The sequence below is a fragment of the Gossypium arboreum genome, chromosome 5 (genome assembly GCF_025698485.1).
Source record: "Gossypium arboreum isolate Shixiya-1 chromosome 5, ASM2569848v2, whole genome shotgun sequence".
Classification (NCBI taxonomy): domain Eukaryota; kingdom Viridiplantae; phylum Streptophyta; class Magnoliopsida; order Malvales; family Malvaceae; genus Gossypium; species Gossypium arboreum.
Window position 1 is genome coordinate 35,474,303 of NC_069074.1, and position 72,089 is coordinate 35,546,391.

The following is a 72,089-nucleotide window of genomic DNA, read 5'->3' on the forward strand; positions in this document are numbered from 1 at the left end:
AAAATAAAAAAATAAAAATATAATGGGTATAATAAAATTGAGATTCACATATCACAATTTCACTTAATGAAATTTAATTTGTAAGATAGAATATCTCAACCTTCATAAAAAAAAAATACCAAAATTTTTAAATTTTAAAAAATTAAACGAACTGGTAGAAATAAATATATTTGGTGTGAATATAATTATGTTGGGTTATCCCAATAATTAAAGTAAAAAGGCAAGAAAATAGATAAGAGTTAGTTTGGATCTTCCTTTTGTTTGACCAATGACCGAAATTGGGTTTCAAAGGCATAGCAATCAAGCATGCATGTGGGTTTAAACACTCGTGTGCTTTGATGGTTCTTTCCTCCCCCTTAATAATTGGCGTTTATAGACAAATTAGAAAAACATTGATCTTTTTACAATTATTTTAGTTAAGCATAATGAAGAAATAAATTTTCTTTTTAAATTTTGATGAGAAGTGTAGAAAAAGTTGGAGGAAGGGTAGAAGGGAAAGCAAGCCGTTTCTTTTCCACAATTTGTTGCCTTTTGTTTAAAGTTATGAGAATTTGTCTTGATACCACGGACTAATAGAATTAAAGTGTAATTATTAGTGTACTAAATACATTCTTTTATAATTATAAAAATTGTAATTCTTTAAAAGTGTTTAGTTGTTAAAGTACAATTATATCATAATTTTCTATATCGTATTTTTGTAATACAAATTGTAATTATATAGTTACATAATTTATATTTTTAAAAATATTAATTATTATTAAAAATTATTAGTATGATAAAATTAAATTTTAAGCAAATAATAAAAATTAAATCAAATCACCATATGTATTATGCTAGTCTAAAAAGTAGTTGATAACAATATTATTAATAAAAATAGCAAAAAAAAAAAGCACAAAATTTAAATTGTTTTATTGCATATTTATTAGGTTATTCCTTTTAATATTTAATATATGCTCCTTATTATCATTTGTTGGTTCTTGACCAAAGTCATCATCATCATCCAAATTTGAATTTGCATTATTAATATTATAAAGATTTCCTTCTTTCATGTACTCTAGGAAGTACGGATCATGCCAATTCCACCTATAATTGAAGTTATGAAGTATGCAATATGCTAAGACGATTCAACATTTTTTTATGTTATACTAAGGTGGTATTGTTAATGTGGAAAATATTTTTTTTAGAACAAAAAAATGTCTTCTTAACCATATTTTAGAGTCTTGAATGTATCAAACTAAAGAGTTCGCGAGCTGTTTATAGTGTTTGTGTCTAGCACTATTCTCTCAAACGGTATCATACCACACGATATGGTGCAAGAAAACTTTTTTCTATTTGCATAATTAGCATTTACCGTCTAATACTTGGGTTCACAGTCCAAATAGCTTTAATTATAAAATTTATATAAACTTAATTTGAAAAAAAGACTTATACTAGGTTATATCCCTTTTATAATACATAGATTAAATAAAAATAACATAAAATTTATAATATATAACATTTATAATTTTTTTATAAATTGTCAAAACTGTCATAACAATTCTAATAAATAACATAAATTTTTGCCATAATTTTAAAAATATACTTTTATAAATAAATTATGATAAAAACTATAATATTTATTTTATGAATAAGTATATCATTTTATAATACATAACATGGACACATAAATAAGTTATGTCCATATTTATCTATAATTTTTTATAAACAAATATATTATTACACTTTTATAACATGTAAAGCATTTTTATAATAAAATTTTTGACCATAACTTTAGATTTTTATTATTTAATTAATATAATTTTTCTCATAATTTTTCGGATTTATAATATAAGAATGTGGCACCCCAAACTCGGTCAGGACGATCCAACCCGAATTTCAAACGTTGCATTAGCCACCGAAGTGACTTTCTGTTTAAACTACCACAAAGCACACCAACCAACAATCACACCACGCAATCATTCAGAGAATATTTAAACTCCTAAAATCATGCTTCCACTGCGCTACTCTGATCATCAAATCAACAACAAGACTAATTCGTAATTTAGTATTTAATAGGCAATTACCTCGAAAACTTTAGTTAAACAGACATGCATGTAGTAGGGTATTTTTAAAAGACTATATTTGTAGGGACTTGGAAAACCATTTTGTTTAAAAATAAATGATTAGATCTAAATCGTAATGTAGTAAATGTTTAAAAAAAAAACTCCATTTCATAATGTCTGAAAATAGTATTGTAGGATTTAACGTATAAGTCTTGTTTTGGCAAATTTATTAAAGCATCTTGTACAACCTCATAACATTATTAATTAATTAGTTAGTAGTCATTTTATAGTTTACATGACTTGACCAAAATCTATGTTACATTTCATGCATACCAAGCACATGTTTGTATCCAAATCACATATAAAACATCTAAGGCTTTCCTCGATGCCCAGTAACTCTTCAACCTGCACTTACAAGTTAGCTGAACAGTTATTCAATCAAATTATCAAACAATCACAATCCATCATTTAATTATCCATCTAATGCAATGATAAAAGTTTTAAACCAAACAATTAAAGAGTCCATAATGCCCAATTATAGCTCGACAATTATAAGTAAGTCTAATACTAAATCCTATAACTTGGTCCCACCTTGCCTTCCTCATTGGGTTTGGGAGCACAACAACATAACCAGGTATAACCTCGATTTGGATCATTTGGATGACTCACTTCTTCACCTCTTCATAAGCTAAGTCACTGCAATATTATAAAAGAGTGGGTGACCTTATTGAACCTTAGTGAGTGCTCAAAAATACTACAAATAAACACATCAATTAGGTTAAAGGGTGACAAACTATAATGATTCACATATTATTACAGTCTACACAAAATAGTAACTCACACGACACAACAGTTCTTATAAAATAAGCGACACACATATAATAAGTAATTCGTATAAAATGGGCAGATCACATAAATTATCAATTTGCATTAAACATCTGTTCATATGAAATAACAGTTCATTCCAATTAGCAGTTTATACTACATAACTATCACTATTTATAAGTAGACTCTATCACCACACATTGGATAAATGAATCTCCATATAATGCCTCGTTATTAATTTAAAAGAACCCTACACTATCTCTAATATAAGTGTAGCACAGATGCTCACACTCTCCAACACTCTCAACTCATATAGAGTGTTGTCCTGTCTTCAGTGAATGGAGCTATGCTTTACATTCCCTTATCTCTCCACAAAATAGTAACTCACACGACACAACAATTCTTATAAAATAAGCAATGCACATATAATAAGTAATTCGTATAAAATGGGTAGATCACATAAATTATCAATTCGCATCAAACATTTGTTCATATGAAATAACATTTCATTCCAATTAACAGTTCATACTACATAACAGTTTATAACACATAACAGTTCATATCACATAATAGTTCTTGTAAAATAACAGTTCATACTCTATCATAACTCATATATTTTAAATAACGATAAATTGTCATTTTTGTGATTATGAAACTTATAGGGGACTTTATCACTACATATATATAGACTCTATCACCACACATTAGATAAATGAATCTCCATATAACGTCTCGCTATTGATTCAAAATAGCCTTATGCTCTTTCCGATATAAGTGTAGCACAAATGCTCACACTCTCCAATATTCTCGACTCATATAAAGCATTACCCTATCTCCGGTGAGTAGAGTTATGCTCTACATTTTCTTATCTCTCTAACGCATCTCTGAGCCATAATGTCCACAATAAAAAAGGTGAGTACTCACAATCCTATGATATGCCAACTATATCTAATGGTTCCATAAGGTCACAATGCCAACATATCTCTTTTAACACATTCACAATATTCAGAATAATAGGGCTCTCACAATATAGCATAGTTTGCAATAGAGTATGGTTTGCAAATAATATAACTTTCATGCAACATTATTGCACATATAATCACAGTTCACATATCATTCATGTCATAGCTCACATAAATCATAGTTCACATATTTTATTTAGCATAGGACACACAATAGCTTAGCTTATATATAATACAACTCAAAATCTCTCAATACACAGTTTGGCAAATTAATAAAGTTCGTCATATTAATACAAATCACCAAATTAACATAGTTTGCCATAATAATATAATTTGCCAAGTTAACACGGTTCATGTAACGACTTGATAGTCAATGGTGTCGAAAAACGTATTTTTGGGACTTCATTTTCGCAAATTAGACTCGTAAATATTTTTATTTACGAGGCTAGCTTAGTAGCTAATTAGTTTTTAGAATAGTGAATTTTGTGAAATTAGGAGTTATTAAAGTACAAGGACTAAATCGTGTAAGAGTTAAAAGTTGAATTATAAATTGAAATAAACTAAAAGGGTTAAAGTAGCAATTAAATTTAATAAATGGTTATGTGTAGGTGGCCGTATATGGTTAAGTGCAAATGCATGTATGCATATTTTATATATGTTATATTATAAAGTTAATAATGACAATAACAAATTAAATGAAAACAAATTAAATGAAATAGAAAGAAAGTGGAAAGAAAGAGATAAAATGCGTGTAAATTAGAAAAGAAAGAAAGAAAAAGGAAGTTCAAATCCAAATTGGTTAATGCAATTTAGTCCCTACACTTGTAATTTTTATATTTTTGGAATCCCGGTACTTAAGGCTACTCAACCCATATTGTAACTTTTAGTATTGTTCAAGATTTCAGATGCTGACATTGTTGAATAGTTTAAGTATTAGGGATTAAATAGATAGATTTTTAAGTTAGAAATGGAAAAGAACTAAATTGTGGAATTAATTGTTGATTTCGAACAATAAGGGCTAAATTGTGAAAAATTTGAAATTATGGAGTTGAATTGGAAAAGATGAAGCTAAATATGGTCTAGAGTGAAATTAGTATAAAAATATGAAGTTAATTGTGAAGGTTAAAATTAGTCTCAATTTAGGGACTAAATTGAAGAATAAGCAAAATATAATATGAAAATTAAAATTTAATGTAAAGCTAAAATGTGTAACATTAATGTGATTTAATTGTTTTATTCCATAGCTAACGTCGTACCAGAATCCTCGAGTAAAAAAGAGAAGGATAAAATCGACGTCGAATAGCTCAGAATTCATGGTTTGTGTTTCTATAATCCGAATTAAATAGTAGATTATTGCATATACAATTGTTTGCATATGATAAGCAATTGAGGTGAGTTTTTTGGTCCTTGGGAATTGAATTAAATTCATAATTGAAATGAAATGGATTTATTTTCTATATTATGAAATATATTGATTATGAGTATATGTACATTGAGAAAATGTGATTATTATCAAATTGATTATATGCTTATATGTGATAATATATATTCATGAAATTAAAACATTAGTTGTATTGAAAAGTGAAATGAATCCCTATTAACTATATCGAGCTGAGTCGGAGATAGATGGCATGTCATAGGATAGGAAGAGTTCAAGGATTACTTTGACCTTGAGTTGATGAGGCACTGGGTGTCAATTTGCTTCGGTTTAATCGATGAGACACTGTGTGTCAATTTATATAGCATTGGGCGTAGTTATTACTTCAGAGCTATTCAGTAAGGCACTGGGTGTTAAACTGGTGTATTGGTTGGATCAGTGTATCCGCCTGAGTCCGTGTCATGTTAATAGGAGAAAGTAAAATAATAAGATGAGAAAGTATTGAAATAGAAAATATGAGAAATGATTATGAGATGAGAAATGAAATATGAAATATGAAATGATGAATTGAGATGTAAAACTTGAATGAATTCAAGTATTGATCAAAGATATGAATCATGCCATTGCATGAGATGATGTATTCAAATATTAAATTAAATGCCATTTATATATATACTTATATATTTGAACATGTGAAAATCTTAGTAGATGTGAATAAGGAATGAGCAAAAGTTATACTATTTAATTGAAACACGTGAACATAGCTTACTTGTTGCATTTTGCATTTTAAATGCTTACATAAAGTTATGTTTTTTGGATTATAGAAATACCACTGAGTTTTAGTTAGGGCGCAGTTTTGTTTTCCGTGCGCAGGCTAGGTACTGTTCGAATTATTGTCGACTCAAGATCAAATCACAAATCCCAAGTTCAAGTGTGGTGATATTTCATTTGCAATGGCATGTACCAAGGGAGTCTTATGTTGATATCATTTGTAAGATGTTGTTAACTTAGTTACTAGTGAAATGATGGTTAAATGTGTATATGGTTGTGGTTGAGGCTATGTTGGTTTGCTAGCCTAGTTTATATTTTGGTATGTGATAGTTTAAAGTTTGGTAGCTTAGCATAATTCTTGGTATGTGTTTAACTTCATATTTGGTAACTTTAGAAGTTTGGAAGTTAGTTCAAATATGGTAAGTGTGATATGAATGAAAGTCTTCAATGTTTGATGTGTTGTAGATGTATTTAAACATATAAAATATAGTACCAATAAGGGTACATTCATTAGGCATATTAGGTGATGAATTTAGTGTATTTTGGGCATGTTTAATTGTGTTTTGAATAGGTTAAATGATTAGTAATCGAGTTGCTTAGTGTCCAAGAAAATAGGAAATGGTAAACTTGAGTTTTAAGGTACTTTTGGGTGCACATGGCCTAGCCATACAAGTGTGTATCTGGGCCGTGTGAGGCACACGGCCTGTGTAACACCCTAAATAATTTATTTCTGTTTTTGTAAATCTTAACATAAATGTGTATCTGCTTTAGTGGTTACGTGATTTGAGGGTATGTTTGAGGTCTTGGGTTTAAGTCCCACTTTTGGCAATTCTGTTTATAACATCCTGGAATTTGAGGTTAGAAGTTTTGAGGTTTGTGGTTAAGGTCAGTGAGTGGGTTGAACATTTGGGTTCAATTTTGCATTTTAATGTTAGAATGGGCTTGCTGGTCTGGTGGTTAGTTATGTGTTAGTGTATCTTTGGGTCTCGTGTTCGAATCCCTGTGAATGTTTTTGTCATTAAATTATTTTTATGTTGTTTTATTTTGTCTTAAAAAGGGAAGTTAACTTTTTAAATAGAAAAATAAAGTTTACGTTCTTGAATTCTTTGTACTTTTATTTTTCTTCCCCATCGTTCTCTTTTTCTGCTCTTTCCAATTTTAATCGCATTTGTTTTTCCTTCTTCTGTTTTGTGCAATTTATTTATCATTCTGCCAAAGGAAATCGTCTTTGTGTGTTTTGTTTTGTCAGAGGGATGCTTGATATCGCGTTCTAAGGTGTGTGTTCTGAAACAATTTAACTTCGGTATAGGATTACAGTGAAATTTGATAATGTCTTGTGTGTTGATAAAATTGATTATTGCAAATATCATATTGTTATTAAATTGCATGAGATTCTGTATATTTTGGCTTATTTCTGGGTTACCAAGTTTTGGGAATCGTCTCGACATCAAAATAATTTTATGCTGTTTTGGTGTGGTTTTGTGACTACATAGGTGGCTACACGGTCGTGTGCCCTACATGGGTGGCTCACACGGCTGTGTGAAATTGGGAATTAGCATTTTTGGACGAATTTTGTTGCCACACGGCTTGGCCACAAGGGAATGTGATCCACACGGGCGTGTGAGATCTTCATACGGTCGTGTCGGCTCTGCTATTTATTTTTGGCATTTTTTGGACAGTGAGTTACACGGGCTGCTCATGGGCGTATGCCCTCTCCACACGGGTGTGTGTGGCCTTCACATGGTTGTGTAGACCCCCACACAGCTTGGGCACACCCACATGACCTGGGCACACAGCCATATGGCCCTATTTTGCAAAATTTTTGTTTTGAGTCAGAAATTGCCTGTTTTATGTTTTTTTGTAATCTGACCCTCGGTCAAGCCTCAGTAAGTGTGTTTGGGACTCGGTTTAGTTTGATTCGTATATATACGTGCATTTATGAGCTTTAATTTTATTTCTCGTTTATGTGATAAATAAGTATGAGTTTATTTTTGTTGTCATAACTGATTTTGAGAATACAAGTGTAATTAAATCTGAATCTGTTTAATTGGAACTGTTAATGTTCATTTTTGTATAATGTCTACGTAATGTGTACATTGTTGCATAGCATGAAAATTTTGGGATTTGATTATGAAGAGGAGAAAGACAGACTTAGCAGTTTTAACTGCAATACTTTTGTATAGCGGTTTACTGCAATATCCTATACGTATGTCAGCTCAGCTGTATACAGTTACTTAAGTGGCATAGTTCCACATTGTGGTGTGTTAGGTGGATGAACCTATTATGGTTCTATGTGGTGTGTATGGTGGACGAGCCTACCATAGCCCTTATGTGGTGTGTTGGATGAACGAAGTGGTGTACAATTGGTAGAGTGGGATTTTGGCTTGTGTATTTGTTCGCATTTGAATATATGTCTGTTTGTCAGGACATTCTATCTGTTTGTGTGAACTTCTGGTTCTTGACAATCATATTTGATGATTGCGTATGACTGAAAATCATATCTGTGGTTGATATTGTATTTGATATACCGATTGAGACTTTTGTAAGTGATATTCTTATGCACATGCTTGTTTGAAGTATTTATTGTGTCACTCCGTCTGTTTTTGTCTGTTCATGTTTCAGACTCACACTGGGCTCGCGTAGCTCATCTTTGTAGTGTTTTTCCTTTCAGGTACTTTCTGTGTTTTGAAGTTAGACGCAGCATACTGGAGGTTTCAGACAGATATTGTTAGATTCGATTTAAATAAAAATTTCACAAGTTTTATACGGTAAGCTTTAAGTCGGTTTGTAAGATGATTATACAAACTGTAGATTGAACTTTAGAAACTAAGGATTTATTTATGAATGTTTGGCGTCGATTTAATATTGTTTCAAACATAATGAACAAAAAGGTTTTCTGGGTTTAAATTAAAGTTTTTGTTTCTGCCACTTTTGGTGGCAAATGTAACCTCCAGGATTCGGTCTAAACTTCTAGGCTGGGTTTTGGGGCATTACAATGTTATTTTTTGTCTTAGCCTTATCCCTGTTAGGTAGGTTTATGGAATATTGTTGGTAAACTTATATATTAGAATGAGCCTACTGGTTCGAGTGGTAAGGAGTTAGCTCCCTGCGTGGGCGTGAGTGATAATTTTTTTTTGCTTCGGTTGTCTAGGAGAGTTTGGGTGGAGTTAGGATTTTGAGGTTGTTAGATGAGGATTAAGGTGTAGGTTAGTGGAGATTTAGTGGTTAGTAGGTTAGGATATTAATTAGTTTGAATTTTATTTTATTTTATTTTATCTTTTTATTTTCTCTCTCTTTCTAAAGAAAAAAATTCTTCTGACGTTAGTTTTGCTTTCCCCCTCTTCCTGACGGTTTATCTATTTTTCTTTGCCAAATGTTTCTTTCTACTCCTCTGAATTTTTGCCATAATTTTCCTTTTTCAATTTTAGTGTTTCAAATTTCTTGTTTTTTTTTTTTGCATATGGCTTGGTAAGTAGTGGTTGGAAGCTGATGCTCGAGTTAGGGGAAAATTCTTTTAAGTAGTTTCTTTTTCTGACGATGTTGTTTTTTCCGTTAATTACTGAATTTGTGGGTTTTGGGAGCAGTGAATCGTGAGGTACAGAGCTTTTCTCTTACAGAATTGTAGTCAGAATCGTTCGGGGAATTGGGTAAGTGTTGAACACTTGAATTTCGTCGTTATCAATTTCGTTGGTTCAGTTTAATTGAGGATTAAGACTGATTTTGGGAGCTTGTTATGTTGATTTTTAGGTTCTTGTGGTCTCGAGAGTGGTTTCGCATAAAAAAAATTATGTGTTTATAAAAAACACGAGAAATTGAGGTTTGATCAAAGCCGAAAAGGGGTCTATCGATGCCACATAGGCGTGTACCCAGCCGTGTGGCTGGCTGTATGCAAGACACGACCGTGTGACAGCAAGAGTGTGGCAGTGTGGGCCACATAGGTTAGGCTGAATTGGGCGTGTGGGCCTACACTGGCATGCCACATGGATTTGTGGGTTCTGGGCCAAGCCGTATGGGCCATACAGGTAAGGCCAATCTGGGCGTGTAGGCCCAAATAGGCAAGCCACATGGCATGTGGGCCCAAAATTCTAAAATTTTTCCTAGGGTCGCACGGGTCATTCCGATCGAATGTAGGCTACTGAATGGTCGGTAAGGGCTAACTAAACCCATTTGTATGTGATCTGTTAATCTGATAGTCTGATTTGAGTAGAGAACTGATATGTCTCTCTGGTTGTTCTGCATAAGAAAGTATAATATCTGTATATGAGCATGTTAATCATGTGATTCTGTATCTGTTATCGGTTATCTATATGATGTATCTGTATTTAGGGTGAGATTTGTATATGTAGAGGAAGTAATCTATACAACGACTTTTCGCCTAATTTCTAGCAGCTTGACTGCACATTATTTTGTTATGTGTCGCATCGACACTATATGGTGTGTAGGGATGGGTGGGTATTTTTAACCCCACATGGTGTGATGGGATGGTCAAAGATGGTGTGTAGAGGATGGGGGTAGGATTCTGTATATCTATTCTGTTTATCTGATTCTGATATCTGTATCTATTAAGGACTTAGGTCCAAATCTGTATTTGTTTGTATATGAGATTCTGTGTATGTTGCATGACTATCTTTGTTGGGTTACACATTGAGTTTAAGAAAACTCACATCTGATTGTTTGTTCTATTTAGGTAACCCTCAGACATAGGCGGGTCGGTATGACAGAGGCTTAGCGGTGACCACTTGTCAAAAATTGTTATTTTTCTTGTCCTTATTTACTGGTTTTACTTAATTTCTGGTTTTTGAGAGAGTTTTGTAATTTTTGGACTCTCTAGACTTTTAGGACTATTCATTTTGGATTTTTGGTTTGGTTGCGTTTATGTTTTTTTTTTTTTAACTATAATGATTGACAAATTCCAGTTTCACGCAAACAAATGGTTTTGAAAACACAAACGTGGTTTTGATTTAAATGATTTTCAAACTTTCGCTGCGAGATATTTGATTAATTATGAAGGACAACTTGTAACGGTTTTGGTATTGAATACATAAATGAACATGCCTAGTAAAATTGGACGTTTTTATCTAATAACGGTACAATATTTTATAAAGAATCATTTGTTTCAAAGCCCTTTTTCATAATGCTCCCGAATTCAGCCATAACGTCTAGGCCAGATTTAGGGTGTTACAGCCTGGCCACACGGATGTGTGACTCTTGAAATCAAAATTTTTGTAATTTTTTTCCTAAACTTCCAGAATTGTTTCAAATTTGTCCCTGCCTATTTTAAACTACTTTTAGGTCCCCGTAGACTCGTAATAGGGGTTGTAAGAGTTACTTTTTTCCCCGTAGACTCGTAATAGGGGTTGTAAGAGTTACTTTTACTCTCAATTAGGGTGGACTACCAAACTTAGATTAAGTGTAGTCCACTAACATCATTGAAGATAAATTAAAAAGATAATCGTAGACGAAGTAGGAACTAATACTCTAATGCTAATAATTGGAATAGTCTTGTATGTATCCAAATTCTGACATTCTAGAAGGGATAAATAGTGATAAGAATGTAGATAGTGGAAGACTAAGTTTAGCAATGTATAAATAGTGATAAGAGTGTAGAAAATGGAAGACCAAGTTTAGAAATGCATAGAATAATTTATTATTCAAGTATATAAGAATCTAGCATGAAAGTATTAGATTGTCATGACCTGCCCCTACATATTATAATGTTATTAGTTAGTTTATATGTTGATTATGATTGAATTAATTGTTTGATTTGTTAGTAATGCTCGTAATCCTAAACCATCGACGGAGAGGGGTTAGGGTGTTATAGTTCACAATATAACACAGTACAAAAATATAATTAGCTCACACTACAGTTGAGCTCACACCTAGCATTTCACAATAATATAATTTTGCATTAATTAGAGCTTGCATTACCATAGAGCTCATAATTCACATATTGGTTCGTGCATACATAAATGTATGTTATTAGTAAAATTCGCATGTTATAAGAGTTCACATTAATTTTATTTATATTAGTTCGCAAGCATTTCAAAACCCATATACATATATATTATATAAAACAAGACCCATATATGTATATAAATTATATATATAATCAAGACCCACTCATATATATTATATATATAACAAACCCCACACCTATATTTTGCATATACACATACCTTTTTAGTACATCAGCTCGCCTTTAATATTATGCTCTCTCACACACAATAATTAAATGCACAAATTCACACACACTTATCACATCAAGTACATGGTTTACAGCTACGGCCTGCCTATCTTATTCTTATAACTACATGCACGTTTTAAATTCATGCATTTGGCTCATTAAAATAGTACAATATGCATACCCAACGCTCAACAAAATTATAATGGTTTGCACCAAGAGAAATCAAGGTTCGCATATTAATTAATTAGGGGCTCGCATATGTTACCTTAGCCTGCATATTGAAGTTTAAATGCAGTATACCAGACCACTCACCTTGGTTCTTACTTCAATTACCATGCTCAAGTGAGCTTTAATTTGACTTTGTTCATGCTTTTAGAGGCTCCCAAATGATTCGACACTTTACATACACATCAAGCACAATACAAAGGCATTATTAACATCAACATACGTAATCAAATTATTCCAAAACCACAGATTCAAGCCTATTAACTTCTATATAAAAAATTAACTTTTTTTGTCGAAATAGGTGTTTAACCACTCAAACCTCATTTATAAGCTTGGATTCAACTTCATACATCCTAAATATCATGTAATTACAAATCTAAACCATCAATTTTACCCAATTACACCGATCTAATTTTTCCAAAAAAAATCAAGCTTATATCATCTTTTAAAAGGGGAAAACATTCAATTTGCTTAAAATCATTAATGATTTGTTAAATTAAGATCAAATATCTTTTAATTAGATAAAAATGAGTTAGAAATCACTTTGAAATCAAAGATTAGCCAAGAAATATGAGATCTACCATTTTTAACCCAAAAATCAACTTAAAATCAAGTGATATATTGATATCTTGATTAAATCATTTAAATCTCGAATTGGAATAACATATCACTTAGTTTAGTCATAAAAAATTAGAATCTCACCTCAATTTTGCAAAATCGACGGGCTATGGAGCTAATTCAAGCTAAAACGTGTGAAGATCTCTTAAGGATTTTAAGGATGAAAATATGAGTGTTCTTTAAAATTGAAAAGAAATTTTGTGTTTAGAGAGTTTAGGGAGAAAAAAGGATAAACTAATTTCGAAATAAAAACTTTGGTTTGGTGTTTGGCAAATTTTTGAAGAAGATGAAGAATAGGAGGGAAAGAGAAGTGGGGTTGGTTCAATAGGCACCCAACTTTTAAAAATTGGGCCATTGCCCATTTAATCACCTTCAGTCTCTTCTCTCTTTCAAATAGGTACTTGGTTTTCAATTAAAGCAAGTATCAAAATTATTTTCAAATCAAACCTCGTTTTTAATATCTATTTAAACCAAATTAGTTCCTAGACACCTAATTTTAATTTCTTAACCTAAAATTTCTAATTCTATTTTTTAAATAATTTATTTAATTAATTTTGAATTATTTAATTATCTAACTCATTTATGAGTTTCGATTCACTAACCCTCGATCCTACATATCCAAATTTACTAACCCAATTTTTGGGGTGTGATAAATTTTTTTTGCCATCACCATCTTAAACACTCATACGTGTTCATGCTTATATTATAATTTTTATAACATATATAAAATAATTTCTAAAATTAGATTTGTAACGCCCCAAAATTCTTGTCTCGACTTTTGTGGAAATGTGACACAACTGTGTATCTACTTCAGTGGTTAAGTGTTCTGAGTGTGTGTGAGAGGTCCCAAGTTCAAGTCTTGTATTTGGTAAATTTTGTAATTTTTCTGACTTAAGCCTTTTACTTGCTCAATGGGTTTATATGGAGATAATTGTAGAAACATATTAGAATGGGCCTGCTGGATTGGTGGTTAAGTTGAGTGTTAATTTGTTGAAGGTCTTGTGTTTGAAACCCTGCGCGAGGGTGGGTGTTTATTTTTGTTCGATTGATCGAGAGAGTTTCAGTCAAATAAGAATTCTGAGTAGTGGGTTAGTGGAGAGATTTGAGGGATATGGAGAGTTGAGAAATTATCCTCATTAATTTTCTTTTCTTTTCTTTTTTAAAATTTCAGTGGCTTTTCCCAAAATTTTTGACGTAGTTCTCTACCTCTCTGCCGAATTCTGTCTCTCTTTTTCCTCATCGTTTTTGAATTCTATTTCAATTTGTTTTCTTTTCGCACATCGTCTGATTTCGCTGATTCGGTAAGTGGATTTAAATGCTTTTGTAATCTTATTTGTCAAATTTCTATTTGGAGGCTTATTTTCAATTTTAGCAGCTGCAAGTTGAGAAGTTCAGGGTTCTCCTCTCGCGGATTTATAGTCAAATCGCACAGAGTGTTGGGGTAAGCATTGAACACTTGTTTTGGACTTTTGTCGATATCGAATTTCTGATTTAATCGTGATTTAGGACTAATTTCAAGTGTTATTATGTCGATTATATGCTTTGGAAGGCTTAGGAGTGGTTTCTACATCGAATCGATGCTAGGTGTGTACCCGGAAATGCAGAAAATGAAGTTTTGATGAAAGCTAAAAACCTCACTATCAACACCACACGAGCGTGTGGTCGCTCGTGTGGTAGGCCGTGTGTCATAACACAAGCGTGTGGTCAATGAGGCCAGGCTGTGCACGCAAGACATGACAGTGTGATGGCCAGGCAGGCCGTGTGCGACACACAGGATAGACTGATTTGGATCGTGTGGGCTACACGGGCGTGTGGGTCCACACGGGGAGTTCATATATGCCCGTGAGAATTTGGGCCAGGCTGTGTGATCCACACGACCAAGGCTAAATTGGGCCGTATGGGCCACAATAGCGTGTGGGCCCACACGGGCAGGCCACATGGGCGTGTGAGCCCATCTAACTGAAATGTCTCCTAAGGTTGAACGGGTCGCCCAAGTCGACTGTGAACCTACTGTTGGGTCGGTAAGCACTACTTAGACTCTTAAATGCGTGAACTGTTTGTATAATATATGTACTGAGCACGATGATTATATGAATGAATACTGAACTATATGTATAATTGATATTCATGTATTAGCATGCCATATACTATATGTTGCATTGTATTGGGTTGGGTTGGGATATTGATATTTAGAGGAAGTGTATTGAAAGGCTCTTAAGCCTATTATCCGGTAGTTCAGCTGCAATTTACTGACTATGTGCCGCATTCGGTACTACTTGGAGTGTAGGGATGGGTGGGTGTTTTGAACCCCACATGGAGTGTAAGGATAGACGAAGATGGTGTGTGGAGGCTGGTTGGGTAGGACTCTGTTTACTGATTGATGTATAACTGATTCTGTTACTGTGATAGGCTTAGGCCCTAATGCATATCTGATACTGAAACTGAAATGGACTAAAGCCCGAACTACTACTGAACTGAAATGGGCTTAGGCCCAGACTGCATTTGACTGATAATCTGTTGTTTGACTATATGCATGTTTTCTGTGGGGATTACACACTGAGTTTACATAAACTCACCCCTTTCTGTTTTATCTGTACAGGTAATCCCCAAACTTAGACGGATCAGTGCGACGGAGGACTCAACGATGACAACATGACCATTGAACCGATTTAATACCATATAAGGTTTTTAATTCCTATTATTTTTAGAGAAATTTTTTTATGTAATTTGGACTTTTGGATTATCTACTTTTTTTTGGGGGGTTTTAACTGTTTCATGAATTTTTGAACTGCGAGGAAAACACGTTTTTACTAAACATAATAATTTCTTAAACGCGAATGATTTTCTCTAAATAACACGTTTTTAAAAGCTTCCGCTTCATAATATATTTTTAAATGAATCTAAATTAACGAGAAAATGATTTTGAAATTATCAAGAGATACAAACAGAAACGGTTTTAACTTGATAAACGTGATTTCAAATTCCATTCCATGTGACATCGCAAGATTTGGCCATAACGTCTAGGTCGGGTTTGGAGTGTTACATTTAGTGGTATCAGAGTCAGATTGTAACACTCAGCTGTGGATTTCGGGTTTTAAAACTTGGTTTCTTTGAAAGAACTGATTTCCAAATGATTTGAAATGATTTGACTGAGAATATGGTACACCAAGTCTCCAACGTCGATCCTGTAAGTATTCTGATAAACTATTATAGATAGTCTGTTCTGAAACACTCTAGTTAGTGTATACTGAAACTGTAGTGAAATTGAAACTGATAGATACTATGCTTGCGAACAACAAACTCTAAAATTATGATACTACTTTACATAAAACATCTGTGAATAAATATTGAAACTGTAATTGATTTATAAAATTCGTAATATAGAAAAATTCGAATAAACATGAGCACACAAGGTATCCATCAACGTGGTGCTAGAGGATGGGGTAAAGGCCATAGGGGGCTCGAGCTGAGTCCTCTTCTCTGGGCAGCATACCAAATCTGGACACGAGTGAGACACCTATGTCACTTGTTACTGAGACTGGGTCTTAAGATCGCATGGCAGGAGACGACGCATTGTCCAAGGCTATGCTAAGGATACTGGAGAGGGTCGCTGGGCCCAACATTGGATCTAGGGGTCGAGGGTCTGTTACAGAACGACTCAGGCCCAATGGAGTTGAACTTTTTAGGTGTGTCACTGGAGTCACCCCTAATGTGGCTGAGTATTGGATAAAGGTCATGGAGAGGATTATGGACGATCTAGATGACACCCCCGAGCAGAAATTGAAGGGTGTGGTCTCATTGCTTCGCGATGAGGGTTATCAGTGGTGGTTGGCTGTTAAGGAGGGTACTCAGCCTGACCGTATGACTTAGAAGCTCTTTAAGACTTTGTTCCAGAGTAAGTATGTAGGAGCCTTTTATATTGATGCTAGGAAATGTGAGTTTCTGAACCTCATTTAGGGAGACCGATCTGTGTCCGAGTGTAAAGCCGAATTCCTGAGGCTAAGCTACTATGCTCGAGGCATGGTGACGGATGAGTATGAGAAATGTGTTCGTTTTGAGGACGGTCTCAGGGATAATCTAAGGGCACTGATAGCTTCGTAAAGAGAGTGAAAGTTTTACGTTCTGATAGAGAAGGCGAAGATCATCGAAAATGTTAAGCGCACTGAGCGTCAAAAAAGAGATCGTGAGAGGGGTAAGAACAAGAGCGATTCGAAGCCCTCAAGTTCGGTACATAGGCCTAAAAAAAGGCCAAGACTGATGGGCTAATTAGAGATGGGCCCACTGTTGCTACTACTTGATTACAGCTGTGTGGAGATTGTGGTGGACGCCATCAGGGCAAGTGTTGGAGGAGGAGTGGGACATGTTTAAGGTGTGGGTCATTTAAGTACCGTATTCAGGAGTGTTCGCTAAAGGCTGATCAGATGCAAGCTCTGGGTTCTGGTACTGCGCAGCCATAGAGGGTAGTTCAGTAGCCATCGAGGGGTCGTGGTCAAGCTAGAGGTGGTAACGGTATGAGCCATAGATAGAGAGCACCAGGCATATGTGTTGGACAGACTAAGGTGAGGCAGCCTGCTCTTGTTTATGCTACTCATCATCGAGAGGATAGAGATACTCCAGACGCTATTACTGATACATTTTTAATTCATAATGTACCTTACTTTGCTTTGATAGACATAGGTTCCAGACCTTCCTATGTAGCTAGTACTGTGTCTGGAAATTTGGGGATTTTGGTTGAGAGTACTTCTAGTGAGGTGATTGTACTGAGTCCGCTGGCGCAATCAGTTCAGGTTAGCAAACTGTATAGAAATGTTCCGCTAGAGGTTCAAGGGTCGGTATTTCTAGCTAATCTGATGGAACTTCCGTTTGGGGAGTTTGACCTTATTCTGGGTATAAACTGGTTAGTCAAGCACCATGTCAGTCTAGACTGTGCGACTAAGAGGATTGTTTTGAGAACTGAGAAGGATAATGAGGTAGTTATGATTAGAGAACATCAGAATTTTTTGGCTAATGTGTTCTCTGCACTGGTGGCTGAGAAACTAGTTCGTGAGGCGTTCTTGGCTTATATTAGTGTTTCTGTTTTTAAGGACTGTACTATAAAGGAGATTAGAATTGTATGGGATCTTCCAAACGTTTTTTCGAGGAGCTACCAATATTAGCTTCGAATCGAAAAGTGGAATTTGGGATTAAGTTTCATCCTAATATAGCTCCGGTGTATATTGCCCCCTAGCGAATGACACCGAATGAGCTTATAGAGCTTAAGGCTCAGTTACAGGAACTTTTGGACCGTGGTTTCATCCGTCTAAGTGTGTCTCAAAAGGGAGCATCGATACTATTTGTTAAGTAGAAGGATAGAACCATGAGGATGTGTATAGATTATCGGTAATTGAAGAAGCTGACTATCAAGAACAAGTATCCACTTCCGAGGATCAACGACTTATTTGATCAATTTCTATGGGCTTCAGTATTTTCTAAGATAGATCTTTGTTCTGGGTACCATCAGCTCAGAATTAAGGATGTGGATATTCATAAGACTATTTTTAGAACTCGTTATGAGCATTACAATTTCCTAGTTATGCATTTCGGGTTGACGAATGCACCAGCCGCATTTATGGATCTAATGAACCATGTGTTTCAGCCTTTCTAGATTAGTTCGTCATAGTTTTTATCGATGACATCTTGGTATACTCTAAGACTGAAGATGAGCATGATGATTATCTTAGAGTAATGCTTCAGATTCTGCGTGAGAAGCAGCTCTACGCTAAATTCAGTAAGTGTGAGTTCTGGCTTCGTGAAGTCACTTTTTTGGACACGTAATGTCAATTAAAGGGATCCAAGTCGATCCTAGAAAGATTAAGGCTGTACTGGATTGGAAACTGTCGAAGAATGTGTCTGAGATCTATAGTTTTCTGGGTTTGGCGGTTTATTATCGGTGGTTTGTAGAAGGTTTCTCATTGATTACAACGCCTTTAACTAAGTTGCTACGTAAGGGTGTACCGTTTGTCTGGACTGATACGCTGTAATACCCCTACCCGTATTCATTGCCGGAATAGGGTACGAGGCATTATCGGAGTTTACGAATTAAAATTTTTTTTTATATTCAATATAGCCCCTTTATAAATATCTAACCTTCCCTGCAATATTAAATCGAGACCAATCCATATCAACCAAATCAATTCAACATATTTTCAAGATAAATTCATGCATATTTATAAGATAACGTCATCACATATCTAAAACCGGGTTTGTTAACCATACTAATGGCTAACTTTACATTCATTTCACGTTAACATTTACTTTGTTAGCTTATACATGCCATTGATTTCCAAAATAAAGTTTCTTTATATACCGAAATCTCGAGGTTGACGATGTGATGTGTCTCCACCAAATCCGACCTCCGAGCTCTTAACACTACAAAACAGGGAAAAAGAAGCGGGTAAGCACTTCGTGCTTAGTAAGCTCATGTAACAAGAATTATACTTACCTAATATTTTCAATACAATACAATAAACATCCATATATCCATTCAATGCATTATTACCCTAATATGCACAAACTCAACATTCAAGTTAGTACAATAATTTCCATGTACCAATAATATATACCATGATTGATGAGCTCATCAATATCATAATTTCCATTTCCTTGTTATTTTTTTATATTATCCCGTTGAATTTATCGGAATTTCGATGGATTTTCAGAGGTACACTTTTAGTGTACAATTCTAGGTCCGTCAATTCATATTCATGTGCGTACATTTCCATTTCAGAGAGCACACTCCCGCGAACCTCAACCTTGCAGCGGGATTACCAGTCCAGGCTAAATCCCCTGCAATATAAACTCATAGAGTATTGTCGGGATTACCGGTCCAAGCTAAATCCCTACAACGACAATTACTCTAATGAGCTTGGATCAATTACCAGTCCAAGCTAAATTCAGACCTAATTGGATTACCCGTCGTGCAAAATCCATTTTACACATATTCTTGGGAGGGCTATATCAAGATAGGATCACCCGTCCGGCTAGATCCTTTTTACCGTCAATTCCTTTTCAGAGATCCATCGAATTTTCCTTTCATTCAACTGGGATTTCTTCCCATTTTATCAAATATATCAATGTTTCATAAATTTTCATACAATGAACATTCAAATCATTTTCACATAAATAACATACAATCTCAAGCATTTAAGAATATAATTTAAGTTACATGAACTTACCTTGATACTTGTTTGTAAACAATAGAAATCTACTAATCCCGAACTTTTTCCTTTCCTCGATCTAGCTTCGTATTTGAATCTTCCGGATCTAAATAAATAAATTTAATTATCAATTTAATACATTTCATGTTCATATGCAACATTCTCTATAACTCAACTATTATTTATAGTTCATTCAAAGCTGTCTACTTGAGTCATAGTCACTAAATTATTTATAACTTGAGCTACGGAACTCCAAATTAAGATCCGTTAATTTTCCCTGAAACTAGACTCATATATATTTTTACCATAAAATTTTAAGAATTTTTTGTTTATCCAATAAGTACAGTTTATTCTTTAAAGTCACCCCTATTCTGCTGTCGACAGTTCTGACCCTTCTTCACTAAAATTAATTATCTCTTCATACAGAATTCAAATAATATTCTCGTTTGTTTCTATTAAAAATAGACTCATTAAGGATTCTATATATATAAATTTAAGCCCCTAATTATTTTTATTCAATTTTTTATGATTTTTCAAAGTCAGAATAGGGGAACCCGAATTCATTCTGACCTTCTCTCACAAAATTCATTATATCTCAAAGTTTACAAATTCATTGCTTACACTATTTCTTCTATGAGAAACTAGACTCAATAAGATTTAATGCCATATTTTTTTCATCTTCTAATTCGATTTATACAATTTATGGTGATTTTTCAAAGTTAGTCTACTGCTGCTGTCCAAACTATTTTTGTGCAAGCTGTTTATTACCATTTTTCCCCTAAGCTTTTAATAAATGATAATTTCGTCCCTACTCAATTAGCCTCTCAATTGAGCTGATTTTTCTCAATTAACATTTTATTATATCACCTTAAACTAGTTTACAACCTTTAGGAATCAGAATTTCAGCAATAGGCTTTAATTCCAAGAATTTTCACAATTAGGTCCTAAAAATCAATTTCTATTGAAATTACCTAATAAAATCATCTCATAAACAAATTAAAGCTTTAATTTCATTCTATTTCATCATAAACTTACAGCACTCAGCCATGGTGACTTTCAATTTCATCCATGAAATCAAAAACTAATAAATTTAATAGTAGGACCTAGTTGTAAAAGTCTTAGAAACACAAAAATTACAAGAAAAAGGCAAGGATTAACTCACTTGGTGAAAAAATTATGAAATACCAGCTTAGATAACCCTCCTATGGCGTTTTTAGCTGCTGGAATTGAAGAGAAATGAAGAGAAATCTAGATATTTCCTATTTAGTCCTAGTTTTATTTAGTTAATTTTGCAATATTCCAATTTTACCCTTAATTTATCAATTTTTCTGCTGATTTCATACCCTTTCCGTCCAGCCCAAATAAATTTTGGGTCTAATTTCCTTTTAAATCCTTTCTCATTAGACTTTTAAGCTATTTAATCATCCTAGCAACTTTTACACCTATTACAATTTAGTCCTTTTCATTTAATTGACTACCCAAACATTAAAATTTCCTAATGAAATTTTAATACCACATTAATAACATTTCATAAATATTTATAAAATTATTTTCGACTTGGTTTTACGAGATAGAGGTCCCAATACCTTGCTTTTACCCAATTTCTTCAATAATTTCTTTTTCTATCTAATCACTAAATCGGTAAAATTTTTCTATCAATATTTTCATACGATTTTCCTATCATATCAATTTTCATGCAAAAATATTGAAATAAATTTCTCTTTAAATCGGATTTGTGGTTACGAAACCACTGTTCCGATAATTTTGAATTTAGGCCATTACATTCGCAGCTAGAGAGCTTTGACAAGCTCAAGTCTATTCTGACTGAGGTTCTTATTTTGATACAGCCTAAACCTAGAAAGGAGTTTGTGGTTTATAGTGACGCATCACATGTGGGTTTAGGTTATGTTCTGATGCAGGATGGTAAAATTGTGACATATACGTCTCGTCAGCTTAAGACGCATGAGGGAAACTATCTGACTCATGATTTGGAAGTGGCCGCTGTAGTCTTTGCTTTAAAAATCAAGAGGCATTACTGTACAGTGAGAAGTGTATTACCTACATTAATCACAAAAACCTTAGGTACCTCCTAACTCAAAATGAGTTGAATCTTAGGCAGCATAGATGGATTGAGCTACTTAAGGACTATGACTGTACTATTGAGTACCATCTTAACAAGGCCAATATGGTAGCCGATGCGTTAAACTGTAGGGCGATGACTGATCTGAGAGTGATGTTCACTCAACTTAATCTGTTCGACGATTGGAGTCTGTTGGCTGAGTTGCAAGTTAAGTCGATTTAGATTGGGCAGATTCGGGATAGGCAGTTAGAGGATGAATCGTTGGGTCTAGTGATGAGGTACTTTGTTTCTGTGGTCAGATTTGTGTACCAAATGGTACTGATATGAGGCAGTCTATTCTGAAAGAGGCGCATAGTAGCCCTTATGCTATGCATCCTTGTGGGAATAAGATGTACCGAGATCTTCGAGAACTGTATTAGTGGCCGGGATTGAAACGGGAGGTTACTGATTTTGTGGCACGATGTCTGACGTGCCAGCAGGTTAAGGCTGAGCATCAATTACCTTCAGGTTTGCTACAGTCAGTTAAGGTCCCGTTATGGAAGTGAGAGCGAGTAACGATGAACTTTGTTAGTGGGTTGCCTCTGACACATACTAAGAAGGATTCTGTTTGGGTTATCGTTGATCGATTGACCAAGTCTGCGCACTTCATTCCAGTAAGGACTAACTATTTTTTTCAGAAGTTGGCGAAACTCTACATTTCTGAGATAGTTAGACTACATGGGGTACTGGTCTCAATCATTTCTGATAGGGATCCTCGCTTCACGTCTCGGTTCTGGAAAAAGTTACATGAGGCTTTGGGTTTGAGATTGGACTTTAGTACTGCATTCCATCCTCAGATCGATGGTTAATCTGAGAGGGTGATTTAGATACTGGAGGACATGTTGAGAAGTTGTGTTATCAATTTTTGAGATAGTTGGAAGGAATATCTGCCATTAGCCGAATTCCCCTACAATAACAGTTTTCAGTCGTGTATTCAGATGGCATCTTACGAGGCTCTATATGATCGTAAATGTCGTACTTTCTTGTGTTGCACTGAGTTGGGCGAGCGTCGAGTATTGGGTCCTGAGCTGATTTCTGAGGCTAAGGATAAGGTACAACTGATTAAGGATCATCTGAAGGCAGCTTCAGACAGACAAAATGTAACACCCTTAACCCTGTCCCGTTACCGGAATAGGATTACAGAGTATTACCAATCATTACAATATATTTGCACATAAACAAGTATAAATGCAATATTATCCATCTAAATATAACTTTAATTGGTCCACAGTACTTTACAAGTGCAATTAAAACAAACTGGGATTCAATCTTAAAGCTTAGTAAATTTTTCGTGAAATTTTAAATTTTATTCTTTTGAACAGTACCACATGCTCGTGTGGCTAATTTAACATGCCTATGCGGCATGAGACACGCCCGAATCTTCAACCCGTGTGTAACACTAACTTTTAAACACGGCCATGACACACGTCCGTGTGGCCTGCCCGTGTACTAAACCAAACTTTATGACACGGCCGTGGCAACCAAGGCACACGCCCGTATGACAAAATGAACCTTGTATTTTAAAAATTTACCAATCCTGTAAATTTCAATCCACAACCAATACAAATACCAATATTAAACCAATCCAAACGCATTTTATATATTATCTAATACTTAAATTTAAACACCTATCGTATATTATTATCAATTATCAATTTACTTATTTCACTATTACAATCACAATCCAATATAACACACTTAAGACATCCTAGGTACATGCCATTACTGATAATTAACATGCTTTACCTTTTTGAGTTCGGGATCGGCTTATGATGCAGATTCGACGATCTGTCTTTAACCTACCTGCGCACGGAGACAAACCGTACGTTGAGTATGAACTCAGTGGTATTTCTATAAACTGATACTTAAGTCAATAATAAATCATATATCAATGAACCATGAGAATTCAATTTATTACTCCTAATAGTTCAATCATTTGTTTTTGAAATATAATGCTAAGATCTTGTTAATCGCTTTCGATGAAATGTACACAATTTCAATGTTTGTTTATTATCCATCAATTTTTCATATTTATTCAGTAATAACCTGTGTTCAGTATCATTCAGACATTCAGTAGCAGTCCATTATTCAATAACAATTAGTTTTTCAGTACTTTTATTTACAATTCATTTGAGTAATAATATTATTCACCTTTCATTCAATATTCTGTACTATCTCATTTCAATAACAGTCAATATTCTTTGATAACAGCCAATTGATCTTTATCGTTTAATACCAGTCAGTCAACAGTAATAATCGGTTAATCAGTAATATTCATTTATTCAGTATTAGTCGTTTATTCTGTAACAGTCAATTATTCAGTAACAGATAGTCTTTAATACTTTTCATTACCCCTATTAACATGACTCAGATCTAGACGAATACACGGATCCAACCCACACACCGGGGATAGTATACAGTGTTTCATCGGCCAAATCCGGAATACACCGTAAGGGTAACAATAACAGTAACAGTAATAGTAGCGGTACACAAAGTACCTCATCGGAACAAATCCGAAACAGTAACAGTAACAGTCAGGTACGGAATACCTCTTCGGAACAAATCTGGAACAATCACAGTAGTCGACACATATAGTGTCTCATCGACACACAGTTAGAATATCCCTGAACACTTTCAATCCTATGGCATGCCAATTATATCCAACTAGCCCGACACTGTTAATAGGGTATACAGTAAACTTTCAAATTTTCAATTTCATTCGTAATTTAATTTCACTTCATTTCAATACATTTCTCTATCAATTCACATGTAATTCAATTTTAATACAACATACCTTTTAATTCATTTTCCAATTATCACACATTCAAATATTTCATACTTTAATTACTTGTCACATATCAATCATGATACAACAATTAGTAATCAAATTCAATAAATTATAAAATATTATAATTCTTACCTTAGCATTTCCATTCTCAAGCAATTCAAATATTAACATAACAATTAACTATTAAGTTCAGTTTATAGAAATACAAACCGTAGTTTCCAAGCTAACTCCTGTTGTCTTCGCCTTATCCTTGCTTAACCGAGATTTTCCGAGACATCATTAGCTACAGGAATTAATTAAATATTATTAATACACTATCATTAAATTTTTCACATTGAATATTTCAATTTCTATCCAATTTTACCTTAATTCTAATTTAGTCCCTAAACTGAGACTAACTTTTATCCTTCATATTTAACTCAATATTTTTATTCAATTTCCACTTCAAACTAATTTCAGCATAAAACCATAATTTTGAATTTCTTTCAATTTAATCCTTACCATTCAAAACTTATGAATTACTTTACAATTTAATCATTATTTCACTTCTAACTTGAATTCCTATCAATTTAGCCCTTAATTCATCTTTTTGTTCAACATGAACAATGTTTAATAATTAGCTATCTTTTAAAATATCAACTTAACTTCATCAAAACCTTGTTCTAAAGCTTCTAAAACATCAAAATTAAGTAAAATGGGCTAAATTGACTTACCTATTAAACTTCCAAGCTTCAAACCTTTAATTTTCTCTTTTCTTCCTTTCTTTTCTTTCTTTTTCTCCCTTGTTCTGTTTCGTTTCATTCTACTTCTTTTCTATCTTTTTTCATTTCTTTTTTCTTTTGTTTTACTTTGTATATATATATATATAACATATTATCTTAATAAATATCTAATTAATATCAAATATTTATTTTACATTTGTATCCATTTATATCCATACACTTGTCATAATTTAATATATTTATTACATAAAAATCTTATAATAATATACTTATATAATAAATAATACTTTTATACATGTGTACATTATTAATACATATGTATCCATATATCACCATACATTTGTCATTCTTTTCTTTATTCTATTTATTTAATATTTTATTATAATAAAATCTATTTACTTAAATAAAAAGTAATTAAATAAACATATTCAATTGTACCAATATAATTATTACACATGTATATTTTTATTTCCATACATTTGTCTTTACTTTAATTTATTTATCATATAATATCAATTTAATAATAATAAATACATTAATATTTACTTAAATAATAAGCAAATACATACATGTATTACAAATGTATGTATTATATTAATTACACATGTATTTTATTTTTGCCATACACTTGGCACTCCTTTTTGGCTTATTTGCCTATTTAGTCCCTTTATTTTTCTTTATTCTATAATTAAACTTTCACTCTTCATTCAATCTAGTCCTTTCACTAAATTAGCCTTAATTCAAGCTAATTCACTTAACCAAAATCTAATCAACTACACTATTAGCTTCATAAATATTTCTAATAAATATTTACGAATTTATTTTGTGAAAATAATGACCCAAAAATTCAATTTTTCGATGACCTTAGAATTTGGGTCGTTACACAAAAGTCTTATGCTGATCTCAAGAGACGTGAGATTGAGTATTCTGTGGGGGACTTCGTGTTTCTTAAGGTCTCACCATGGAAGAAGGCTTTGAAGTTTAGTTGCAAGGGCAAGTTGAGCCCTAGGTTTATTGGGCCTTACCAAATTCTGAAGCGAGTGGGATCGGTCGCTTATCAGTTGGAGTTACCTCCAGAGCTAGACCGTATTCATGACGTATTCCACGTCTCGATATTGAGGCATTACCGCTCTGATCCTACCCATATTGTCCCTGTTGAGGAGATTGAAGTTAGGCCAGATTTGACCTTCGAGGAGGAGTCAGTTTAGATTCTGGATTGAGATGTAAAGGTTCTTCGGAAGAAGTCTATCCTATTAGTGAAGGTGCTGTGGCGGAATCATAGCACTGAAGAGGCCACGTGGGAGCCTGAGGGAGCGATGCGTCAGCAGTATCCTCATCTATTCTGATCAGGTAAAATTCGAGGCCGAAATTTTCTTTTAGGGGGTAGAGTTGTAACACCCTAAAATTCTTGTTTCGGCTTTTGTGGAAATGTGAAGCAACTGTGTATCTACTTCAGTGGTTAAGTGTTCTGGGTATGTGTGAGAGGTCCCAAGTTTAAGTTTTGTATTTCATAAATTTTGAAATTTTTCTGACTTAAGCCTTTTACTTGCTCAGTGGGCTTATATGGAGATAATTGTAGAAACATATCAGAATGGGCCTGCTAGTCTGGTTGTTAAGTTGGGTGTTAGTTTGCTGGAGGTCTTGTGTTCGAATCCCTGCGCGAGCGTGGGTGTTTGTTTTTGTTCGATTGACCGAGAGAGTTTCTGTCAAACAGGAATTCTGAGTAGTGGGTTAGTGGAGAGATTTGAGGGATATGGGGAGTTGGGAAATTATCCTCATTATTTTTCTTTTCTTTTCTTTTTTAAAATTTCGATGGCTTTTCCCAAAATTTTTGACATGGTTCTCTGCCTCTCTACTGAATTCTGTCTCCCTTTTTCCTCATCGTTTTTGAATTTTGTTTCAATTCGTTTTCTTTTCCCACACCGTCTGATTTCGTTGATTCGATAAGTGGAGTTAAATGCTTTTGTAATCTTGTTTTTCAAATTTCGGTCTAGATATTATTTCTTGTTTTGGCAGAGGCAAGTTGAGAAGTTTAGGGTTCTCTTCTCGCAGATTTGTAGTCAAATCGCACGAAGTGTTAGGGTAAGCATTGAACACTTGTTTTGGACTTTTTTCGATATCGAGTTTCTGGTTTAATTGTGTTTTAGGACTAATTTCAAGTGTTATTATGTCGATTATAGGCTTTGGAAGGTTTAAGAGTGGTTTCTACATCGAATCAATACCAGCTGTGTACCCGAAAACGCAAAAAATGAGGTTTCAGTGAAAGCCAAAAACCCCATTGTCAACACCACACGAGCGTATGGTTGCCCGTATGGTAGGCCGTGTGCCATAACACGAGTGTGTGGTCGACAAGGCCAGGTCGTGCGCGCAAGACACGACTGCGTGATGGCCAAGCAGGTCGTGTGCGACAAACGGGCTAGACTGATTTAGACTGTGTGGGCCACACGCGCGTGTGGGTCTACACGGGTGTTTGGAAATTTGGGCCATGCCGTGTGATCCACATAGCCAAGGCCAAATTGGGCCGTGTGGGCCACACGCCTACGTAGGCCCACATGGGCAAGCCACATGGGCGTGTAAGCCCATCTAACTGAACTATGTCCTAAGGTTGGACGGGTCGCCCAAGTTGACTATGAACCTACTATTAGGTTGGTAAGCAATTCTTAGACTCTTAAATGCGTGAACAGTTTGTATGATATATGTATTGAGCATGATGATTATATGAATGAATACTGAACTGTATGTATAACTGATATTCATGTATTAGCATGTCATATACTGTATATTGCATTGCATTGGGTTGAGATATTGATATTTGGAGGAAGTGTATTGAAAGGCTCTTAAGCTTATTATCCGATAGTTCAGCTGCAATTTACTGACTATATGCCGCATTCGGTACTACTTGAAGTGTAGGGATGGGTGGGTGTTTTGAACCCCATATGGAGTGTAAGGATAGACGGAGATGGTGTGTGGAGGCTGGTTTGGTAGGACTCTGTTTACTGATTGATGTATAACTGGTTCTGTTACTGTGATGGGCTTAGGCCCTAATGCATATCTGATACTGAAACTAAAATGGACTAAAGCCCGAATCGCTATCGAATCGAAATGGGCTTAGCCTGCATCGCATTTGTTGATAATCTATTGTTTGACTGTATGCATGTTTTCTGTGGGGATTACACACTGAATTTACATAAACTCACCCCTTTTTGTTTTATCTGTACAGGTAATCCCCAAACTTAGACGGATCAGTACGACGGAGGACTCAACAGTGACAACATGACCATTGAACCGATTTAATACCATATAAGGTTTTTAATTCCTATTATTTTTTGAGAATTTTTTTATGTAATTTGGACTTTTGGATTATTTGCTTTTTTTTGGGGGAATTTTAACTGTTTCATGAATTTTTGAACTGCGAGGAAAACACGTTTTTACTAAACATAATAATTTCTTAAACGCGAATGATTTTCTCTAAATAACACGTTTTTAAAAGCTTCCGCTACACAATATGTTTTTAAATGAATCCAACTTAACGAGAAAATAATTTTGAAAATTTTGAGATATACAAACGAAAACAGTTTTAACTTGATAAATGCGATTTCAAATTCCATTCCATGAGACATCGCAAGATTCGGCCATAACATCTAGGCCGGGTTTAGGGTGTTACCAGATTTGGATGCAATTACTTGCACAATTACTTTAATTTTCATCTTCCCCTAAAAATTGTAAAGTGTAATTAGGGTGCATCAATTACACCCAATTCAATAGAACCCACCAATTACAATGATTACCCAAACATGTCACCATTGTGTAATTATAAGTAATTACACCAACTCCAATTATTAAATGACTTTCTAAACATTATCTAATTATTATTGCAAAGAATTTAAGTTGAGGAAGTTGCTTAGAAAGGGACTTAAGTATTAACACCCAAACAAAGCAAAGTTGCTTTATATATATAAAAGGTTGGGAAGTTATTTTTGGAAAATGTGTTGATTTTTTTTTTGAAAAATTGATATTTTTTATATTTAGATAATTTAACGTAAGATATTTTTGGGTGTTGGACAGGTTTTCTTTAAATCATTTTTGAAAGTTGATTTTAGCAAAATAAATACTATATAAAATATATTTTTACAAAATATTATATATGTCTTTTCCTTTTAAAATCGAAATTTATTTTATATAATCAATATCTTATATAGATTTAATAATAATGAATGCCTAATTAAAAATTAATTTGAAGTTACATATAATACTTTAAAATATATGAGAGTAGATAGTAGCATATTGGAGCTTGAAATAGATGTGTTCATGAGTCGGATGAAATCGAAGCCTGATTTCAAAATAAAATTTCAAGCACAGGCCTAAGCCCAACATTTTGAAAATGTCCGTATTATCATTTAAAAAATAATAAAATATATAATTTTATATTGATATATATATTATAATTAGATTTAAATAAAATATTTTTTAAAAAATCATTTAAATTGAACTCAAATTGAGTTAGGTTGGTCTAAAAACAAAAAGGTCATTGTCTAAACCTTGCCCAAGTTGGGTTGGTCCAACTCAGTTGGACGGTACCCAGCTCATGCTCAAGTCTAATTGGGAGGATACATGAAACTAAACAATATTTAAATAAATACTAATATTTATATATTCATATTTTATACTACAAAATATTTATTACTAAATATCTATAAATTGTAATATATTATTAAAATATTAATATAAATATTTTCAATGAAATATTAAGAATAATATTTAAAATTTTAAAATGATTGCTAATGTTAAGATTTATAATTAAAATGAAATTGTAATATTAAATAAGTTTGTTAAAACAATAAATTACAATAATAATTTATTATATTATTAAATGCAACTATGAATATTTATTCATATTGAGAATTATAATATTTGAAATTAATATTTATTACTTTTTTAAAAATAAAAATTATTATTAATATAATAATATTTGACTTAAGTCAAATTTAATTTTTTATATAAAAATCAAGTTATTCATAATTTTTTTAGAAAACGATTTACGCCCTTTAAAGAGGAAAGTCAATTTCTAAAACAACTTATTTTTGTTATTTTCATAATTCATTTTGACCTTAAAATTTTAAGTTAGATTTGATGAATTAAAATGGGGAATTGTGTGAAATTTGTAGTATTATGTTAGAAAAAATTGTATTTTATTTGTTATATAAAGTGTGAAAATGAAATTATGTATAAATTAATTTATATTTTAAAATAATTATATAATTGAAATGGTATGAAAGAATGATTTTTCTAATTAAAATATGAATCTTAAAATTGTAAAAAGATGTGAATTTACATTTAGATGTGTTATACAACTTTTATACAAATTTTGAAATGCAACCCTAAAAATTGTAGTAGTGTTTTGTGTGGAATTGAGATCTTCAATTTGAGATCCTAAGTTTTTAATCATGCCTACACACAACAATTTAACATGAGACATTAAGTTCCATGAATTTTCTCTTGGACTAAAATTATGATTTCTTTTCTATGAAAAAATATATTTCGATTGAAGAGATGAAATCATTCCCATTTGATATAATTGCAGTTGGTGAGCCTTACTTAGATTATGGATAAAGAATATCCAAGGAAATTAAGGTTATTTGGTTAATAATTTCATTCCTAAATCTAAGTATTTTAAAGCAGTAGTGGAGTAAAGAAATTCTTTTGGGGCGAAATTAAATTACGATAGTAAAAATAAAATTTCATCATTTTAATAGTCTATATCTTTATAATTTTTAAAGGATTAAATTAAATTTTTATTATTTTTAGAAAAACCAAAATAAAATTTTATAAATTATAAAAGATCTAAATAAAAAAAATTCTATTTCAGGAGACTCGAAGCCCTATTCACCCTTGACTCCGTCATTATCTTTTTCAAAAGATATGCTTTTAAGTCATGAATTTTTATAATTTTATAAAAATAAATCAATAAAAAATGCATGTCAATGACTACATATCCATTGGGAGATTGTTGGATTTAAAAAAATAAAGTGCTGTATTTTTAATTTCAGTAATGATGGGTCCATAATATAAAAGAACAAAAAAATGCACGTCGAATGAAATAAATTTTATTTTATTTCACTAATAGCAAATTATTTTCCTATTTGGATAAATTTAAAAAAAAAAAACAGATAAGATTTTCTCTCCTCATGATTCTTCTAAACTGGAGAATTCTTGTATAAATAACGCACAGGCCAATTGATCGAGTTTAATACTAATTTCCTTGTTCTTAAGCAATATAAAAGGAAAAAGAAAAAAGAAATTATATCTGTTAAGAGTGTGGTCAAATACATTTAAGAACTTAGAAAGTGAAATAATATAAGCAGCAAATAAACATGGGCACCAGTGGAAAGGCAATATGATACAACAAAAAAGCAGAACATATAAGCATAGACATATATAAATGGCAATCATGCATGAACTACAACTTGCAATTAGATGGTGAAATAATATGTATAAAGAACTTACTTTAGGCAATTTTGAAAAATGCGATTCCAAATTTTTATTTTCACAAATTGAGTTTATAAGAATAAATACAAAGATGTATGAAGTTAGTATAAAAATATATTGAAGATTGATTAAGTAATTTAAATGAGAAAATTGTTAATTAAAGTTTAAGGACTAAATTATAAAAATTCAATTATTATTAAATTTTAATTTAACAAATGTTTGAGAACCTAATTAGCAATTATCCAAAAGACTAAAATAGTTACTTAACCATTAAATTGAAACTTAACCATTAAATTGAAATGAGATAGTGGAGTTTAATGGACATCCACTTGTGATTAATGAGGTTAATTAATAAGTAAATATGATTAATAAATAATAAACTAAGTTGATTAAAGTTAACGTCACATTAGTAGAAAAAAATGAAAGAATCATCTTTCTTCCGAGCATTGCCGTCCATGGTTGAAGAAAGGAGAATGTTTTTCTCTTTTTCAAATTGATCCAAATTGTCAAGGTAATTAAGCTAGATCATTAATATTTTTATGGAATTTGAATCATGAGAACTTAATCTAACTAGCTCATGTGTTAATTTGTTCAACTAGATGATATTTAGCAAGGACTAAGTTAGAAATTAAGTTAAGCTTGAAATTAGGGACTAAATAAAATAAGTTGAAAACTATCACGAAATTATGTTATAGATTGGAAATATAAGGTCCCTAGTTAAAGAATGTGAAATCAAATTTTAATTCAATTTTATATATGGAAAAATATGTGTATTTGGGTATAAGGACTAAAATGAATAAAATGAATAAAATGTAAAATATGTTAATTATGTATTTGAATGAGATTTAAATGTGTAATAATATTGTTTTTATGATTGAATCATCGAGCGTAGCTAAAGACGATGTTGGATCATCTCGAGTGAAAGGAAAAGCGAAAGTCGTAGACGAGTGACGAAAATTTGATTTGTACTTTTATGATTTGGGTTCAATATAAATATATATATTTGTTGTTATAAATACATGATTGTTGCATATTAACTATTGAGGTAAGATCATTACTTATCTCATGAATTGATTTTTGTTTGACGATATTAAATGCAAATAATTGAATTGATTTGAGAATAGTAAAAACGAGCATGATATGAACTTGCTATATGATTCGTGATATGAAATGATAATGGAAATGGTATGGAACTATGATATGTGGACATATAAATGATGTATAATTGGAACATTAGGTACCATATTAATTGTTTGGGTAGAGTCGGATATAGCTAGTATGACGTAGGATTAGATTGTGTACGGGTGTATACTTTGGTTAAATTTTGATAATGCACTAAGTGCCAGAATGACAAGATAGTGCTAAGTGCATATTACTTCGGTTATATTTTGATGATGCACTAAGTGTTAGAATGATATGATAGTGTTGAACGCATATTACTTCGGTTATATTCTGATGATGCACTAAGTGATAGAATAATATGATAGCGTTGACTGCATATTACTTTGGACTTTCCGTTGAAGCATTAAGGTGCCAAATTGGTATTTCATGTTTACATATATAGATAAAATGTAACTTGTTATTGTAAGTATCGTAGTATATGTGCATGTGGATTGTAAAATGGGATTGTGCATTATTTTTGTATATAAGACATGAATAGGTGAATTGAAATGGTTGATAATTGATCATGTATTGATTGTATCTTTAACATGTAAATGTTGTCGCATCTCAAAAACATGATTAGAAGAACTTGGGTTAGTGAAATCAAGAATGGTCATGCCCTGTTTTGAATTAAGGTTGTGAAAATTATGAAAAATAATTTAATTCGGTTCAGTGGTTGAGTGTTAGGGTGGTGTGTGTAAGGTTCTAGGTTTGAGACATTCCCTTGAAATTTTGTTAATTTTTTGCTCAATCCCTATCTCTAGTCTTTTGACTTAAATCTTATTTCTATTCAAATTATGACAGAATAAGCCTGCTGTTTAACATCCCAAAATTTGAATGTTTGACTATTAAATTTTGTCGTAATTAAGTCTTTGCATCTGTGGCTATTAATTTTATTTGTGTGTTTGAGATCTGGGGTTCGAGTCTCGTCTTTAGGAAGTTTTGTTATTTTAGTCTAGATTAATCTCCATTCTTAAATGATTGACTTAAGTTTAATTCCTTTTAATCTATGTCAAGAATGAGCCTGTTGGTTCACAGGTTAAGCATCTATTTACTCCCTGATCCTATGTTTGAATCTCTGCGCAGTCTATAGAGAAATATTCTTTTGTGTGTTATCTATTAAACGCTTTAAAACTTTTTGTTAGTTTATTTTTTTATTAACGTTCCTCCTTCTTTCCCCCTTTTCTTTTCTTTTTGATTTTTTCCCTTTCTTTCATTTTCTCTTCTTTCTTTTTTGTTTGATTACCTTGGTAACTTTGTTAGTGGATTAAATCAAGGTTGTTGTGTTGTTCATTGTTTCGATTGAAGGGTTTTGTGTAAGTTCTTGTTATTTTGTTATGTTTTCGTTTGTTTTCATTGTTGCATCGTGAGTTTGAATGTTACTGTAGGGGTTTCTAGATTTCTTGTTAATAGTTCATTTTATTTCCGTTTAGGCGAAGATCTTGTGAAGAGTGTTCCTTTGACAATTTAATTTCGGTTTGGGGGTCGAACGATTGTTGGTAAGTGAATGTAGGTTTTTTATGTTGAAGTTTCGACAGAGGTTAATTCGACTACAAATTAGTGTTTCAGTTTAATTAATTTGTTAATTGAGTTATTAAATGGTTGTTTTAGGCTTCGTGAGTTTTATACGTTGTTCCTAGTTTGAAACTACTTCAAGTGCGTATCGAAAGCTGATTTTCTATGAATTTTGGATGCCGAAAAAACATGATTGTCAATGCTACACAAGCATGTGCCAGGCCGTGTAACTCATTGTTCATGAATTAGAGACACACGGGCTAAGGACACGGGTGTGTGTCCAGACCATGTGTGGGAATATTTTGTGCAGAGTTCACACGGGGCCAAGGACAAGAGTGTATGTCTAGGCCGTGTAACACACAGTTTGTGCATTAGGAGTACACGGGTAAGTCTTAGGCCGTGTGAGACATACGGGCAAACACATGGGCGTGTGGAACCACACGGGACAGATATCCAGACCGTGTGAAACCACACGGGCATGTGGACTAATATATGGAATTTTTCCCTCGGGCCATGAGTGTCGTTTGACATGAATGCAGGCCTTCTATGGGGTCCGTATGAACTGAATTAAATTGTATAAACTACTATTCTATGATTTGAGACTGAATACTGAAAATTTTTATGTGTATTGCATGTGAAAATCATTAATGGTATTGATTTATTCTGTACGAGTATGAACTATATCTAAATGGTTGTATAGACCATATTAACTATTATTTGAAATCTGCATTTGCATTGGGTGGGGAATTGAGCAAAGAAGGAAGTATTCTGTTCTGAAACAGTGGCTAAATCACTGGTATCTATATTCTGATGTAGTAGCCAGTCTGCAATTATCGGAACATGTCATACCAACACTATGTGGTGTGTAGGGTTGGATGGGTATTAAATATCCTATTTGGTGTGTTGGGTTGGTCGAAGATGGTGCGTAGCAGGTGGGGAATAGGAAAAATGACATGTAATTTGGTCTGCTCTGTATCTGAGAATAATCTGGCTTATTATCTATTTGAACTATTCCAATATATTAAACTGAATGATTTACCTTTTGGATCTATTTCTGTTCTGAACTCAAATTTGGGACCTTACAAATTCTAATCTAAATTTATTTGAACATATAGTTATTTCATTATAGTATCATTAATGCAATTCTTTTGTTGGCTGAATTATAGGTAATCCATAAACTTGATCGGGTTCGCGGATCGGGAGCTCGGTCATACTACTTAGTGGTTTTATTATTAGTGTTGCTATCATTGGCTTATTTTTAGTAGTTTCAAGATGTATGATGTTTAAGATTCTAAATTGCGTCCTATGTGTTGTGCTTGTTAAATTCTGGTTGGTTTGGAAAGATTTCTAAACTAAGATTTGAAAGTTATATTTTGAGTGATTTTTGATGTAGCTCTCTAGACTTGGCTTTGTTGCCTAGGCCAGGTATGAGGTGTTACATGCTGGTTCAGTGGTTAGGTGTCAGGATACCCCTAGGTCTTGTGTTCGAATCTCGTTGTACACAAATTTGAAATACTTTTCTATTTGCTATTTGTTGAAGGGTGAATTGGATTTGAACTCTAGTAAATCTGGTGGGTTGGGATTTGGTTGAATTAAGTTATTTTGAATATTTTTTTATTTTTGAAATTTATCCAAAATCCCTAATTTCCATCACCCACTAAATGTCCAACTCTCCAATGCTTTTCACGTTACTTTTCTCTCTTTGGTTTTCTTTCTACAATTTTCTTTTGCTAAATTTTCTTCTTCACTTTTTCGTGGGTTTTCTAATTCTTATTTTGTTCACCTAAAGCTTTATTTCTATTTCATTGCGATCCTGCCCATAGTTCTATTTCTTTTTGGCTCTTTGTTGTGAAATTGTGACGAGTTCGGTAAGTGTGTAAGTGTTGGAGTTGGGTTAAGTTAGCATAATTTTTTGCTAAAATTTTTTTGAATTTAATCTTGGTATTGTTATTATTGTGTTATTAGGAGATAATCGTTTGGTGTTTAACGGTTTCTCGACAAGTTAAGAACGACTTTGGTGGCTATTAGCTTCATGGTAAGTGGTTTGAAAAATCAGATTTGGGGATTTTGTGTGAAGTCTTAACTATCGAATGACATGGTTCCGATCTTTTTGATAGTTAATTGTTGCGATTGAATGATTGTTTGTAGCTTCGTGAGTTCCTAGTTGTTGTCAATCAAATTAGCAATCAAGTGTGTGTTTCTAACCCGAAACCACCGCGTATAATTTGAAATATTTGGAAAAATAGCTTGAAAATTGAAACCATTTTGCATCACATGACTGTGTGGCAGGCCGTGTGGTAGACTGTGTGCACCATATGGTCGTGTGGCTAGCCATGTGTTAGGTCGTGTGGGGGGTACATGAGTGTGTGTGATTACACGGGCAAATCAGGTAGGTCGTGTGGGCTACACGGGCAGGATAAGTAGGCTTTGTTAGCCACACGAGTTGGTCATCTGGGCCATGTGAAACCACTTGGGTGTATGGCCCATTTTCTTGGAATTTTCATTTATGGTTCAATTTAATCTGAAATTTGTAATTAGACCCTCCGTGGGGTCTAGTTTGCTTAAAAAAGACCCGAAGTGAGGTATATGTTTTGATACGTTCGATAACTGAGTTACATGTATATTCTACGTGTTGATAAGTTTTGAAAGCATGACTATATTTGTAAAACATGTGTGGCATCCATGTTCTGTTATATGTTCTGATATGATATCTGATTCAATTATGTGATATGTACATATGTTATTTTGATTTTTGCATAAGCATTGGGGTGGGTTTTGATGATGGAGGAAATGTTTCAGGCAATATTACTTCAATTTAAGTGGTTAAACCATATTATATGTTTGGCAGCTTAGCTCATATATAATAGTGGCATACCACCACTTTTCGGTGTGATTAGATGGATGGAGTCATGTAGTCCTAATTGGTGTGATTGATTGGTTGGAAATGGTGTGTAGTGGATGGGATATGATAACCTACAATATGTTATATGATAAGAAATTTCGATTTGATACAAACTCTATACGTTTTTATGTTACGTGGGTCAAATCATACACTAGGCATAAAGCTCATGTGTTTGTATGTTTCATTTTCGGTGATCCTCAGGCTTAGGATTAGACGACGACTTTGGAGCTTGGATTATCACATTTTTGGATTGCACATTGAGTTTTTGTACGTTTTAGACTTTTTTTGGACTTTTCGGACTTTTGGATACTTTAATTTTGTTTGGGGACTCTTAAATTTATTTTGGTAATTGTTTTTCGAAAAAATTAATTTAACTTGTATTTAAGATAAGACGACATGAATAACTAATGGTTAAAGTTTTATGAGATTAAGTCACTACAACGTTTCTTTTTCCGCTACAAAGTTTTTGACTAAGACGTTACAACATTTTTCTCGCAAATGGACTAATAAGTCGGATATGTTTAGTAAAGCTAATTAAATGTGGTTTTCACTAAAGTACTCACGGGTTTCGAAATTTATATATTTGTTTTTCAGTGAGTTATTTAAGTTGGTTTTTCTTAAGTTGAAAGTATATTTTTTCCAAAATTAAGCACTAGTGGTTTCACGTATGATGTAACCTCCACAATTCGACTGTAACGTTGAGGTTGGGTTTAGGGCGTTACAAATGCTTTTGTATTATTGACTTGAATCATGAAAGTGCCACTGAGCATTATCACTCAACGTACGACTTGTTTATTCAATTCGCAGGTTCTCGTAGATTTTGAAGTTTCGAAAAGTGAAGCAACATACATATTGTAGCTCTCAACTTAATAATGTTTGTATAGTTCTTTATGTTTTTTATATATGGCATGTACCAAAGGTTTTAGCCGGATTTGTATCGCGTATTGTCATTTGGATAATTTGAAAAGTAAATGTTGAATTGAGTACAAGTGAATGGTATTGCATATGGTGTATTTATAGTTGTTAAGGTCTAAATGAACTTTGATATGCAATTGAACAATTATGTTAAGTTATTGTGAACTTGTAACTAATGGATATTGTGTAAACAAAATGTGATGTCATGATGACAGATCTTCAAAGTCGTGATGTGAATTAACAGAGAGTGGAGTCGTGACCATGGGCCTCTAATGTCACGACGACACTCACTATTTATCAAAGTCGCGACGTGATTCTTTCGATGCCACAACGCTATCCCAATAATTTTAGAAACTTTACATATTAGTTCCTTGATAGCCTCGGTTCATCATAAAAGGTTTCGTAAGCCCGTTTAAAACTTGAATTTGATTAAATGCCATATTGTAAATAGTTATTAGTACTAATAAATAGTATAAATTGTTTATTTGGTATAAAAGAACGTTTAATTGCTCTGGAGATGAAGTGGCATATTGTAGCTCGAACCTAGTGATGGGGTCGAATATAAGGTGTTACAACAGGAGTGGTAATATGAAATAAAATAAATTTCCATAAATTAAACATAACTTGAAAATCTAATTTGATGGGAAGGCAAAAAATGCACAACTCTCGTAGCCCACAAGGCAATGGCATCAATTGCAATGCATTGCGTTTCTTTAACTTGAATTTGTAAAGCCTTGGTGCCATTGGAAGAAAACCTCTAAGATTTCCACAATGCGGAATCACAAGTTTGTTTAAAGAAGGGAGGTATGTAGGCAAAGATTTGGTTAGCTTTGGACAATTTTTGATGCGTAGCACTTGCGGACAAGAGAAAGCTTCATCATTTGAACAAAACCATTCTTCCCACAAATCCATATACATAAAGTTTAGAATCACAAGAGATTTTAATGGTTTAGTTGAAGCATGTCTGTTCTCGTAGAACTCATCACCAAATTTTGCTATTCTCCTCAATCTAAAAAAGGAGAGATATTTTAAAGATGATGATTGCCCAAACGATGTCAAAGAAAATAAACAATTACAATCATGTAACTCCAAAGATACTAAATTTGAGAAGGAAGAATGCTCCACCCATTCTGGAAATCTCGTGCCTTTATAACTTAAGATTCTCAAGATTTGTATGAGGCTCTTATTGTTTGAATACTTCCCTATCATGTTTTGAATATCCATCTATATCATCATTTTGATCCCATACCAATTCCAACTCCTTAAGATTCATCTTATCTTTAAAATTGGCTTCTTCTTCTTCTTCTTTTTTTCATCCATTGCACATGCAAATCTTTTAGTCTTGAAACTAAAAGAATTAAAAAATTGCCTGTATAAAAATAATTGACGACTTGGAAGTAAAGAAACACAAGATGGTTAAATTAAAAAAACTAAAAATGATTGAAAAATTATAAAAAGAAGAAACATGTTGGTTTATTTATTAAAAATTTTCATTTGTTAAGTAATTTAATTAAAATTAAATTAAATTAGATAATATATTAAATATGGATGGATGTATAATAATATTTTTATATTTTTAAAAGTTGATGATACGAGGTTATTTTATTGAGCTAATAACTAAAGATTTAGGATTATCCAAATATAATTTGTTTTATATTATTAATTACTTTCAAAAATATAAATTTATTTTTTAATAAAGAGTAAATATACATTTTGATACCTTAATTTAACTTTAAGGTTCAAATGGGTAATTAAAAGTTGAGTTTGGAACTTGGAACTTTTCTAAAAACCTTAAATGGCTTAAAGTAGCCATGTGTAGGAAAATTTACCATCGGTAGCGAGGTAACTTACCGTTATTATTTAGCACCTCTCTTCATTTTCAATACCACTCCTTTAGCAGCTTAAAACTAGAATTCATGGCCATCAGCATCGATCCAAGGTTGAGTGAAGCAGCTCGATTAGGAAATATTGATGATGCCTTTTACGCTCTAATTCATGAAGATCCGTACACGTTAGACCACATTGATCAGATCCCTTTCGTTCATACTCCACTCCATATAGCTAAACATGAAGGCCAAATTCATTTCGCAATGGAGATGATGAACTTGAAGCCTTCATTTGCCAGGAAGTTAAACCGAGATGGGTTTAGCCCCATGCATTTGGCACTGAGAAACGGGCAGATCAAGCTAGTTCTGCGACTGTGGAAGGCCGATAAAGATCCTGTTCGTGTCAAAGGAAGGGAAGGGAAGGGATGACTCCTGCACTGCGTAGTTACAATGGGAAACTCTAATATGTTAATCGAGTTCCTTGAAGCTTGCCCTGAATGCATTGAAGATGTGACAGCTCTTAATGAGACGGCCTTACATCTTGCTTTGAGAAATGATCAGATCGAAGCTTTTAATCTCCTTATTGGGTGGCTTCAAAAGAACCGTCGTAAAGGAGCCTTTGCCTTGGAAAAAAACTTGTGAATTGGAAAGACAATGATGACAACACTATGTTGCATATTGCTGCTAGCAAGGGATTACATAAGGTATATATATATATATATATCAATTCTATTTGTTCCTAGCTGAAATCAATTGAAAATATTACTTTGATAATCATTAATGGTGGTTTCTAATGATCTCCCAGGAACTACAGCTGGTGTTAGATTCCTTTGTCTCATTCAATATCGATGTAAAAGCTAAGAACTCACAGGGTTTGACAGCTCTAGAAATCATACAAAATGTTCAAAGACAAGTGGTGAACAGCGCCGAAGATGACACCACCACCACCAAGATTAAACGCTTAAAGAAATAAGTACGGTATCATGAAAAACCGTCTATGTGGGTAGCTCGTGCAAGGAACAACCTTTCGGCGGAGATGCTCAACGCAACTCTGGTGGTTGCGGGGTTGGTTATAACAGCAATCTACCAATCATCAATAAGCCCGCCGGCCGGTGTTTGGCAAGCTGATAATACTAACAGTTCTGCTAGTGATCCATAATGCCCCACCTCAAATAACGTTACTCTTCACTTCTTAGAAGAGAAGGGCGGTGATAAATTCATCGCCAAGCATCTGACGGAAGAAGAATCGAGGAAAGCTGGTACCACAATCTTGAATACCTCATCGTATCTTGTGTTTTGGGGTCTGAATACTTCAGCATTTCTGGTTTCAATTTATTTCACCATATTCATGCTTTCGGATGTTTCTCCTGTACTTCTCACCCCGCTTTATTATCTGGGCATCTCCTACTTTTTGTCCATGACAATATTAGCCCCGTCGACTTTTTGGTCAGAAGTCAACAGATATACCACGTTTAGCTTAATCTTTCTGCCGGGTTTTGTAATGTTGAGAGTCGTCTTACCGGTTTGGAAGTCGTCAAATTACAAAGAATTGATCAACTTACGTGAAGCTCTCCGCGGTGGAAGCAATGTTGGAATCGCTTGTCATGATTGGATATCATATAAGTTGGGTAGATATTGTGTTTATACTTTTAGCGTACGGTTTATTTATTTTATGTTTCTCATCTTTTAATTTCCATATTTATAATCTTTCTCTCTTATAAAAATTCTAACCTTGCATATATAATTAAAATAAAATTTAGAAAAGAAGAAATAATTTTAATTTTTTTAAATTTCGTTTTTAATAAATTTTCAAAGTAAATTGTTTTCATACACGTTTTGTAATATCATTTCTTTATTATTATTTTTTAATTTTAAATTTTAATAATTACATTTCTAATATGTTTTTTTAACTAATAAACTATATATTTATTATTTTTTTATTATTATTATTATTATTATTATTATTATTATTATTATTATTAACTGGTTTGCAATGGAAGCAGAATCAACTTAAAAATTTTCAAAATCGAAATCGAAATTGAAAGTGAAAAGATTTTGTTTTATGTAACTTAAAAATCAGTTTGCAATATTTTTAATTACCAAATTTGCAAAATAGTTTACAATATTTTCAAACATTATAAATTTTATTATACTTTAAGTTTTTAATACGTAATATTTCCATTGCAAATCTATGTTTTTTTATAGAGGTTCTAATGGGCCAGGCTCGCACTACAGGAAAAAAGGGTTAGCGGCATTTTTAGCGGCGTTTTTTGCTAAAATTTTAAAATTCAGAGCAATAGCGGCGTTTTAAAAAAAATGCCGCTAAAAACAGAGCAACAGCGGCGTTTTAGTAAAAAACGCCGCTAAAAGCCAGAGCATTAGCGGCGCTTTCGGTAAAACGCCGCTAAAATCCAGAGCATTAGCGGCGCTTTCGATAAAACGCCGCTAAAAGCCAGAGCATTAGCGCTGCTTTGGGTATAACGCCGCTAAAAGCCAGAGCATTAGCGGCGCTTTCGGTAAAACGCCGCTAAAAGCCAGAGCATTAGCGGTGCTTTCGGTAAAACGCCGCTAAAAATCTCATAACCCCTAGAATCATAAACACTAATCTATAACCCCTAAAACAATAATTATTAAAATTTATGATTATACAATATAATAAATATTTTCTTATATAATCGTAAAAGAGATAGCATTGAATTTAAAATATTGAATTAATTATCATTATAGTTTAAGGTTTATGGTTTAAGCGGTTTAATTATGGTTAACTATGGTTTAAGGTTTAGGAGTTAACTAGTATTTGAAGGTTTATGATGAATTAGGGTTTAAGGATTATGATTTAGGGTTTAAAGGTTAGGGTTAAAGTTTACAATGGGACAATTATTAATTAACTTCTTAAGAGATAATTTCCTTTCGATTCTTACAGGATGCTATTATGAAAGGGTGATTTTGAATGTGGAATTAGCATTTGTTGAACTATGTATAATTTCTTATATAACATAGAAATATCTTCTGAGTGGACATTATAACTAGAGTGTTCCAATAGAGAATTAATTGTTTTATTAAAGTTATGTAACTTTGTATAAATAATAATGCTATTGTGTATTTTTAATTATCTATTTTTTTGTTTAAATATATTTAGATTAAATAGAATGTCTGAAATAAAATATGTTAAAAATTAAGTTTAGGTTAGGGTTTAAGGAAATGATACTATTAGCTAGAAATTAACGAAGAACATTTGAATTTTACTAAGATTCATGTTATTTTGTATATACGTACTCATATTATTTAATATAAGAATATAAACATATATATATGTGTTTTAATTTGTACCACACGAATTCCCAAAAATATGTTTATTATGGTTTAGGGTTAACAATTTTTAGAGTACTTTACTGTTTGGGCTTTATGGTCTAGGAGTTATGGTTGGTTTAGGGGTTACCGAATGGTTTTGGGGTTTAAAGTTTGGGTTAGGGGTTCTGTGTTTGTGGTCTAAGGTTTAGGGTTTTAGAGTATCAAGTTTAGGGTTTCAAATTTAAAGTATAATTTTGGATTTTAATTTAGAAGATAAATGTATATAAGATAAATATATATAAAATATTATTTTAAAATATATATAAATATATATATGAAAAGTGGTTTAGTGTGCAATTGTGTACATGAACTGTGATTTGATTTAGATCTTGTAAAATATTTACACGTTATTGATATAATTATAAATAGTATCATGTTTTTATTTAATTAATTTATATGTATACATAATATGTATTTTAAAATGTGTATTAAATCAAAATTAAAGTTTCAACTATAGTTAGGGTTTTAGGGTTTATATATAATTTAAAAGAAATTCTAAATATATAGTTTTAAATTTTGATCAATTTCTAAAAATATTCAGGTATTAGCGGCGTTTATACATAAAACGCCAAAAGATAGAAAATAGCGGCGTTTTATAAAAGCATACAAAATTTCATTATACATTAGAGTAAAAGCGTCGTTTCCTCGAATAGTAGTGGCTTTAGCGGTGTTTCTATAATAAACGCCACAACGCGTATTAGAACGGCATCGTTTTATAGTGTAGATAAAATAGGTGTTAGTGGCACTTTCTTTGAAAACGCATAAAATGTCTTATTAGCGGTAGCGTTCTTTGAAAACATACAAATTTCCTTATTTGAAACGGCGTCGTTTTTTCTCTCCTGAGGTTTATGCCCTTTACCAGAAATCGATTTCATTTTTTTACTAAGTCATTTCCCCCCATCTTGTCTTCCTTCCCCAAATCCCTAATCCCTAACAATTTTCCCTTAATCTGTTCCCCCATCCCCGAAATCCCTAACGATTTTCCCTTTCCTCTCGTCGACGGTCATATGCTTCATTTCTCTCTCAATTCTCCTCATTTTCGCTTTCTCAGGAGCAAAACGGGTGCGTTTTTTTAAAACTTTTCTTGTTCATTTTTATATACCCATTTCTTGGATTCTGTGTAAATATGTTGCCCTTTGGATCTGATTTGGATTTTTTTTGTTTATTTCTTGTTTTTGGTACTGTAGAACAGATTTGGGTTTTTATTTAAGTTTCATGAATTTGGTTGGTTGTGTTTCGTTTTGATTTGATTTTGTTGATCTGTGTGAAATTTTCTTGAATTTATTGGATTTTTTTTTTCATTTTTTGATATTGTATATCTCAGATTGCATTGAATAGTCTAGTTTTATGTTGCTTTAAGTATTAGTTTACTTGAAGTACTTAAGTACATGGAAAAAATTAGAAAAAATGAATATATTTATGTTATACATACATACACACATATATATATTCATATCATAAGCCTAGTTTTACTTCAAGTACTCATGTTCGAACCCTTTTAAATACATGAAAAGAATCTAGAAAAAAATAAAATTGAGTACATCTATGTTAGATAAGTATCTGTATCTGACACTAACATCTAAGTAATATAGGCTTAGTTTAAAGCTTGTTTCTGTGATACCCTTCATGAAAGATGAAATACTCTTATAATCTGAGCATTCGCTTGTTCGAAATTTGAACTTTATAACTGAATGTATTTGGTTGAGACAAGCTCGAGGCTGCAATTTCCTTTAATGTTTATCGATTTTGATAGATTAATGCAATAATAGTTCGTATTTTGTGCTTCTTAGGAGGAAGAGAAGATTGTAGAAGAAGAGCATGAAATCACTCACAGAGTATACTTGGATGTGGATATTGATGGCCAGCGTGTAGATACAACGCCTTCACCTATTCCTACAGGATAGGATAAGTGATGAGAAGAAATCTTATCCTTTTTTTAGCTTACATTTTCTTTTTTGTGTAATTTGTGTTTTACAGGTAGAATAGTTATTGGATTGTATGGCGAAGATGTACCAAAAACTGTCGGTATGTTTTAAATTTTAAATTTTCGTCCAGTAGTTTTAGTTCTTTGTAAACTTAATTTCTTGAAACCATTGGCTCGTTAGCAAAATGTACAAGCTACTCTCAGTCTTGTCATATGTCGTTAATTGGTAAAAGTACCATGAAAGCCTCTATACTAGGAGTCGGATTGCATTTTGTACCATTAAATGTTGTTTATTTTTAGAACTCATTTGATTGTTTTGTCGACCAGAAACAAACTTCTGTTCTTCAAATGCAATGAGTAGGGAAGTCTCTCGACATTATTAGATATCAATCCCAAGCATCTCCAAATAAACCCTCAAGAAAACATTTCCAATTCAATCAAGGTAAACATTGTCTTCCCTAACATTTATGTTTCTTTCAACATGTTTTTACTTTTATGTTGATAACCCCATTTAAGATACTTTTTTTTAATTTAGGATAAAAAAGAGTGGGAAACTTTTAGACTGGACTTTAATTTCTTCCTTTTCCAACCTAATTGCTGGAAATGTAAGGAACAAAAAGGAAGAAAGTGAAAAAGTAGATTCCCATTCTCACATGTTATGTTTTCTCTTTAGCTTTCAAGCTTTAGCTAGCCACCATCATTATTTAATCTTCAACACTCTCCATGATTAATTCCTTAAACAAATTCAAATCATTATTATCCAATGTTTCTTAAACAATTGCATTTCATTATTATAGTTTTTCAAGAGTCCCATTAAAATGGTTTTATGAATTTAACCTAAAATTTATTATATTTCTATCGATATGATGTTTTTTGTCCGAATAATGTACATTTACATCATTAATTTGGTAATAGGGTGTAATATTCTTGAGACTTGTTTTGTGGGCCGGCAAGAGTTGGATTTGATATTAACGACGTAGATTTATGTTTAATTTAATATATTATCATAAATCTTAATTAAAATTTAAAAGACATTAAGTCTTTAGATTATGACAATGATTTAAACATTCGGAAACTTATGTACAACGTTATGTGTGATGTGTATCAGAATTCAGAAAAATAAAAATATCACAGCATTTGTTTATTCTTTTAAGACAGGAAAGTGCCTTAGTGTTCGATTCAAATGATAGTTATTTGTGTTTCTCATTTTAATCCTCTTTATTCCTTTGTCCTCATGCCATCTTGTTTCTGACAATGTAATCACCGCAAAAGGAGTTTAGGACTTGGGTGTACCAGGTTTAACCTCTCAGCTAGAGTTTAATTTGAATTTAGTTGGACGATAGTTATGTTAGTTTTCATCAAGGCCTCTGTAAACATAAAGTTGGTATTCTGGTTAGGAGAAGTTAATGTTTATGAGTTTTGTGGAGTATGATTCTGCACATGCAAAGTTGGTTTGTTTAAAGTTGTGCATTTTCATGTTTACATAATAATGGTGATTCCATTTTGGTTTTTTAGATGTTCTTTTGGTCTGTTTTCATGTTTCTATCCAACTTATGTGTTTATCGTGCGCTTTTGCGATTTTTTGAGGTGTACAGACTTCATTGGCAGTGTCTTTGATCCTGGTACAAGTGGGCACTTGCAAAACTGATATAGATAAAGTTTTTATATTTGCTTAAACTGAAATATATTTGTGCTACTCTTATAATCTTACATCTGTTCTAGGTACTATCGAGCTCCTGAATTAATATTTGGTGCAACTAAATACACCACAGCCATTGGCATTTGTTCTAGGTACGTACAGGTTTGGTTGCTAAATTTTTTTTCCTTATTTCTATGCATTTTCACTTTAAATTACTTAACAAATATTACTTTTTTGACTCCAGGCTCTGTTTGCTGGTGAGAGTGGAGTAGACCAGGTACGTTTTATTAAGGTAGGCGTTATTTCAAAATTCTAATCAATAATAGTTCTATCATGATGATTTTGGAAAAATTAATATTTTGGGGTTGCGATATTGTAAAGATTTAATTGCTGGTTCTGTTTGGAGTAGAACTATTTTGTTTCCAAGTTAATTTTAAATATTTGGTTCAACTTAATTATTATTTGATTCAACTTAAGTATGAATAGGTATGAATTAATTTTATTACCGTGTAGCTTGCTTGTACATTAAAATTACAACAATAGCTGACCTTCTCTCCAACCTTGTTTTAAATATTTTAAAGATTCAAAGTATATAGGTTGGAAACTGACGGGTTGCCTTATATCGAGTGCAAGATATAATGGATCCTCCTAGGTGTAACAACGCCACGTATGATGAATCTTAAAAATTCAAAAGACTTGAAAAAGTTCTATCGAGCTCATTTACTATTGAATATTTATATAACCTTAATTTATTTCCAATTTACTTATAAAAATTAAACTACGATTCTTTTTGATATTATTATATTCAAAATACTATTTTTTATATTAATAATGTTTGATTTTAATATTTAAATATTTTAAAGATTCAAAGTATATAGGTTGGAAACTTGACGGGTTGCCTTATATCGAGCTGCAAGATATAATGGATCCTCCTAGGTGTAACAACGCCACGTATGATGAATCTTAAAAATTCAAAAGACTTGAAAAAGTTCTATCGAGCTCATTTACTATTGAATATTTATATAACCTTAATTTATTTCCAATTTACTTATAAAAATTAAACTACGATTCTTTTTGATATTATTATATTCAAAATACTATTTTTTATATTAATAATGTTTGATTTTAATATTTAAATATTTTAAAGATTCAAAGTATATAGGTTGGAAACTGACGGGTTGCCTTATATCGAATGCAAGATATAATGGATCCTCCTAGGTGTAACAACGCCACGTATGATGAATCTTAAAAAATTCTCTGTTTTATCACAAATATTATCGTCCGTTTTACCATTTAAGTTAAACTTTTTATTCAAACTAAATCATAGCTTTTAAGCTAAATACGGATGTCCACACAGTGCTTTAATATGTACTTAAGAAAAGATGACTTGTAAAACATAAATTAAATTAAGTGTGGACTATTTTAACTGCACATGTGATTTGTCAAATAAAAATGAACGACATGTTTATTACTTAATTAAAATAATTTTTATAAATATTATTTAATTAAATATTATTTAATCCCGCTACTTACCTGTAGATACTTGATACTTGATATGTATTATCCATGTGATTTTTCACATCGTGAAATAAAAACTTACATAATACATAAATATATTTGATATCATAATTTATATAACTTACATAACTTACATAACTTATATAACTTATATAACTTACATAACTTATATAACATATATAACTTACATAACTTATATAACATACATAACTTATATAACTTATATAACTTAGATAAATATATAACTTACATAACTTACATAATACTTAAATATATTTTATATCATAATTTACATAACTTACATAACTTATATAACTTAGATAAATATATAATTTACATAAATATATATCATATCATAAATTACATAACTTACATAATACTTAAATATATATCATATCATACATAACTAGTTTACAAAATTTACTTAACTTACATAATACATAAATCTATAGTCGAAAATCCGCAACTTGCCTAAATTAGTTTATACCCATTAGAGACTTGATATTTAGTATAATGATATGATTTAAATCAATTTAGAACATTTAAGTAACTGTAATATGTTGTCAACTTTAGATTTCAAGAACTACAAAATGGATAGGAGTTGGATGAAATTGTCAAGGGTAAGCAATGCCTATCAAAATGGAGTACAAACTTTTCTAAATTTTGCATTTCAAAATGCAAGCCAAGAGAATATGATTCTTTACCCGTAAGAAGTGTGGCAACATCTCGGCATTTTCGTGAAGTTGTCTCTGAACATCTAATTGTTGATGGCTTTATTCGGGGTATAAAAATGGATTTTCCATGGAGAGTGTACATCTAGTGGAACTTCTTCAATGATTAATCCGATTTATCCCGATCATCGATTACCATCGGTATGTTAGACAAGATGACATGGAAGATATGTTGCGGGATGCATTTAATATGCGTAGTCATGGTGAGCAATCGTTTCCACCGACTTTATTATATCCGAGGATTGTAATATTGGTGGAAATGTTTTTGCTAAACGGAACAAGTGCACCTAATGAGGAGCCAAATGAAGAAGCGGCTAAGTTCTACAATTTACTTAATGAAATGAATGAAGAACTTTACGAGGGATCAAAATATTCGAAATTGTCCTTCTACATTCGTCTATTTCATTTAAAATGTTTGGGAGGGTGGACAGGAAACTCTTTTACAATGCTACTAGAGTTTCTAAGAGAGATGTTTCCGTTTGCAAAAATTCCCCAGTCTTGTCAAGACATGAAGAGACTAATAAAAGATTTGGGCCTTGGGTACGATAAAATTCATAGTTGCCCAAATGACTGCATGTTGTACTGGGGTGATCAAAAAAACCAACAATCTTGTCATGTTTGCGGTAAGTCTCATTGGATGAATAGTAATACAGAAGATGTGAATACGGATGAAGGTGGGGCACAGTTAAGAAAGAAGCCAGTCAAGGTCTTACAATATTTTCCCCTGATACCAAGACTTCAAAGGCTTTTCATGTCCTCAAAGACAGCCGAATCTATGACGTGGCATAATGATCAACGGACCGATGATGGATTATTAAGACATCCTGCGGATTCTTTAGCTTGGAAATCATTTGACAGTAAATTTCCAAGCTTTGCAAGCGATCCTCGGAATGTGAGGCTTGGGCTAGCAGCTGATGGCTTTAATCCATTTAAAATCATGAGTACTTCAGACAAGATGCTTGGCCTGTAGTGTTTGTTCCTTACAATTTGCCTCCATGGATTTGCATGAAGCAATCTTCATTTATTTTATCAATGATTATCCCTGGAGAGAAAGGTCCCGGAAATGATATTGACATCTATTTGCAGCCACCAATTGAAGAGTTAAAACAATTATGGTCGGGTGTTGAGACATATGATGTATTGAAATAGGAGAACTTTAATTTACGTGCAGCTTTATTGTGGACAATTAATGATTTCCCGGCTTATGCTAATTTATCAGGTTGGAGTACCAAAGGACGTTATGCCTGTCCTTGTTGTGCTGCGCAAACTTGTTCGAAGTGGTTGTATAATGGGAAGAAGTTCTCTTACATGGGTCATCGTCGGTGGTTAGATGAAAATCATAAATTTAGATTTCAGAGGACTCTATTTGTGATCATCAAGAGTACAAAGGAGCTCTGAAAGGCACGTTGGATCTGAAATCTTGTTTATGTTAAAAGATATCAACTTTAGTTACGGAAGATGAATCAACCACCTATCACGCAAACAAGGAGAAGATCGAGGATGAATCGATGATGAATCGTGAAAAGGATGATCCTAATGAGGCGGAGTTGTGGAAGAAAAGGAGTATTTTTTTTGAGTTGCCTTATTAGGAGCACAACATTTTACGCCACAATCTTGATGTCATGCATATTGAGAAGAATGTCTGCGAGAACATAATTGGGACAATTTTAAATGTCGATGGAAAATCAAAAGACAATCTTGAGTCGACTTGATTTAGTTGACATGAGAATCTGGCGTGATCTTCATCCTCAAGTACTTCCGAATGGGAAATATCGGTTGCCGCCTTCTATTTTTTCAATGTCAAAGAAAGAGAAAGAAGTTTTCTGCATGGTGTTGAAGGATATAAAGGTCCCAGATGCGTATGCGTCAAATATATCTCGATGTGTGAGTTTCAAAGATAGAAGATTATATTCATTAAAATCACATGATTACCACATCTTGATGCAAGATTTACTCCCAATTGCTTTACGGTGCTGTATGTCAAAAAATGTAACGTCCTGTATAATTGAACTATCCAATATAATGAAAGCTATCTGTGGCAAAGTTTTGAATGTCGAAGAACTTGAGAAAGTACAGGATCGAGCGGCTTTGACTTTATGCAATTTAGAGAAGATCTTTCCACCTTCCTTCTTCACTATTATGGTGCACTTGGTAATCCATCTCCCTCATGAAGCAATCCTTGGTGGACCGGTTTTTATCGATGGATGTATCCTATAGAAAGGTGCTAATTTATTTCTCAAGTATTCATTCATTCACCTCTATACATTTAGTTACTGACTTTTGATAAATATTGTATATCGTGTTTAGGTTCCTAAGCAAATTGAAGTCATATTGTCGCAATAAGCGTTATCCGAAGGATCAATTCTTGAAGGCTACTTGGCGAAGAGTGCATGACCTTCGTTCTAGATATTTAGAAGATTTCAAACACGATTGAATAGACCAAGTAGAAATTTGGGCTCAATGATAATGACTTGGCGAAACTTATTTATTTCAAAGTTATGGAGAACCAATCGGCAAAGTTGAAATTGTAGAATTAGATGATATATCGTGGATACAGCACATCGATATGTACTTTTAACCACGATTCAATTGAACCGTTGCGCAAGTAAGTTATAAAATTGTCTTACATATTCATCGTTTTGATTTGTTTATCTTCTAACCAATTAAACTTGTTTTTAATATAGTGAGTACAAACAAATTTTGAGATCTCTGCACGCTCTCAAGATTACAACATCGAGAGATTAATAAGTTATTCACGTAATCTTTTCATGAATGGTTAAGTCAAGCGGTATGTAACTAAAGTTAATAAGTTACATATAATCGCGAAATTTAGTTAATCAAATAAGAAGGTTTTACATAATACATTTTTAATTATTTAATTTACTTTCGATTCAAAAGGTTTGAGTGGGAAGGACGTCAATGACGGTTAAATGGCTTTCCCAAGGTCCAACAGAGTAATAAAAGATATAGTGCCTTCCTCATCAATGGATACTGATTTCATACAAAGTATCGCGAGAGAATGAGGAGAACTCAAAATTGTGGAGTTGTTGTTAATTCTTCAATTACAAGTTATGCTAGTGCTAGGGATAGTAATCCGGTTGAGGGTAATGTGGAGTGTTACGGACTTCTTACCGACATTATTGAGTTGGATTACTATTGTTATAGGCCAATTTTGGGCCGTTTATGAGACTCAGGCCCAAATACATTACAATAGGACTTAGCTAACCCAAACAACAATATTAGACCCACCTAAGCCCATTAAACCTAACTAAACCCATTCAATAACCCCAAACCCTTACAAACCCAAAACCCAATACACGAAACCCAATAACCCCAACTAACCTAAACCCATAACACCATTCAAACCCGAATGGCCCATCGAACCTAAACCTAGCCCCCACTTGCGTCGACCAAAGACCGAACCCCACCAGCACGCCCAACCTTGGCCACCACGCCCCATACTGTCTGACATTCCCATCACCTGCACCTCCACACCTGCACATAAACAAAAGAGGACAGGAAAGGAACGAAGAAGCATGCGAAGCAGAAAATAAAATAAGCAAGAGAGCAGTGGGAATCACATGTAATCGGCTATAAAGCCGAGAGAGAACTAATGTAATGGGTTCTGGTTTTTTTTTTGAAAAAATAAAAACGACAGAAAGGTTCGATTGTAGAGCAAAAAATAGCAGCCTAATTAGAGTTTGAACACAAAATAACATCCAAGCAGGCAGAATACAAAAGATCGAAGATTCAAAAGTGAGTAAAACCGAAGGTAGTTCTTCATTTCAATAACTGTTTTAAGTCTATTTTTTTCACCACAAATACATAAACATTTACAAATAAACATAAAGAAATAAAAGCAAAAAAGAAAAAAAATAAAAAATTACCTTTTTCGCCACATGACGCGGTGGCGGTGCAACGCCAAAGAATGGTCCGTGATCGGACCGAGCCCTCCCCTTGGCGGAAATCGCTCCGGGCTCCCCTCTCCTTCTCTCCTTTTCTCTCTTTTTTTTTTCTTTCTCCCTAACTCAAATGATTTTTTTAAAATTTTTGACTTTTATAGGGGTCAAACGCACTGCTTTGGACCCCGGTTTAATGAACAAAACGACGCGTTTTACTTGGCCCGACCGATTCGACCGAACCCGCCTCGGGATCCGCGTGTTTTTAACTCAATGGGATATTTGTGCAATCGGTCCTTCCGCATTTTTGTTGTTTGAATCAGTTTATATTTATTTACAAATCGACCCTAAAATTTAAACCGATTTGTGATCTAATCCCTATTGATGCGCTGCGTTTTGATAGAGCGGATATATTGTTGTTTCAGTCCCCCATGTTTCATGCGCGTTTCAATTCGGTCCGTGGCTTATTTTATTTCAATTTCGCCTAAAATTTGCTTTTGAGCTCGATTTAGTCTTTTTTGCTAGATTACGGTTTTATTTTCAAATTATTTGTTTCTTATTTTCGTTAATTATTATTATTAATTATAATCTTTATATTCTTATTATATTTACTATATTTAATATATGTAGTGGTGTATATTGTGTTATGTACAGATATGCGTATGTGTTCTATATATATTTATGGAATATTATTATTAGTTATTTTTAATATGTGTATTATGTAAATATTTTAATATTGTATTCTATACATTATTCCACATAATATTAAAGAACACGTGTTCTCAATATAACCATGTGCATTTAAATATATACCGTATATATTTGGGGAAGCATTGTCGATAGTTTTTTATTATCTTTTAACATGTATGTATCATATAAATATTTGAGTGTTATATTATGTATATATATATATATATATTTCCAATGTGTATATTTTTATTGTATTTTTATACGTCATATATATTTTTCAAGCTATATTACATTTCACATATTATCATATAAATATGTACATATATTTTTAACTACTTATACGCACATTATTTTTAACTTCACATTATGTATATATTTTGAACACCATACATATTGAGTATTTCTAATGTCCCGTTTATTTATACCCACGCATTTAACATATCCATGTAATGTACTAGTAAGTTCATTCTATGTCGTTATCATTTCTAATGTATATGTATATTTCATGCAATATAATTAATAGTTACTCTTTTAACATTATTTTGAAGTACGTGTATATTATATGTATCCTTTTAATATGTATTACATGTATATATATAAATATATTCTGATTCTACATTGTGTATATATATATTTTCAATGTTATCTTTTTAAATCATACGTCGTTTTATATATTTTCCATAGTCTTAACTAGATTTTATATTTTTATATGTATATTATTACATTTATTTTATTCTTATCATATATATTATCAATACATGTACTTTATTATATGTATATATATACGTCATGTACACATATTAATATTATTATGTAAATCTTTTCATCCCTATTTTTACGTATATATTCGTAATGTCACTTTTACATATGTATATTCAATGTTTTTCGTTTTCAATATTATTGTCATATTTAATCTTGCATGCGCGGTTATTGTTTTAATATTTTTGTGATGTTTGTCATTTGCTTAAATATGTATACCTAGTCCTTTCATTTGTTTATTTATTTCGTATTCGTTTTGTCTTACACGTTTTTAAAAATCACGTTTTGTTTCTAAATTAATTTCGATAATCAAAGGCAACATATCGGTTTAATACCAAGTCGACGGTTCCATTGCTATGTTGAGTGGAATTTGTCGGTTCGTGTTTAATCGGTATACCCTTCTCAAAAAGGAAATCAAAATTGAAAGTTTTCGTGTTTTGAATCGGATCACGATTGAATATTACTTTGAACTCATATTTTGAAAATCAAGACAACACTTGTTTATGAGATACCAATTTTGGGCGTCAGAGGTGCTAATACCTTCCTCGCAGAATCGACTCGAACCCTAATTTTTCTCGATTTTTAACGTAGACCTCAACTCGGCCTTTTCCTCGTTTTTAAAAAAAATCTAATAGGTGTCCGATCACACCTAGAAAAAGGATCGGTGGCGACTCCTGGTTCATTCTAAAGCCAAATTTCAACTTCCAATTTTCTAAATCGCCACAATTTAGCGACCCGAATCCAAACTAAAATTTTTACGTCGCTACAACTATGGAGTATTACGGACTTCTTACCGACATTATTGAGTTGGATTACTATGGCAGATGGAAAGTTATCTTATTTCGGTGTGATTGGGCAGATGTTAATATCGCCGAGGAATTAAAAAGATCAATTTGGGTTTACAATGGTGAATTTCTCTCGCTTGATTCACATGGACAACAATTGATGGACGAGCCATATGTATTTTCCTCTCAAGTGAAACAAGTTTTTATTCGAAAGATCCAAGCGATGAGGGTTGGTATGTTGTACTCGGAACACCCTAGAGACTTGTTTGACATGGGTAATGGAAGTAGAGATGACATCGTCGAAAGATCGAAACATTACCTTTCCCGAACAAAACTTAGATGAAAATATCCTAGTACTAATACACAACATCAATGGGTTCGACATGATATGGATGAAGATATTTACGAATAATGATGTAGTAAGATTTTACAATTTTTAATTATATGTAATATTATAATTTTAATCTTTGTCATGTTATATAATTTAACTATTTTATATGTATTACTATTGTTGTAATTTGTTACTAAAACTTTAATTATTTTATGTGTATTGCAGGAAAAATGCGTAGAAGAAGAGTACGAGATTTAAGTATTGTCCAAAATACTCCAAATTCGGAAGAAAAAAATAGTGAACAATGAGACAGTTATTGGATCTTCGAATGTGCCGGAGACACTTGATGAGCCTGAAGAATTTCAAAGTAATATTATGTTCATTTTACATGTGTTGACTTTTATTATTTAATTATTTGTCAATTTTACTATAATAATAGTATATCATTTTTCAGTTGAAAGTGGTGGGACGCGCAGAGTTCGAGGACGACGCTACTTAGAGATTTATCGACTTAGATCCTGTTGAGCGTGTTAAAGTAAGTAGAAATACTCATGGTCGACTGTTGGATCTGAAGCTCGACTTTTAGCAGGCTATTTGGGCATTTTAGCACGAAATACAAATATGTTGCCCATCAACTACGAATCATGGCATCACATGCCTGATAGCAACAAAAATCAGGCTCTCGCTAATATTAAGGTAACAAAATGTGAATGCAATTTATAATACTTTGGTTTAAGTTTCATTTATATTTACATTCTAAACTTATGTTTTTTTAGGAGAGATTTGCTTTAGAAGTCTCCGATGATTATATCAAGAAGGCATTAGGTAAAAGATGGAGAGACAATAAAAGCACTTTAAAGAAACAATATTTTAAGAAAGACATAAGCCTCGAGGAAAAACTGAGAAATGTTCCGCCAGGAATGCTGAGGTATCAATGGGAAGATGCGGTTATATTTTGGAATTCAAAGAAAGGAGAGGTATTGCGATTTCCAAACTCTTATATATAGTGTTTACTATATACGTAATAATAATTTTATTATGTAGGACCGTGAGCGAGTTGGAACAAGCAAGCAGCAAAAACAAAAATTCACGCACACAGCAGGTCGAGAAGTTTTGCTTCAGAATGAGGCCGAGGTATTATGAATTTATTAATTCTTTCAAATATTAATAACTTTCTATTATTAAATAATATTCTTACTACTATATTGTAGGAAGTCAAATCCGGACAAAAGTTGGACGCCTTGACTTTTTGAGATTACGATAGGAAGAAAGATGGATCTCCTATGACATCCAAGTGGAGAAATTATGGTATATTCACTTAATAATATTTGATTTATTCTAAATATTTATAATCTTTAATTATAATTGTTTAATTCAATTCATCATTAGTAGTTTTAAAAATGTTAAGTTATGATGCATTTCTTTTTATTATATATTTCGTTTCTAACTCTTTAATTGATTTTTAGGAGAAACTAAAGGAGAAGAAGGCGGAATATGAAGCGATTGCTTCGAGTGATAGTTCTGTTAATCTTGAGAACATTGATAATGAATTATCATGAAGTTTTGGATCTGAAAGGTACGGTCGGGTTCGATTTCAAGGATCTCGTGTTACCCGACCCAATATTTTGGATCCGGCCCCAAGAATACATGCCTTCCTAAGTCAAGCTCAAGTGAAGTTCGGAGGTTAAGAGACCAGATAGCTCGGATGCAAGCGGACACGGTTGAGCAAATTGCCGAGGTTCAACGAAAATATGAAGAACTCCAGCAACAACTTAGAGCAGAGGCAAGAGAGAAGGAGGCAACGCTGCAGCGAGAAAGGCCGAGGCACGAGCGATGGTAGCGAACGAGCAAAAGTACGATGACCTTCACTACTGACTCAAAGCAGATGATGCATATGTTTCAACAATCGCAAAAGCCATTGCCTTAAACATTAGTTTTCTTATTGTAAGAATGTTTTTAAGTTTTGTCACGTTTAACATTATTGTAAAAATATTTTAAATTATACTTTATTATTAATTATATCATATATCTTTAGTTAAATTTGAAGTATCATTTAGAATTAATATTTTTGGTTGTATTTTTATGTTAAATTTTTTGTTTTTGGTGCATTTTATATTATATTTGTTGTATTTGGTTGGATTTTAATGCAGAATGGCTGAATATTGGTGAAAAAAATATTACAAATCGCCAAATTTAGCGGGTTTGTAAAAAGCGCCGCTAAAAGCCTTAACGCTTAGCGGCGCTTTTCCCACAAACGCCGCTAAAAGCCTTGACGTTAGCGGCGCTTTTACACAAACGCCGCTAAAAGCCTTGACCTTTAGCGGCGCTTTTCCAAACGCCGCTAAAAGCCTTGACCTTTAGCGGCACTTTTTTACAAACGCCGCTAAAAGCCTTGACCTTTAGCGGTGCTTTTACAAACGCCGCTAAAAGCCTTGACCTTTAGCGCTTTTCCACAAACGCCGCTAAAAGCCTTGACCTTTAGCGGCGCTTTTCCCACAAACGCCGCTAAAAGCCTTGACCTTTAGCGGCGTTTTTTTCAATAATTACATATAGCAGCGTTTTTTGCGGCGTTTTAAAAAGCGCCGCTAAAAGTCTGTTTTCTTGTAGTGTTGGTTCAAATATGATATTAACTTACTTTATGTTTGTCAAAACTTGTGTACGGGTATATACTTCGGTTAAATTCCAATGATGCACTAAGTGTTAAAATGATATGATAGTGCTAAGCACATATTACTTCGGTTATATTTCGATGATACACTAAGTGCCAGAATGATATGATAGGGCTAAGCGCATATTACTTTGGACTTTTTGTTGATGCATTAAAGTGTCAAATTGGAATTTCATGTTTACATATATAGATAAAATGTAACTTTCTATTGAAATTATGGAAATATATGTGCATATGGATTGTAAAATGGGATTGTGTATTATTTTGGCATATAATAGATGAATAGTTGAAATGAAATGGTTGATAATTGATCATGTATTGTTTGTATCTTTAATATGTTAATGCTTTTGTGTTACTGGCTTGAATCATGAAAGTACCATTGAGCATTATCGCTCAACGTACAATTTGTTTATTCCATGCACAGATTCTCGTAGATTTTAAAGTTTTGAAAAGTGAAATAGCATCTAGATCGTAGTTCTTGACTCAATAATATTTGAAAAGTTTTTTATATTTTTTATATATGGCATATACCTAAGGTTTGAGCCGATTTTGTATCGTGTATTGTCATTTTGATAATTACATTATAAATTTGCAAAATAGTTTACAACATTTTCAAACATTCTAAGTTTTATTATTCTTTAAGTTTTCAATATGTAATATTTTCATTGCAAATTTAGGTTTTCTATAAAGTTGCTCATGGGTCGGGCTGTGTCTAAGCACGATATTAATCAACTTTATGCTTGTCCAAGCCCGATTGACCCAAAATTTTGCTCAAGCCCGCCAATATATAAAGGTTGGAAGATTTTTGGAAAATGTATTAAATTTTTCGGGAAAAATTGATATTTTTTTGTATTAGATAATTTTTCTTAAAATCATTTTTGAAAGTTGGCTTCAGTAAAACAAATACTAAATAAATTATATTTGTTACTGTCAAAACCATTTTTTTGAGAACAGGAATCGACTTTTTTTGAAAATGAAAATTAAAACTGGAGTCACCACCGATCTTTATTAGGTGTGATCGGATCACCTTTGCTTTAATAAAACATTTTAGTTTATTAAAACAATGTTTTTTTTTGTCTATTAAACTCGAGAAAATAGGTTCGGGAGTCGGTTACGTGCGAGGATGGATTAACACCCTCGTCACGCCCAAAATTGGTACTGAATTGATTAGTTAGTGTCTTAATGTCGAAAGTTGAAAATTGAGAATGGATTTAAAATATGATCTTTTTATCAACGTCGATTTTAAAAATGCTTGAATTAGCCAAAACGATTGTTAAAGATTTCCTCGTCTCGAGATATCGGAGTATCACATCCTGTAAGTTAGGACACGATACCATGAATTCTCGAGCGCAAGTTTGTTTTTAATTTTAATTGGAATTTCGTGTATTTTAAAACTCAAAAGGATATTTGGCTATTTAGAATCAACGAGAAAATCGAAACCCCGTAAGTTAGGGCACAATTCCTCGATGTTCCAAAACGTGAAACATTGCCTTATTTTGAAATTTTTGTTTTTTGAACAGTATACGTTATTTGTTTGGGTTAAAATAAAACGATTTATTGGATAAATGTAACGAGGCTTGATTCATGAGGCGATGATATGAAGTAAAAAAATATGGTAATGAGTCTTGAACAATAATACATGAACACAACATTATACGAATGAAGAAATGATAATACAAAAATACGAAATAAATGGATTAAAATACACAATGGCAATAATCATGCATGTAATACCCCATACCCGTACCTGAGACCGGGATAGGATACGAGGCATTACCGAAATTTTCAGAATAATTTCAATTAATTTATATTATTTAGTATTCATTTTCATGTTTCATGTAACATCCTTTTCATATATTCAATTCAAAATATCATATAAAATACGATACAATACTTAAATTTTCATATTTACATGCTCATTCAGGATATCCGAACCTACCTGACTAAATTGCAGAAATACCAAGATTTAAGGGCATATTGGTAATTTACCATTTTCCCAAATTTCACCCAATCTTAAATTGATAATTTCATTCAATTTATTAATTTAGATAATAAAACAATTTATTCCCTTCAATTTAGTCATTTTTGACATTTTTACAAAATTGCCCCCTAAAGTTTTACTTTTATTCAATTTAGTCCATGAGCTTAAAACATGCAAATTAGCCATGCTAACTGAATATTCATATATATTTTTCCTCCTCCTCCTCCTCTCCATTCCACATCCTTAATGTATATAACATTCTTGTAAGTACGATTTCACAATTTACTTATTAATGCTCACATCAATCTGTTCACACGAGTCATAGTCACTCAATTATTTATAATTCGAGCTACAGAGCTCAAAATTAAGATCCGTAAATTTTCACTAAAACTAGACTCACATATAATTCCACCATAAAATTTTAAGAATTTTTGGTTTAGCCAATTAGTACAGTTTATTCATTTAATTTTCCCCTGTTTCACTATCTAACAGTTCTGACCTCTCTTCACTAAAAATTAATTATATCACAGTGCAAAACTCGGATAATGTTCCCATTGATTTCTATTGAAAATAGACTCATTAAGGATTCTAAGTATATAAATTTGAGACTCTAATTAATTTATTTCCAATTTTTGGTGATTTTCCAAAGTCAAAACAGGGGAACCCAAATTCATTCTAATATTGTTTCACAAAATTCATTATATCTCATAATTTAAAAATCCATTGCTTACACCGTTTCTTCTATGAAAAACTAGACTCAGTAAGCTTTAATTTCATATTTTATTCATCTTCTAATTAGATTTCTAAAATTTATGGTGATTTTTCAAAGTTAGTCTACTTCTGCTGTCCAATATTGTTTTAGTTCAAGATGTTTATTACCATTTTTCCTTTAAATTTCAAAGGTCATACAATTCAGTCCTTGCTCAATTAGCCCATCTATTAAGCTAATTTTTCTCAATTAACATTTTATTCCATCATTCTAAACTATTACACAATCTTTAAAAATCAGAATTTTAACACTAAACCTTAATTCACAACTTTTTCACAATTAGGTCCTAAAATCAATTTCTACTAAAATTACTTGATAAAATCATCAAACAACAAAATCAAAGCTTAAAATTCATTTTATTTCATCATAAGCAGCTAACGCTTATCAATGATAGCTATTAATTTTGTTAACAAAATCAAAAACTAATGAATTAAACACTTGGACCTAATTGTAAAAGTCACAAAAATATAAAAATCTCAAAGAAAAGGGTAAGAATTGAACTCACATATGTCAAAGTATGAAAAACCAGCAGCTTTCAGACCTCCCATGGCGTTTTTGCTGAAGAAAAATGATGATATCTCTAGATTTTTCAAATTTGTCTTGTTTTATATGTTTAATTTGCAAAATTTCCCATTTTGCCCTTGTTTCTCCTTGTCTTTTTTGCTGATTTTCTTGCCCAACCGTCCAGCCCATACAATTTGGGTCCAATTGCCTTTTAAATCCCTCCTTTTTAATCACTTAAACTATTTATCACAATTTAATAAATTTTACACTATTTTCAATTTAGTCCTTTTTAATTAATTGACTAACCAAACGTTAAAATTTTCTAACGATACTTTAATACTAACTTAATAACACTCCATAAATATTTATAAAAATATTTATGGCTCGGTTTATAAATCCGAGGTCTCGATACCTCATTTTCAACCAAATTTACCTGATTAATTCTTTTAAAATCGCAAAATTCACTAATTAAAAATAATTCTTTTAAGTTCGAGCTTGGCCTATAATTATTATTTGTTAAAATTTCTAAACTTACTCGTCGGATTTAGTGATCTCGAATCACTGTTTTCGACACCACTTGAAAAATTTGGTCATTATAATGCAACAATTATCATTTAAATACTAATATTATCAATCAAAGAGAACGAAATAAAATAAAATAAAACAATTCCGAGTAAATGATGGTTTAAAATAAATAATGTATAAGAACAATTCAAAACGAATAAAATAAAATAAAAAATAGTCTCAAATAAATAATATATATAAAAACTTAAAGTAAATAATAATAAAACGACTTGAAATAAAACTTTAAAGAAATAACATAGAAAATAGTTAAGCTACATGATATATATATAAAAAAAATCAAAATATATAATATATAAAAGTTTAAAATAAATAATATATACATAAAAAATAAAATAAATAATATATGAAATAATTTAAAATAATATGTAATAAAACCGTTTAAAGGAACTAGTTAAGAAAATATACATAACCTAAAATAATATACAATAAAACAATTTGAAATGAATACTATAAATCAATTTTGAATAAATGATACATAAAATAGTTTTAAGAGAAGTAGTAAAAATCTAAATAAATAATATATAAAATTGTTTAAAAAAATGTATGTTTTTCCAAAAAATAATGATAAATAAGCAAAATATGCAAAACAGTTTGATATTAGAAGGTCAATGATTGAATTAAAAATAACATAAAATTAAAGAGACGAATTAAAAAGTAGACAGGGCCAATATGGAACATGTGCAGAGAAAGAGGGACGTATTGGGAGAATATCCCAGCCCTTATGCGCACTGTTTCACACAGGACCAAAATGCGATAGAGGTAAAATTCATGGGGTCAGATTAAAAACGCAAAATTAAGAACAAAAGGGGCATATTGAAAACGAGTAGCAAAATGTAAGGACCCGCAGCGCAAATAGCCTCTTTGGCCTTAGAAACGCGCGGATTCTCCACCCATCGGGTCGGGCGCGCGGGTTAGAGGCCCAAAACGACGTCGTTTTGGCCTCTGAACCCAGTCATCCAAACGGCGTCGTTTAGCCCTTATTATTAAAACCCAATTTTTTTTATATCATTTCCAGCCAAATTTTTTTCAAAAAAGCTTTGAAAGCTCTCTCTTTTCCTCTGTTAGGGTTTCAAACCCACTAGCACAGCCACCGATTCCCTGAACCTGCCGTGGTCGCCGGTCATCGGCAAGGGTAATCGTCACCTCCGGCGGCCACAAAAGAGAAAACAAATCCTTCCTTTAAATTTCTTTTTTACTCCTAAAAAAACTACTTAAAAACTATTGCTCAAACGTTAAAAAGGAAGATATTCCATAACCCTTCGGTGTTCGCCAGACTCTCAACAAAGCCCCTAAGGGCTACGAGGCGTTCGAAACCTGCGAAGACTCCGATGGCCGTAGAGGGCAAAGCGACGGGTAAGAAAAAGAGTTCCTTTTTTGTACTTTATTTCCATTTTTGATTCGATGAAAAATAAAAATGAAGCAAAACAACAGAAAAGAAGATGAAGTCCTCTCTTTTTTGAAAATGGATTTTGTTCAGAAAAAAATAAATAAATAAAAGGAACACAGGAAATGAAAAGAATAACCAAAATAAAATCAACAATCAACCTTGTTTAACTTCTGTTTTTTCTTTTTGAATTACTTGTACGCATAAAAAAATTACAAAGAGATCCCAATGGCTCTTATAGCCGAAATCAAAACCCTTTATTTCTGTTTTTTTTTGTTTTTTTTGCTATTTACTTCACTGTTGCTCGCGTGCTCTCTCTCTGCTATTGCATTTGATTTTGTTGCAGGTGTGGTGTGACGCGTGGAGGAGATGGCGTGCGACGAAGTAGTGCGTGTGGTGGCCTTGCTAGTGAGGAGCGGCGGCTGAAGCCTAGTGGCTAGGGTTGCTGCTGAAAAATTTTAAGATTGTGGCTAGGGTTGGATCTTAATTGATCGGGTTATTTGGGTTTATTTTGGGTTTTAAATTTTGGGCTACACATATGTTGTAAATGGACTTAGAAAATTGGATTTTTTAATTGTTTATTTGAGATTTATTTTGCTTGGGGTCTGGGCCAAAATTGGCTATTACAGTTACAAAATATTAAATATGCATTTTCCTTTTACAATTAAAATTTATTTTATAAAATCAATATCTTATATAGATTTGATAATAATCAATACCTAATTAAAATTTAATTTGAAGTTACATATATTACGTAAAATATATGATAGAATGAAATTTTATATTGATATATATATATATATAATTTCAAACTCGAACTTGAGCCCAACATTCGAAAATGCCCATATTACTATTTAAAATAATAAAATATATCATTTTATATTGATATATATTATAATTGAATTTAATAAGATATTTTAAAAATCAATTAATCTGAATTCAAGTTGAGTTTGGCCAAAACAAAAAGTCATTGTCTAAATCTAGTCCAAGTCGAGTGAGTCCAACTTGGTTAGATCTAGTTGGAAAGGATACATGAAGCTAAGCACTATTTAAATAAATACTCATATTTATATTATTCATATTTTGTACTATAAAATATTTATTATTAAATATCTATAAATTGTAATATGTTATTAAAATATTAATATGAATATTTTTGGATGAAATATTTAAAGTTTTAAAATGATTGCTAATGTTAAAATTTATAATTAAAAATAAAATTGTAATATTAAATAAGTTTGTTAAAACAATAATTTATAGTAATAATTATTATATTATTAATTGCAACTATGACTATTTACTTATATTGAAAATTATGGTATTTGATATTAATATTTTATTATATTTTAAAAATAAAATAAAATATTATTATTAATATAATAATTTTGGCACGCTTCAAATTAGTTTTTTATTATTATTAAAAGCAAGTTATTTAGAGTTCTTTTTAAAAATGATTTATGGGAAGTTAATTTTTAAAAGTAAAAAGTGTTTATTTTTCGTCATTCACATTATTTTTATGAAATAAACATAGAAAAATATTGAAAACATTTTCGGTACCCTAAAATTTTAAGTTAGATTTGATAAATTAAAATGAAGGAATTGTGTGAAATTTGTAGTTCTATGTTAGAGTAAAAATTGTATTATATTTGTTATATGAAATATGAAAACGAAATTATGTATAAATTAGATAAGATTTTAACATGATTATATAATTGAAATGGTACGAAAGTATGATTTTTCTAATTAAAATGTGAATTTTAAAATCGTAAAAAAATGTGAATTTATATTTAGATGTGTTATACAACATTTACGCAAAATTAGAAATACAACCCTAAAAATTGTATTAGTGTTTTGTGTGGAATTGGGATCTTCAATTTGAGCCCAAATATTCCTAAGTTTTTAATCATGCCTATGCACAACAATTTAAGACGCGATCTTGAGTTCCATAATTTTTCTCATCGACTAAAATTATGATTTCTTTTGTATGGAAAAATATATTTGGATGAAATCATTCTTATTTGACATAATTGGAGTTGATGAGCCTTAATTAGCTTCTGGTTGGTTATTTGGTTGATAATTGTATTCCTCAATCTTAAGTATTTCAAAGCATATATTTTCAAGTCATGAACCAATCAAAATATGCATGATCCATTGAAAGAGTGTTCTAGTGAAGAAAGTGTTTGAAAATTCCATTGTCATAATGATGCTGCCAATTAATTTATCACTCCTTGAGATTTTGAGTGCATTGTTGCAACATATGTTCCAATGTGGAATCAGTGGTCTGGGGAACTTTTAATTTGCATCTCTGGTAGCCCGCAAGGCAATGGCTTAAATTGCAATGCATCCCATTTCTCTAGCTTAAGTTTGTGAAGCCTTGGTGCCACTGGAAGAAAACCTCTTAAGATTTCCACGACGCGGAATGACAAGTTTGTTTAAAGGAAGGTGTGTGGGCAGAACAATAGAAATCTTCATCATTCCAACAAAACCTTTCTTCCCTCTCATCCATAAGCGTAAAGTTTAGAATCTCAAGAGATTTAAATGGTTTAGTCAAAGTGTGTCCATTCCCGTAGAATTCATCATCAATTTTTCCAACTTCCAAACGATGATAAATGCCTAAACGATGGCAAAGAAAAACACCAATTACAATCATGTAAATCCAAAAATACTAAATTTGACAAGGAAGAAGGCCCACCCATTTTGAAAATTTTGTGCCTTTATAACTTCTAATAACAAAATATTTCAGATTTGTATGAGGCTCTAATTGTTCCAATACTTCTCTACCATGCTTTGACTCGTCATCTATAACATCATTTTGATCCCATATCAATTTCAACTCCATAATATTCATCTTATTTTTCAAATTGGTTTCTTTTGCATTCATCGCACTTACAACCTTTTTTTAATCTTGAAATTAAAAGAATTAAAAAATTGTATGTATAAAAATAAAAGTTAGATTTGGAAGCAAAGAAACACAAGACCATTAAATTAAAAAGAAACTAAAAATGATTAAAAATTATAAAAGAAGAAAACATGTTGGTTTATTTATTAAAATTTTTAAAGAGTGTAAATGGATAATTATCCATTTTAGGGGGCTACGCCACTGTCCATCACGAGTGTTGAGTTCCTACGTATTATAGTAAAAGGTGCTTTTCTTATGACAGACGTATAAATTTTATAGTAATTTAATCTAGCTGAACAACACTTATGAATCGCAATACCTCTAAAAAATCATATTCAAAAAATAACTTTCAAAAACACTTATTTTGATACTTGTCTTTTTTATTACAATATTAAAATGAAAAAACCTTCCACATATGCAGCATTTAAACAAACAGCGTAGAAGTCAACGTTTTTTAATTTCCCTACTCATTGCCTTTCTCACCATCTTAAGATATATTATATAATACATTACATCTGTCTTTCTCTATCAATTTTTAACTATCCTTCTCCCTTTTCTGACTCTCCTATAGCTTTGTGCATGCTTTTGTCTTACGCTACCATTACTAACTTATCTTCTTTTCGTTTCATTGTGCAACCATTGCTCTGGCCATAGTTTTTTTTCACTCGCTTCTATTTCTTAATTGATTTCTTATCGAGATCTGATTCGAGCTTTGATTCCATAATTAAATCCAAAATCATTAAAGCATTTTAAAACGAACCCCAATGCAAATTAATAAAATAAGACTTTTAAAAATTCCAACAAGCTTAAATGTGTGCACCAACTGTTAATCATCGGCAGCGAGGTGACTTACCGTTGTTATTTAGCATCTCATCATTTCCAATACCACTCCTTTAGCTGCTTAAAACTAGAATTCATGGACATCAGCATCGATCCAAGGTTGAGTGAAGCAGCTCGATTAGGAAATATTGATGCCTTTTACGCTCTAATTCATGAAGATCCGTACATGTTAGACCGCATTGATCAGATCCCTTTCGTCCCTACTCCACTCCATATAGCTGCACATGAAGGCCAAATTCATTTCGCAATGGAGATGATGAACTTGAAGTGTAACAGCCAAATTTTTCAGTGGTGTCGGAAACAGTGATTCGAGATTACTAAATCCGACGAGTAAGTTTAGAAATTTTAACAAATAATAATTATAGGCCAAGCGCGAACTTAAAAGAATTATTTTTAATTAGTGAATTTTGCGATTTTAAAAGAATTAATCAGGTAAATTTGGTTGAAAATGAGGTATCGAGACCTCGGATTTATAAACCGAGCCATAAATATTTTTATAAATATTTATGGAGTGTTATTAAGTTAGTATTAAAGTTTCGTTAGAAAATTTTAACGTTTGGTTAGTCAATTAATTAAAAAGGACTAAATTGAAAATAGTGCAAAATTTATTAAATTGTGATTAAATAGTTTAAGTGATTAAAAAGGAGGGATTTAAAATGCAATTGGACCCAAATTGTATGGACTGGACGGTTGGGCAAGAAAATCAGCAAAAAAGACAAGGAGAAACAAGGGCAAAATGGGAAATTTTGCAAATTAAACATATAAAACAAGACAAATTTGAAAAATCTAGAGATATCATCATTTTTCTTCAGAAAAAACGCCATGGGAGGTCTGAAAGCTGCTGGTTTTTCATACTTTGACATATGTGAGTTCAATTATTACCTTTTTCTTTGAGATTTTTATGTTTTGTGACTTTTACAATTAGGTCCAAGTGTTTAATTCATTAGTTTTTGATTTTATTAGCAAAATTAAAAGCTATCATTGATAATTGTTAGCTGTTTATGATGAAATAAAATGAATTTGAAGCTTTGATTTTGTTGTTTGATGATTTTATCAAGTAATTTCAATAGAAATTGATTTTAGGACCTAATTGTGAAAAAGTTGTGAATTAAGGTTTAGTGTTAAAATTTTGATTTTCAAAGATTGTGTAATAGTTTAGAATGATGGAATAAAATGTTAATTGAGAAAATTTAGCTTAATAGATGGGCTAATTGATCAAGGACTGAATTGTATGACCTTTGAAATTTAGAGGAAAAATGGTAATAAACATCTTGAACTAAAACAATATTGGACAGCAGAAGTAGACTAACTTTGAAAAATCACCATAAATTTTAAAAATCGAATTAAAAGATGAATAAAATATGAAATTAAATCTTATTGAGTCTAGTTTTTCATAGAATAAACGGTGTAAGCAATGGATTTGTAAATTATGAGATATAATAAATTTTGTGAGACAATGTTAGAATGAATTCGGGTTCCCCTATTTTGACTTTGGAAAATCACCAAAAATTGGATAAAATTAATTAGAGTCTCAAATTTATATGCTTAGAATCCTTAATGAGTCTATTTTCAATAGAAATCAATGGGAACATTATCCGAATTTTGTACTGTGATATAATTAATTTTTAGTGAAGAGAGGTCAGAACTGTTGGATAGTGAAATAGGGGAAACTTAAATGAATAAACTGTACTAATTGGCTAAACCAAAAATTCTTAAAATTTTATGGTGGAATGATATGTGAGTCTAGTTTTAGTGAAAATTTACGGATCTTAATTTTGAGATCTGTAGCTCAAATTATAAATAATTCAGTGACTATGACTCGTGTGAACAGATTGATGTGAGCATTAATAAGTAAATTGTGAAATCGTACTTACAAGAATATTATATACATTAAGGATGTGGAATGGAGAGGAGGAGAAGGAAAAATATATATGGATATTCAGTTAGCATGGCTAATTTGCATGTTTTAAGCTCATGGACTAAATTGAATAAAAGTAAAACTTTAGGGGGTAATTTTGTAAAAATGTCAAAAATGACTAAATTGAAGGGAATAAATTGTTTTATTATCTAAATTAATAAATTGAATGAAATTATCAATTTAAAATTGGGTGAAATTTGGGAAAATGGTAAATTATTAATATGCTCCTAAATCTTGGTATTTCTGCAAGTTAGTCAGGTAGGTTTGGATACCCTGAATGAGCATGTAAATATGAAAATTTAAGTATTGTATCGTATTTTATATGATATTTTGAATTGAATATATAAAAAAGATGTTACATGAAACATGAAAATGAATACTAAATAATATAAATTAATTGAAATTATTCTGAAAATTTCGGTAATGCCTCGTATCCTATCCCGGTCTCAGGTACGGGTATGAGGTATTACATGAAGCCTTCATTTGTCAGGAAGTTAAACCGAGATGGGTTTAGCCCTATGCATTTGGCACTAAGAAATGGGCAGATCAAGCTAGTGCTGCGACTGTTGAAGGCCGATAAAGAAATGGGCAGAACTCCTTTGCACTGCGTAGTTACAATGGGAAACTCTAATTTGTTAATCGAGTTCCTTGAAGCTTGCCCTGAATGCATTGAAGATGTGACAGTTCTGAATGAGACGGCCTTACATCTTGCTTTGAAAAATGATCAGATCGAAGCTTTTAATCTCCTTATTGGGTGGCTTCAAAAGAACCGTCGCAAAGGAGCCTTTGCCTTGGAAAAAAAACTTGTGAATTGGAGAGACAATGATGACAACACTATGTTGCATATTGCTGCTAGCAAGGGATTACATCAGGTGTATATATATCAATTCTATTTGTTCCTAACTGAAATCAATTGAAAATATTACTTTGATAATCATTAATGGTGGTTTCTAATGATCTCCCAGGAACTACAGCTGGTGTTAGATTCCTTTGACTCATTCAGAATTAATGTAAAAGCTATGAACTCCCAGGGTTTGACAGCTCTAGAAATCATACAAAATGTTCAAAGACAAGCGGTGAACACCGCCCAAGATGACACCACCACCACCAAGATTAAACGCTTAAAGAAAAAAGTACATGGATATGAAAAACCGCTTACGTTTCTAGCTCGTGAAAAGTCCAACATGTCGGCGGAGATGCTCAACGCAACGCTGGTGGTTACGGCGTTGGTTATAACAGCAATCTACCAATCATCACTAAGCTCTGGCAAGCTGCTAGCACTAACACTTCTACTAGTGATCCATTATTTCCGACCTCAAATAACGTTACTCTTCACTTCTTAGAAGTGAACGGTTCCAATAAATCCATTGCCAAGCTTCTGATGGGAGAAGAATCGAGGAAAGCTGGTACCACAATCTTGGATCCCTGGGCGTATTTTTTCTTTTGGTTTCTGAATAGTCTAGCATTTATGCTTTCGATTCTTTTCACGTTATTGATTCTTTCCTATGTTAGTCGTTTAGTTCTCGCCCCGCTTTATTTGCTGGGCAACTCCTACATGTTGTCCATGACAATATTAGCCCCGTCGGTAATTTTGTCAAAAGTCAACCTGTATTACATGTTTTTCTTCGTTCTGGTGCCGTATTTAGTAATGTTGGCAGACGTCTTACGGGTTTACAAGTCGGCAAATTACAAAGAATGGATCAACTTAAGTAAAGCACTCCGTGGTGGAAGCAATGTTGGAATCGCTCAACGCCTGCGGAGGGATTTATCTTTTATGTAATGTTAGCTTGTTTAATGTTCTGCCTAAACTCTTTAGAGAGCTCTGCTTTTACTAATTCATGATTTGTCTGGGACGTAATAATTCTTTTTGGCATCATAGTGATGATTGTTCTGATAATATTTTTATTTATTGTTCGAAAATATTTTATTCAAAAATTTATTTATTTATTTTTGTTTGTTTTAGTATGGACATTTAGAGTTATTTTTAATAATATTGTCTCTAATATTTGAATTATTATTACATGATATTATATATAAACATAATTAAAAACACAAATTACTAGGAAAAAATAAATAAGGAAAAAGATTGATATAGTAACGTATCATAGTTCATTTTACAGAAACTTTACAGAAAAAGGTAGCTTTATCATCGTATTATTTTATAATTTTATAATTTTTAGAAAATTAGAAATAATTTGATCACATTGAACATGTATAACAATTGTAGATAATAAACTTACAGCAAGGAAAGAAATTAAAAGGAAAATGGAAATGATTGT

General features: G+C 32.2%; 1 protein-coding gene and 1 long non-coding RNA gene across 2 annotated transcripts; one reads left to right on the forward strand and one right to left on the reverse strand.

Moving 5' to 3' along the window:
- Positions 1–20,216: 20,216 nt before the first annotated feature.
- On the reverse strand, positions 20,217–25,949 carry LOC128293012 (uncharacterized). The gene is made up of 4 exons (XR_008283026.1): positions 25,822–25,949; positions 25,319–25,391; positions 24,067–24,123; positions 20,217–20,307 (listed from the first exon to the last, which is right to left on the reverse strand). It is a non-coding gene; the product is annotated as an uncharacterized LOC128293012 (long non-coding RNA).
- Positions 25,950–70,268: 44,319 nt separating this feature from the next.
- On the forward strand, positions 70,269–71,153 carry LOC108451288 (ankyrin repeat-containing protein BDA1-like). Its single transcript, XM_017748992.2, has 2 exons — positions 70,269–70,682; positions 70,776–71,153. Exons 1-2 carry the CDS (start codon positions 70,269–70,271, stop codon positions 71,151–71,153), a joined length of 792 nt encoding a protein of 263 aa, XP_017604481.2.
- The last annotated feature ends 936 nt before the right edge of the window (positions 71,154–72,089 follow it).

Excerpts from the sequence above, each read along its gene's own strand:
- LOC108451288 (XM_017748992.2), top strand. The coding sequence starts at position 70,269 with ATGAGGTATTACATGAAGCCTTCATTTGTCAGGAAGTTAAACCGAGAT. Across the intron at positions 70,683-70,775 it reads CTAGCAAGGGATTACATCAG|GAACTACAGCTGGTGTTAGA; the intron begins GTGTATATATAT and ends ATGATCTCCCAG.